Below are 56,854 nucleotides of genomic sequence, written 5' to 3'. Positions count from 1 at the left end.
TATCGTAATTATTTTTTTCTATCCTACAGTCCAAGATTTATTTTGATATTTGCAGTATTAACGAAGTTATGAATAATTTTTCACACTATACTCAATTTGTAAGTCAGATGCATAGAAATGCGTATATGCCATGTAAGGGGTTAAATCCAGTTAAGACCAATTAATATATAAACATAATATGATTGATGTGTTTGTTTTTCTTTTTATTAAAGCTTATATTTCTTACGAAACTTCAGATATAAGATCTTGTCTTAGATGTAAAATAAAACAAAGAAAATGCACTTTTCTTTAAAAGATAAAATAGCCTTTGCATAAACGGGTAAAAAAGTGGTGGGAGGTCAAATTTAACTATGACTTTTGATACACGTGCCTAAATTTAGATGTGATAAGATTTTAAATTCATGTGCTAGAATAGTGCAATGTGCATGTAAAAACGATGTACCTTATCATAATACTCCGCTCAATTCTCATTTGAGTGAAAAAGTTGGGCCAAACTTAAAAAATTCTTTGTTTGCAGTTGCCGCCCTATAAGTTCTCATTTGGAAAAAAAATTGGATTTTTTTTAGATAAAAATAAAAGAGGTTTTCATAGACCTACTACACATGAATAAGCATTTTTTATAAACCACTGATTGAAAAAAACAAAAGTCAAAATTTGAAAAAGATACAGTTTCAATATTCTGAAAAACTCTTACTGAAAAAAAAATAAAATTACAAAATGGCTAAAAAAAGTTTGGGTCGGGTGCATTTTCAGTTGGTCGGTAGGCAACTGCAAACAAACTTATTTTTATTTTAGGCCTTGCTTTTACATTTTTTACACAATAAAAATCATTGAATTACAGAAATATAGTTTATAAGTATTTATTTAATAACGCTTTATTTTTGAAACAGTTTATATGTTATATATAAAAGATTTTACCTAAAATATGTGGATTTGTCATTCCTTGTGTGCCTAGAAATTAATAATCAATTAATCATACTTATAATACTACATGTGTATTAGATAAAAATACCTTCTTTTTTTTAAATTAAAATGTCTATATTTTACTGTAAATTGTAGAGTAAATTAAAGTACAAGAAATACATACAAATATGCTCCATTAAACAAGAATGCTGAAATAAAAAAAACACACACAAATTAATTAAGGGATCCTTTCAATCAAGGTATGTCTACAAAGATTAAATATTATCAAAAATGCACACTTATTTAATTTCAGTAAAAAAAATTTAAAATTTTATTTTAGTAAAAAACATTTTAAAATCATTATTAAAAAAATAATTCTTAATTGAGACAAACTCCTCTTTAGCTGATTTCCCTTTTCTTCAAGCATTCGTTTGTTTGTTTGTTTGTTTGTTTGTTTGTTTTTATAACAGATGTCATTTGTTAATAAAAGAAGGACGATGTTGTTTAATATGTGCATTTGTATAAACTTGACTAATTCAATAAAAATATAATTAAAAATCTCCTACAGTATAAATACAATATAAACAAATAGTATAGTGCAAATAAAGGAATACTTTTTATCTTTTAATGTTTCTTTTCCTGTTAAATAATTTTGATTTAATTTCATAAAATATGTTTAACTTTGTCTCTGATAATCTAACTTACATCTCCTGTAGTACTTATAAGTTAGATTATCAGAATAAAACATATATTATAAAGTTGAATTAAAATTAGTAACAAGAAAAAATATAAATAAACAAAAAGTATCCATTTATTTGATTTTTTATTTTTACTTTTTTCCCTTCATCTAATTCAATCACTCTTTGACGTTTATAATTTGATAGGTTTTCACAAAATTTCTTACCATAAATATAAGAAATAATATCTTCATTTTTAACTTCGGGTTACAGCAAATTAGAGTACTTTAATCTGTGTTTAACGTGACCTTATTCGTATTTTAAGTATTTTCCTCTTATCACGTGACTAAAGGCTGTATTTCACAACTGTATTCCCTAAATGCATTTGACAAAAGGTGTGTTTTCTATTCAAAACCATTTATAAAAAAAATGAGATTATTCAGGGAATATATAGAATATGTATTTTTTTTTCACCTTGAATTATGTTTTAAACAATATTTATATGTAAAGCTATGTATGCAAAAGACAAGAGATTTGAGAGCATTACAGGCCAAGGTCATATTTTAATTCAAAGTAATGAAAAAAAAAACTACGAACTCATAACTACATATTTTATTTTTCAATGAAGATATCAGACTCTATAAAAGAATAAAATGTTTAAAATTGAAGCCCAGTTTAACATCAAATTGCTATACCCGAAGCAAGTAAGATCTTAATACCACGAAAAATAAAAACCCGTGTGATTTTCTTTCTATTATCAAACGATTGACATTTCTAAATTGATAAAATACCCACCTTGATTTGAAAAGTCTTGCAATAAAATCAATCCATAGTAGTTTTCTAGTTTTCATAGTAGTAGTAATCTATGCTTAAATTGAATATGAAATATATGGAAATAATTTGATATTAGTTGTAACACGTCATTTGATTGGGTAAATGATTTAATCCATTTTGTAAAACATAACTTGCCTACGTCACAATGAGTTACATCAAAAACGTATTAAGCCTTTTTCCGCTTGTCTCTTTGTTCATGTTGTCTTGAAATTAAAATATGCTTATTTCATAGTATATCATAACTTGGGGCAGTTTACGCTTTTTTATAAACCGGTTTATAAAGCGTAAACTGCCTCAAGTTATGGTATATCGTATAACAAAAGTTGAAATAATCTTCATTCTTTAAATAATGAACAGAATTAATGGTCAAAAAGAACACAAAACAATACCAAATTGGAGCAGAGGAAAATGGGACGTCCAATACACAGAGGTGGGATCAGGTGCGATGGAGGAGTGAGCATCCCATGCCGACCGCACCATCCCTTCCCCCGCCGTTAGCTCCGTGCCATGGTTGGGAAATAACGGAAAAATCCGTCGACAATTGTGTAAATAATGACCCAACAATTTGAATTAAATACGTCAGTCAGAATTTGACTTAATGATAAATTGTATTTGCTGACAAGGTCATTGTATCGACCATCGAACTTAAGAAATGACTTAAGCACAGACTTAACGAGACTGTTCAATCCTTGCAATTGTTTCTTGTATATACATTGAAATTTTTCTCAGCTGCATCGGTCTTTTAATTTTTCTCTTCTAATCTGGTCTGGTCCATATTGTAAATGTGTATATCAATTTGTAATGCAGGAAAATTCTTACGACTATAACTGAGTACCGCTATAAGTTGGAGTTAACAAACATTCAAAGTAATAATCTAATTACAATATATAAACAACACAAAATTGTCAACACGACATAAAATACATACCACTAGAGAAATTTCCAGATGTAGGATAAGGTACCTTGAAGGTGTACGCATCCCCTTCGACCGGTCACACCCGCCGCGATCTCTTGTTTAGCTAGAAGGGTATTTCCCTGTCATTAAAAACAACAACAACAACAAAAAGACAAAGGCCAAAAATGAAACAACCTAATGGTTAAGGTTATATTTCTAACAAGATAAAAACGACCTCAGTATTTTAAATCTGCTGACTTAAAAGAGGTGGTTGAATTCCATGTGACTCATTCAACAAAACTATTGCCAACGATGGCCACCAGAATCTTTTTAAAATCAAATATATTAATTATATCAATAAAAAATAAATAAATAATCTCCATAAATAATATTTTTCTCAGGTAAACAAATCTTACAAAATAGTTGTCTGCGCAACACTAATGACGTCAAAACGGAACTCGTGGCGTTTGTGACTTTATTATGAAATCGTGCGTCTGATAAAAATCGCTTGAAGCATAAATTTGACACTGTATTTAATTTTTATTTTATTTAATAAGTACTAAGTTAATCCTTCTGAGATATTAATTAGCAGTTCCAAAAGATTGCGAAGTTTTTTCTTTTGATAAAATTTGACAATTTTCCAACCAAGATCATAAATTTGCCTAACTGCTCACTGTTCAAAGTTAATCGTCAATCGCCAGGTATGACGTCCAGCTTCTGATTTTTCAGTTTGTTGGTATACCAAACACCTTCCATCGAATCATAAGGCAAACATGGTCATAAACTAATCTAGTGCACCACGAACCCGTTCGTGAACCCAATAATTAAAAATAAAAATGCCATAATTCCTTCAATAATCAATGAAGCGGAACGAAATGCAAATTTGATATGTAACGTATCAAGGATCACTCACATATCAATAATCAGCTCAATGTCTGCAAACATTTAGAAAAAAATTGCGGAAAACCAAGTGGGACAGACTGACAGAAGGACGGAGAAACGTACGGACGAACAGCTAGACAGACGGACGGACAACCTGATACTAGTATGAAACATATAGTACCGGGTATCTCTGGTCTCACCTGTAGGGGACTAATAATTACGAAAAATATATATTGTTACAAGCCTTTTCTACTTGAACCAAAACACATTGTTCATGTAACCTTTCCAATTAATTTCAGCATCTCTAGTTAATGAAAATGGAAATTCTGGATGGTGAACATATTTCTTTTTTAAATTCTAACACGATAATTAAACATATTACTAAAACACTTGAATAATTAACTTTCTAATACCAGCATTTCATGACAGTTTCTAAACTTTGTGTTAAAACCTGTTTAAATCGGTGTTGTAGTTTTGAAAAGGCTTATTATAGTATACCTGGATGGTTTAATTCTTTGTTAAACATATTACCAGTAGTAAAAATTATTTAATTATAAATTTTTAATTTTCATAATTTTGTTTCAATCAATTACTTAAACATGTTTTTAAAATTTCACTTAATTTAAAAAAAAAAATAAAATACAATATATATTTAATGAGTATTATTATAAAATGTACTGTATATTGTTCTTATTACATAAAATACCCAGATGTACTACACGTGTCCTAGTCAGTGTCAATAACTGATCAAACATCACCCTCGTCAAGATAAAGGTACGAGACACCCGATAAAAGTCTACTTAAGAGGACTTAAGGTCAAATTTAGTAGGTCTTCATCAGTATCTTATTTTGACGCAATAGTACAAGTATACTGTTATCTTCTCATTTCCTCCTGGTATTCGCAAACAAAGCCTTTTCTGATTACTTCAATTCACACATCTGGTTCAAACAATCAGATTTTATATGTGAGAGGAACTATCAAAACTTTTGAAACACTTTAAATAAGGTGTTTGTATCTCAGAACTGATTCGGTAGGCAAGAACATGTCCTGAGTATTTTAGGTTTAAGAATTTGAAAATGTTAACGTTTAACAATGAAATATCAAAAATCCTTCGAACAAATTAAAACAATTCTGAAGAGGACAAAAACCAGGACATCGGTAATGACCTGAAATAGAATTAGGAGCTTAATAGGAATGAGCATCCCATGTCGACTACATGCTTATTTCTAGTTTATGTCATCGGGTGCAATGTATGTGTACCTTTATTCAGGTTTAAAATTTGGCCATATATGTTTGGATAAAAATATACACTTGACGAAACCAACACTTATGAACAAATGGGGGTTCTCCGCTTTGAGGTTGATTTCCAAGGTACTAAAGGTGTTACCTTTCATATTCATTCAAGAACTCCCCGAGAGATACTAGTAATCTGATTATTCATGCAACAATATATGTATTTAAAGCATACATGTATACCCATATGTTACGCTTTCATATGACTAATATGAAAAACAGACCAATTAAAATTTAATATGATAAATAAAACATAAATGATAAGTACACAAAAATCAACAACAGTTAAAAGTATTAGAAACAATAAAGTACGTGAATGCAAAAAATAACAAAATTACAGATTTCTGTTCTTTCTGTACATACATTTATCTTTTCCTCTTTATTATGTCTATCAATATTTTGTCTTTGGTTGTAGGAAAATGAAAAAACGATTAACACGTAGTCCATTAAGTTTTGTTAATAAATAAAACCTGTTTTCTACGAGAACATGGTAAAAAAAAGAAAGTGTAAACATGATGGTGAAAATACTTTCCATTGTTTATTTTGCTCATGATAGGCCTAACTTCACACCTTCACAACTTTTATTCTACCCTCTGCATTTTACTGCTGTGACACTAGGCAACATATGTATACCTTTACTACGGTTTAAAAATTGGCCATACATGTTTTGATGAAAATACATAAGGTAAAACCAAAACTTAAAAACAGAAATTCCCCGCTTCGATACTAATTTCAAAAGGAACTACAGTAAAAAAAAATATGAAATTATAAACTTGATAGTAAAAGAGATCCCATTGTTTATTTTGCTCATGAAAAAAATCATCCTAGAAGATTTTATACTACCCTTTTCATTTTAAGGTTGCGACACTATGTAATTCATGTGTACCTTTATTAAGGTTTAAAATTTTGGCAATAAATGTCTTAATCCTAAAGTTTAGCCAAAATCTTAAACATGTTATTTATGGAAACGTAGTAAGAAAAAGGAAATTATACACAGCATCCTAGAAGATTTTATTCTTCTCTTTACATTTTACTGCTGTGACACTTATTTTACAAGCAGGGGAAATATCGTTCGCATGACAGACTGAGGCAGTGCAATGTAGTTCTAGGGAACCTTCATTTGATGCATACTCAAAATACTGGAAAGAGAAATGCGTCTCATGGGCGCTTTGAGACAGAAGAACAGCATTGGGATCAATTGCACATCTGAAAAGAAAATGAGAAAGAAAAAACAATAAAGGTGACTCAACTTTTACAGCTAAAAGGCCAGGGGCTCATTTTACAAAAGAACTTACGACTAAAACCAGTAACTTCAGTTTGAAATTGCTAGTGTAAAAAGCATCTTTTTAAAATTCTTTTTAAAAGCTTTCTTTAAAAATCAACGTAACATTGAAAATTATGAGCAGAATAAAATGTTGGTCTTATTCGTGAGATCTTTTAATTGATCACTGGTCATTAAAGATATTACAATAAAACCTTGTTATCTCGAACGTATCTGGACTAAAATATTTCAAGATACTAGAATATTAAGATTCCAGTTATCATAGGTAAAACACTGAAAGAATATTGAGCAGCGGGATCTTCGCAATCATTACATTTCCTTACCAGTGTTTGGAAGTTTAACTAAATAAAGAAAAAAAAGTTACCCATCCTTGATGATGAAATAAACCATGGTTGGATTAGTAGAAAACATCGGTGTTGTATAGCAGTCTGACAGCCTCGTTTTGGAATGACTGTCATTGACGTCACTATATGCTCGAACATAAACCTTATCCCCAACTTTTGAACTATTTAGAGATTTTACGTGCAAGTAGGAGGGGTCAGAAAAGAACTGTAGATGTAAGGGCTGATCGAACTTTATGGAAGAGTTTGCATTGTTGTTAAATGGACCGTTTGGAAATAATTTTGTACAGTTGACTTTCAAACGAAATCGGTATTCACGAACGATGAAATGATGAAGTTTATCGTGAACAGCGTAGATCAATATATTCTGATAGTTTATTCCCTCTGATATATTCTGAAAAATAAGATTACTCTACATGAAATTCAAGCAATTATTAAATATTATTTTATTGTTCTCACATTATGCATACCATTTCTTTTGTTCCGCATCCATTCAGCTCTTGTTGAAAAAGAATATAATCTCCATTTACTATTCCGGTACAATTTTTGTTATCTTGTCCAACGTAGATATCCTTGATATCTAAATCAGGATATTCTTTACGTAGAGTTGGAAGATAAAGAGTAATATTCCACGCATCATCAAAACATCCGACTGACACAGCACTTTCTGGTTTAAAGACTGCAAAGATATCTTTTTTTTATTGACTTATTCCCAAATTAAGAATTTAAATTAATCATAGATGAACTAAGCGCGCTAACTCTCGGCTTCCACCTACATTTTCAATCCATTACAGTTTGGCCATTTTTTTTAATTGCAAAGAACCCATTAAAAAAATTACTATAATTTCAATATCGATGTCAAATAATAAACTGTTGTCAGTGCCAATCTCAATTTTAAATATATTTCATTGAAATAAAGTTTTGAAACATCCCCAGATTTTAAAACATTCAAGGATATTAATAATGACTTAATTAATCTTACCGTTTGTTTAACTTATGTAAAATAAAGCATAAAGAATTAATAACTTGCAATTTTGTACTTGTTTAAAGTCTAACTTGAAATAATGATAAAATAAACATATTGGTTATGTTTTTGTCTGTAATCCCCTGAGCATGCAACAACAAAAGCTTAGTAGTGCTTAATAAAATAAGATATAAAGTATTTAATTTGACGACGTTTTATCTGTAAATAAATATAAATTATTATCACTAATATGTTTCTTTCACTTAACATTTTTCAACTCACTTGTGGAATTTTCACAGGACTCCCCAGTAAAACCATCCAAACACGTACAGTGATAGGCCTCATAGGGTGAGTTCTGATGACAGCTTCCTCCATTCTGACAGGGATTGTTACGACACCCAATACTAGCCGTCGTCATTATCGGTCCTTATAAGATTCCATAAAATTCATTTATCTTTTTGTTTTCTTTCAAAATTTTCATTTTCAAAATTTATGTAATGAAACAGGTTGTTTTGATTAAGTTCTACTTGAAAAAGTAAGCCTTGGATATTCTTTGAAAAAAAGTTTATTTGCTGTTTTCTGAAATTTTTGCATTAAAATTAAAAGATTTGAAAAAAATTTTACCAGAAAAAATAAGTTTTACAAATATCATTGTGATAATCTGTTTAACGAGGCCCGATCTAGTTGAAAATTACGAAAACGGAATGATAAAAAATTTTAATTTTTGGAAATATTTTTGTATGTATTATGCAAAGAAAAATTAGAATGAAATTTGGTTACCTTGCCTTTATTGTAGTCAAATGGGGGCACTGTCAAGATATGGACCATTTTTCGTGTTTTTAATTTTTTATACACAATTACATAGTAAAATTCTCCAATAAACAAAGAAATTGAAAATAAAAAAAAAATTACATGATGAAATGTTTTGTTTTTCACATATATCATGCAATTTTCATTCTTCTTATAAAAAATGAAAAGAAAGTTGGAGGTAGCCTTTATTGCAGTGAAAAGGGGGCATATCAAAACACAAAATTAATATTTATTTTATCCAACTAGATATGAAATAAGTCGCCGTGGGTTTAAATAACATCAACAAACGATTGCAATACTGTATTAGTTTCTAAAAAAAGTAAATAACTCTTACATTTTGAAATAATTTTTCTCCCCATGCTTTATTTTTTTCTTAACACGCTACGTTGTTATACATAAAAAAAAAAGGGGGGGGGGCGACAAAAGGGCAACAAATAACGAATTTTACTAATATCATGTATTATATAGAAAAATAAAATATTTCGGGGGTTGCATTTAAATGTTTCATAGACTGATTTTTCTTAACTCAAGCTGATCCATGCATATTTAAGTCCTCAAGAAAAACGGGTGTGTATAAACACTTCAACATGTTCAAGGAGAAAGACTAAAATCGTTTACGTTTGGTTGCAGTGTTTGTTTTTTTAACTCACAAATTGAAATAAAACAAGGTAAAATTAATGAATATGTACCAAGAAATTGATATCTCAAAATAAATCATGTTCCAAAGTTGTTTATTAATTAAATTAAAAAAAAAATGTAAATAATAGAAATACCAGCTTTCAACATGTATAGTCTATAGAGCTACCAGGTATGCAAGATCAGCGAAACATTTTAGCGCAATTTGACGTCATTTTAATTGTGACGTTATTGTGTTCAATTGTGACGGCAGTCAAGGGTACTGTGACGTGCCTGAGTCGACGCTGCGTTAAAACGTATGCGCAGTTCAAGTAGATCGGGCCTCGTTAATTAAAATTGACTCTTAATTTTAAGTAGGACTCACCCTTGCAGTGAATATTGACCACCTCGATACAAATATGCGAGACTGTATAGCATGAAGAAAGCAAGTTTGTCCTACAGTACATACGTTCTGTTTGATATCGATTGTATGCAAAACCCCTGAAAAAGTATTTTAAATAGATGCAATCAGCATTGCCTAAGTAAACACATCACACATGTTCACTGCAATGACATCTGAACACAAAAAATAATTTAGATCATTGCAATTGCACATAATTAAGTTTATTATCTACATATAAAATATTTTAAATTATAAGAAGTATGAAAGTAAAACTGGTTTATTTCCGGTAATTATTATCCTTAATAGTTAAATTGGATTTTACTTGGTAAATGAACTGTAATGCAGGCCTTTTGCTTGACACAATGCTTCTCCTGCTTTTTCTGTAAAGGTGTCATAACAAATCTCGAGGGAATTAATCTTAACCCTTCCACCATACGGAAATGCAAAAAAGATGCCTCTCGCTCCTGAAAAAACTTGTCATTATTTCAAAATCATTCATACAGTAGCTTCTTCTTCGCCGGTTGTTTTTTTTTTAAGCACAAGCCAAACTGAGTAAAAAGCATGATTTTCTTCCTTTGGAAATTGAATAAACATTATATTTTGATGATATGATTTCAACAATTACATCATTTCCAAAAAGTGTCGAATGTATTTTTATGATAAACTCAACTGAAGAAAAAGGGAAGTATGTCATGCAATGAAAGTGAGATATCGCAATTAAACGGTAAAATACAAATCTGCTTTATATAATGCTAGTTTTTATTATGATAAATATCGTACATAAGAAAGAAAAAAAGTTATTTTATCTAATGCTGTTTATTGAAATATATAAGAATAAAAAATATCATTTACTCAAATTGACTTACCGATAGTGACACCATGAACTACAACAAATAAATTTCAAAAAGTTATACAAGTGTACATTTCAAAATTAACATTTTATTCTATATTGTATGTCAAAATATGATTGTGTGCTAGTTTTTGTACATGTTGATACATCTACATACCGGGAAAGCTCGTCGAGGTAAGAACAGTTGATTTTGGTGTAAGTGTTGTGTGAGCTGGAAAGGGAATACATGGAATAATAAAATGAAATACTTTTCAGGGTGAAAAGGCTTTTAAAAATCAATCTTCTTTTCAAGAAAATCCAAATTTTAAAAACATACAAACTGTTCAAAAGACTACTTTGTAAAATATAAGGTTTGCATTCGATTTTTTTTTTATTAATCAACAACTATACAATTTTATGATATACTAGTAATCCATATTCCAAGCATTGTTCATGAACTTATTAATTAAAGCCTAATATTTTTCATTTTGTAAGGGATGACATATGAAGAAAAGTAACAGTTATCTAACTTAAAAGACATTCAAAACGAAATAGGGAGCAGAGCAAACAAGGACCTCTTAAAACTTCCGATGCAGGATCAGTTGCCATGGAGAAGTAAGAATTCCCGGTCGACCGGGTATCCCGCCGTGCGTTTTTTTTCCCACTTGGGAAAACAAATATTCTGTAAAAAATTTAGTGTTGAAATGAATGGTTTAACAATTTTTATTAAAGTCTTCAGTCGCCATTCGACTTGACTTTAGATTGTATTTATTACAGGTCATTGCATAGACTGTGTGAAATAAGAATTTTGAAATCTTTTTTCATCATATTATTCGTCAAAAGCTTGCCTCTTTTGGACGAAATTTGTTCGCAGAAAATATTATGGCATTTTCATAAGAGACAAATTAAACTATATATGCAGGTGATAATAGTACATTCTTATATAAAAGAGGGAAATTGACGAAGTAAAATTTTAATCAAGTGATCAAATTTTTTCCATAGAAAATTTAGTTAATTTTGCAATTATTCTGTTCCTCTAGTAAAATATCCAAAGAATGTAGCAGGTATTACACATCGAGGAATGACTTGTTTAAAGATCCAAACTTCCATATTGATATCTAACGAAAGTGTCAGTCAGAAACTCAAGCGAGTTTTTGTTATTAACTTCAGAGGACCAGTTCAAACGCTTTTAACAGAATAACATTGCAGATGATTGGAATTAAAAAAATATTTGTAAAAAAAATCATATGAAATTATAAAAAGTGTATACATACCAATGTTACTATCACTATAAATGTTTTTATTCAGTATGCAATGTTGTACTAAAGTGAAAGCTCAAAATGCTTTCTAGAGAAGAATCATATCAAAGTAAACTACAGATTTACTTACTAGAACAGTGGATGGAGACAACATTGCGACAATATGTCTTTGGGACCTTTAATGAACAGGATGTCAAATTCGGTGCAGAGCAAAAAATATCTGCATATGGAATCGTGAGATAGACAAGGGCACTAAACAGAGAAATAGATAATAAGCATATATTTATTTGCAACAAAAATAAATAAAATGTGGTAAGGTACGTGCATGTTAACTATTACAGATAAGAAGATAATTATAACTTGTAGTTAGTAGCTGAACAAAACTTTTGGACATTCATTTTTTAATGTGGCTGTCCTTGAATCTGCATCAATGTCATTTGATTACATTTGATTTTTGGTCTGAAATAAGCATGTTACCAAAAGTGACACCATAAAATACAAAAAATATACTGAAAAGGCAATACAATTGTACATATTAAAATTAATATTATTATTTCTATATTGATCAATTGTGTACTCTTGTGTACACTTATCAATGTTTCAAATATGTTCCCAAAGACTTGTAAGAAAGCATAACTTCTTGACAATATCTAAATAACCTCTTTTTTTGCAAGTGTTTTTAAAAAGGTGCATTATTATCTTTGTACACTGAGAAATACAAAGTTTATATGAACCTTTCATGTGAAGAATATATGAACCCCTTAGCTGAACACAGTGCCTTGCCAGCAGTCGAGGTGAATGTGTCGAAACATATCTGTTTACCCCGAACCTCTACTCGCCCGGCTTGTGTAAAGACAAATTTGACGTCATATGACACTGAAAAATAAAACCTATGATGAATATTGCGTAATACTGTGTCGTCTCGTTTTCAAATAGGAAGGATTGTGTAAAACAGGCATCAACATTAACAAGGTATCAAAGGAAATGAAATGTTTCATTCAAACGCTAAAACTTTGGGTGCAAACATTTAGAGTGAAAAATTATAAAAGATTCACCAAAATGTTTCCTACCTAGTTTTCTCGTCGTTCCTGTGAACCAAAAAAATCTATTTCATGAAAAAAAATAATTACACAAATAGAAATGAATATCTAATATTTCTTTGGGAAAGATAAATAAAATTACAATTTAAAACCTGATTATCTTATTTGATTATATGCAAAACACATGCTACCGTCAAAAGAGTCGGAATTGAGCCATTATGACGTCTAAGAAAAAAATGTCTCACTGTTATTGTTAAAATCCCTGTGTTCATAACCTAGACTTTCTACATGAAAAAGTGATATAGGGCAAGTGTTTTATGATTAATGACAAAACTTATGAAATTATGTAACGATATGCTACCACCAACACAGATTGCAGAAAATACCAGTATCTTTAAATGACAGTTTTTTATAACAAAGAAGACAACAAGAAAACGAAAAATACCAAAAATTGGAACGCATAACAATCTTTAGACTTTTGGTAAATAACTAGAACCCCCTATTGTGGAAGGAAATGAAAAATGGTATGCAATTTAACTAGTTTTTCCATTTATGAAAAAGAATCTACAATTCCGAAAGGAAAGTGTCTAGCGAAAAGTATCTTCCCTCAAAGAGATTTTATCCTAAACAAGTTTTAAAGTCGTCTGCTTTTATATCATTTATTCTGTCGGGGAAAAAAACCACTTCTTAAAAATTGAAAGGATTTATTCTGTCAGGAAAAAAAACGATTTATCGGATACAGAAATTTATCCGATGATGTCATCATAAAAAAGAGACATTTCTTTACCAATTTGTATTTGTCAAAAATGTGATAAGCTACGTCTTTGGGAAATTATTTACTTTTATATAAACTGCATGCAATCAGTAAAAAAAGGATTTAAAAAAGCCTCAACATTACCCTGTACCAAAATTTGAAAAATTGAATGTGATCACACTCACCAATAGTAGTCGTTTTCGTCACGTGACTCACAGAACCAGAAGGCGGTACATGGGATGAGTGAACAGCCCCTTTATCTAGGATATTGATAAGTCGTTTTAATTTATTGAACATGGACTGTGTGCAGTCGAAGGAATATATAAAGCAAAGAAATGTAGAAACGCTTTACAAGTTACTGGGATCTACACACTTTCAACTACTAAATATATATATTAAATTTCGAATATATAATTTTATTTTTTGTATTGATTTTAATCTTATTTTGTTGTGAGTTTTTCTGCATCAAAAAAAACTCACAATAAATATTGTAAGTATCATACCGTCACAATAGAGATAAACAACATGAGAACAATGGTCGGCATGTCGAGTAACTCTACAATCAGATATGTTCACCGAGGAACAAGAAATGTCCAATGTGTTGTTATTGTCTTTGTATAATCTATCCCTAGAGATAATTAAAAAAAATTAAATGTTGCTTTAATGCGGAAATAAAGCATGAGAGTTTTTAAATAAAATTTAAATAAACTAAAATAAACTTACAAAATATAATGTATTAAAATTAGGAAATTAATGCAAAGGCATATTACTGTGTGTGTAATAACATTTTTCTTGTTAAAAAATGATAATATATTTAAAACTCATTTGACAATATACTAGAAAAAGAGAAATAATCGACAAATTTCTCTAGCATTAATACATTTATTTTCTCTAGCATTAATAATTTTACTTTACTTACCTTCCAATAACACCTACATTTAAACCCTTTGACCTACAAAGAGTCTCTCCAATAATTCTGTCAACGGACGAAGTATCTGAACAAAGTTCGGTGTTAAAAATCCTGATCCTTCCATAATTACTATAGGGTAGGTATACATCGGAATTCCGAAATGTTTCTGAAGAATATGAATATTATTAGGATAATGATAAAATATTTTTAAAAAGGTAAAAATAACAAAAAATTGATATATCTCATTGATCCTTTAAACAAAACAAATATTAAAAAAACAATTCCATGCCCCCCCCCCCCCCAAAAAAAAAAAAAACAACATGGATAGGATTTGGTGCAGCTTAACATGTCAGTGGCAGAAAGCATCCTCGACCGATCGTGCCTGTAATGACCCATCTGTATTGATCAAGTAAGGAGAGTGATAGATAGTCATAATGGTATTACAATTTAGGTGTCCTTTAAAATGCCAGACGATATTCGATCCAACTTTCGGTTGTTTTAGCAAACAAAATCATTATACCCACCAAAGACTTTCATCAAATTTAAAAGTTTTAAAACAAATTATACCTCTGGCAGAGCCACTGTAAGACTTGAACGTCAATACCAATTTAACAAATTCATTAAATTGATCGATGCAATAGGCAGTTGCACTGGTCAAAAGGATGCCTTCTCTTTCTGTGCACCTAATCCCTTCTCTGGCGTTTCAAAGATCCATGTTTTTGCCCGATGCGTAATTACTGTGACATCACTAATTTTCGTGGGAGTTTAATTTTCGTTGTTTTCAAGGTATGAAGTGACCCACGAATTTATGTCCACCACGATATGCAATTTTTCACATATATTATTACTGGTCAATTCTTCAACCACGAAATCAAATCCCCAAGTATAATATAAATATATATATTTCTCAAACCACGAAAATTTGACCCCTTGAAAATATGTGATTTTACAGTAGTTTTATAAAGATTTGAGAGATTGTTGATGTGCATTTTTTTTCTTTTAAAAACATAATCCTTTAAACATACGTTTGTATATTCCACATTCCCTTTTTAATTTTGCCTTTTTTAATTTCAACCTGCCATCTTAATAACCATCTTAATACAATTCATTAAAGATTCAATAATGAAAGAAAGTCAATCTAAATGCCATATAACTTCTATGTTGTATGTCATGGAGCTAATGACATTATTTATTGAACGGCCCTCGTAGGTATGGACTGTAATGATTTAACAAATGAGATTTGATTTTCAAACCAAAGTATTTGTTAACCGCTAATTGATAAAAGGAAAATATATATTTTCTTAACACAGTGTAAATCTGATAAATGATGTGTAAATTTGTGAATATACTGGGCAAAATAAGCTAAGGATCATATTTTTACATACGAATAATATTTTCATACCCATGAATTTATGTGACAACAAGGCTTAAGTAGTTTTAGAAACATGTCATTAACACGATTCGATACTTAAGTCACACGTGTTTAATGAGTTTTGGGACATACTGGTCAAGAAAGTACGTGGCGTAAAAAAAGTAAGTGGAACAATAGAAGCATAGAAGTATCAAAGAGGATTTTCTTTAGTGAACATAACATAAAATTTCAGTATATCTGGCCAGAACTGGTGATAAGACGCTATGAGGAGGCATATGAGTATGAACGAACACTCCATGGCAGCAGGGATGCTGGAAGCTGGCAAAACGCAACGTCACTTGCAGAAATACTTTATCTTTCCCAAAGCGGAATTAACGGCTATGGAACCGATATTCACAGGCAGAAAATTGTCAAAAAAGGCTAAAATCGGGACGTCCAAGGTGTACGGCAGTCCGTAAGGATCGTTATTTGGCCAAATTTTGCTGAGACGCACCGCTTCCAAAGTGTTCTTAAGCTTAAAAACTGGGCATCAGAGAGCAACGGACAGACGGATTTCTACTCAAACAGTTTGAAACAGACTTCAGGAAGCAAATCTCAAGGCTTGCCGACCAGCCGTACGTCCTGTATTAAAATTAGAGTGTCGCAGAAATCGACTTCAGTGGGCAACAGAACACAAAAAATTGGCAATAACGTCATTGGTGTTCTGTTATCTTCTCAGACGAGTCGCGATTTTGTTTTGACTTCCATGATGACAGAAGTCTTGTTTGGATGGTAAATGGGGAAAGATATGCTGATTGTGTCATTTTTGAGCAATACAGAGTAAATGGAGGTTTGGTGATGATTTGGGCAGGCATAAGTATTGACTGCAAAACTGATCTGCACATCATTGAAGGCAACCTGACAGGTTTAAAATACCGAAAGGATATTCTTCATCCTATTGTTAGACGTATTGCATGTACGCTGGGGGAGGATTTCATCTTAATGGACGATAATGCTCGACCTCTTTGAGTCCTATTCGTAAACGAGTGCAAGGAAAGTGAAACAACTTAGCGTATGGACCCGCCAAATCATTTTCTAGACCTGAAGTTAATTGAACATGCCTGGAACATTCTTTAGCAACGCATTTCAGTTCGTCTTACACTTCCCCAAAATCGACGGGAGCTTCAGACAGTACTGCAGGAGGAATGGCAACAGATCCGACAGGCTAGCCTTGGACGGGTGATGGATAGCATGGGTCTGCGCTACAGGGCCTCACGGGGAGGTCATACAAAATACTGGCAATCATTTTACATTGTAGTGACGTAATTTGACTTTTCTGAAAAAAATCTCAATTTCAGGTCTACCCCCAACATGCCGAATTCTGAAGAGACCGTAATGAACAATTCGTAGCGTGTGTTCCAGCAAATTTATCACATCCAATGTTTAATTTTCACTTTTGTAAAATAAAATATGATACTAAAATTAAAACTGCATTCTGTTCTCTATGATACAGTATTTGTAAAACATATTTAATTTGATGATCCTTAACATTTTGTCCAGTATATTTAATATACATACCGTTAATATAGGTAAGAGTTACTTGGTAATTTTTTGTAGTGGATCCCTGCACAGCTTCAAGAAAATAGAAGACATTAGTTATATTACTGATATCAATAATAGAATATCTATCAAAGTGAAATTGGAAATAATTGCCATGTTATTTTCATATACTGTAAACAGTTGAGGTCGTTCATTTGCTTTTTAATTGTATAATATGAGACATATAGTGACAATGTGTCGTTGATAGTCTGCCAATTAAAACATGTCTTTCATATATACATCATATATAGACTACTATACCAATATATATATTAAATATTTTATGAGAATATTTATATTATGTGAAATATCTGTTTTATATTTGGATATTTTACTAGAAGAAGACGTTAATGGTAATCTAACAACAAAACCTTTATGATAAACGTTTTTTTATCGTCATCTTTCCTTACTACTTGCCCACCTGCATTGGGTTTATGTTTCCAAGTTGATTCAATACACGAGAACATGCTACATGAACAAACAATTTCTAAAAGACGGCTTTCTATTGACAACAGGTTGATGAAACAAGAATTTCAACAATTTTGTTTTAAATTCATAATGTCGCAAGCTTCTTGGTCGATACAATGACCTTGTCAGCAAGTTCAATCTGCCAGGAAGTTGAATACTGACTGATGTTTTTCATAACAATTTATATGCACACTGGATACTGCATGGTCTATGTTTGCCCAGTCATGACAAGCAGCACACGGCGGTTGTGACCGGTCGACATGGGATGCTTACTTCTCCATGGCACCTTATACCATATCGGATGTTTTGTTCTGATACCCCTATGTATTGTTTCAGATGAATGGACCTTTGAGCTTGAATACTGCTCGATATCTCCATATTTTATTTAAAGAGGCTGGGAGGTCGTGGCCATTTTTAGTCTATTTTGTTCTCCTTTAGAAGAAGAGCTCTATATATGAAGATATAATAAAATGATCAAATTTTAAAATATAATTTATGAAATTTTTCTTTGCCAAATGATAGTTGACAGCTCAAGATATCATATCTGAAAAAATAAGTTATATCTGATGGTTCATAAAAAAAATAATCTGTTGACCCCCTAGCCTCCTTAAATGAAGACATATTTCAAAAAAGCTTAATTATTGAGATGTAGATTGATTGTTGTTTTACGTCATATCAGACAATATTTCACTCCTAGGAATTGAAACTTTTCAATGGTATGAGGTTACGTCTCGTCACTATAAACTAGTGAATGACATTCAAATTTAACCTTTGTAGATTCTTAAAGTGTATACAGAGCAGATCTAGGGGTATCTTTGTCATTGCAATGCCTACACTGACACTTGTTTATTTTTAAGGTACAATCAATACGCAACTTTTATTTCTAAGTGACGGGGCTTGGGGAAGGAACAGTTGCTACCAATGTTCTGCCGCGGCCAGGGCTTGATTATACCCACATGCGCTTGACGTTTTTAACCTTTCTTTTCCAAAATAAAAATAACCCTTATAGCCTATATACTATTTTTATTTATGAAAAGAAAGATTAAAAACCTAAAGCGCCTGTGGTTAAAAGAAATCAAACCCTTCATCACGGAGCAGGCAGCAGTGATTCCGTGATGGTCTTTGATAGTTTTAGTGAAAGTTATGATTTGGCAGGGTCTGAACCTTGCAGTCCTTATGGTAAAGACAAAGTCTCTTTGGCAAGCAACAAGACACATGGCTATAATGAACCAGAATTACCTAGCTAGGGTACAGTTAGTTTAGTTTATAAACGTTACCATTTATTTCTCAGGTTCAGATAAATACATAAATATCACAAATACAGTATAGATCTATTGTTTTCTACATGTATACAAGCTTACCTGTAAAAGCCACTTTGCAGCAAAACTGAAATAAAAAGAAATATAAAAGTTTTAACGTCTACAGTATTATTTTTTTTTTAAGAATTGACAATTATCTTTATCAAATTTATATACAACTATTCACCACGATAAATTAAAGTCCACAAAAGGACTTACGACTTAAGACCAAATTTAATTCTTCATATAAAATTTTAAGTTACATTATATCGAAAATTATTTTAAACTTTTTAAAAAGAATGTGGTTTTTTTTTTCAAAGAGGATTAAAAAATTTTTATTATCATCTGAAGTTTTTGGTCTTAGTAAGTTCTTTTGTAAAACTTTTCACCTTGTTTTTTTTTAAATAAAAAATGGTCATTTGCAAAATTACTTTTTAAAAAAATAAAATCTGATTGAACACGCACGTACTCCGAAGGTGGTATTAAAAAGATGCTTGAGTTTTTGATTGACAATATCTATTTGGTTTTTCGAAACCTGGTCTTCCAAAAATCTTTTATAATTCCAATGGATACCAGTTACGTCTTGTTTTAGAAGACCTATTTTTGTATTCAAATGAAGCAGAATTTGTGCAAAATCTTTAATTAAGGCCAAGATCTAGTAAATGAAGGGTGCCTACAGATTTATCAAATTCAAGAAATGAATTCCTTTAATGATGCTTTATAACATTTGCTTGGTCAAAAAAGGTGTTTCGGGGCATAATTTGTATGAAAATAAGATGAAAAACCATATTTTAAACTCTCATTTTCAATGAAAAATTAAGAAAATTAGTCACGAATATGAGAGTTTTTTTCATATCACACAAATAAAATGTATCCAGATTGCCTACAGTCTTTCAGAAAACGGTAATTTGTATGTTCTTGGTCTCTTCTTTTAAATAATGTTAAATTTAATATAGGTATCCGGACTACTTTTCAGATGATTTCAAATTGAATTCCATGAAAATACTTTATTTTCAACATAATTCTATTAGAGCCGTAAAGTACGGGAAAAAGAAAGTTGAAAGTGATTATGACGTCATAATGGATCTAGCACCAAAATGTTAGTCTAAGGACATTTACTAGATCTTGACCTTAAGGTGACAAAAGGTCATGACCTTCAACCTGACATTTAAATACCAGTATATCGACGATGTATTGTCAATTACATGTAATCATATTAGTTATTTTCATGCTTACGTCGACTCGATATACCCCGGTTAGTTTGAAACAAAAGATGATACAGAATCTGACAGTCTGTTTCATATTTGTATCTTTAACAAGAAAAAAGACTTTTAAAAATTGTTATAATATAACAACCAAGCTTTTAATATGATAAACGTGATGACTAACATTTCAGTCGTCAACTTCCCATACTTATGCAGCAATCTACCTACATCACCTGCATACGGGGTTTACGTATATCTCAGTTGATTCAATACGGAAGAGATGCTCTGTGTATGACCAATTTCTAAAACAATTTAAGTTATTGAAAAACAAGTTGATGAAGCAAGAATATCAACAGTTTCGTTTAAAGTAATAATTTCGTGAGTTCTATGGTCGATACAATGATCTTGTCAGCAAATACAAATTTTATCATTAAATCAAATGCTGACTGGCATTTTTATACTAATTTTTCATCCATTATATACACATTGAATCGACGACGGATTTTTTTCGTTATTTCCCGATCATGACGGGGAGCACACGGCGGGTGTGACAGGTCGGCAGGGGATGCTCACTCCCCTATGGCACGAAATACATTCTAATGTAAGAAAAAAATATTTACTAGGATCAAATTTAAGTTTGATAAAAAAAAAATTTGTATTGTCAAGTATAACAATAAAGTTTTCAGCTAGAGAATCGTGACACTACATTTGATTTTCAGTAATTAAATTAAACACGCCATATCCTTTTCATCGAATAAACACCTATAATGCGGTTGTTAATTTAGATCCGATTAAAATTTTAATAAAGAACTTACATTTAACTGATAACTATTTATTACTTATCATTGCTGATATATTACCCAATACTAATACATTTTTCTTTGTAAGATAGGTTGGATTTGAAAGTCGCAATAAAGTGAAATTAGATTGTGTACTGAAATTTAACAACAACGCTTTATGATAAACGTGATGACTTTTCAATCGTCAACTTCCCTTAATTCTGCAGCAATATGCCCTTATGTTTATTACGCAAGATCATGTTCGATCAACGTACGAACAATTTCGTACGGCGCCGCCGGAGGGCCAGGATATTTTTTTTTCATTTGTTCGGACGAATTAGAACTTCGTTCGGACGAATTATAAATTCGTTCGAACGAATTAGAAATTCGTTCGGACAAATAAGTTATTTGTTCGGACGAATTAGATATTTGTTCGGACGAATTAGAAATTCGTTCGGACAAATAAGTTATTTGTTCGGACGAATTAGATATTTGTGCCGACGAATTAGAAATTCTTTCGGACAAATAAGTTATTTGTTCGGACGAATTAGATATTTGTTCGGACGAATTGGTTATTTGTATGGACGAATAAGTGAAAATGTGAATAACTGTCATGACGCCGCGATTAATGTGCGATTTGTACCAAGACGTTTCATTATATTTTGATTCTTTGCAAAATAACTTTCATGAACAACACCATCAATAGATATATTGAAGATACGTTGTTTTCATATTGATCTCTTTATTATCATTTCTATGTACAAATTCACTACCCTGCATTTATTAATTATGACATGTGATTGATTTTTGAAATACATTTCTGGTACATATGTCGCTGATATGTGGCTGAAATATTGCCAATTCGGCGTAAAGCATTAATCAATCAATCTGCGATGTATAGGATGAAAAAAAACGTCCTCAATGATTTTTAAATATTCCATTTTGTGAATTAAGAAAACTCCATAAAAATGGACCTGATCGTATTGATCCCAGGTTGTTCCTATGACTCGGGATCCATTCTGGTATATTCCGTAGTCCATAGCTTTACAGAGCATAATTATAGGCCCCCCCCCCCTTATTGGAGAGTAGTCGAACAAAATATTGAATTTCCCTTGCAGCATTTCTTAGTTTTGTTTATACGATTTTACAGTACCAGTTCGAAGGTTTGATAGGCCAATGACTCACTAGAAAAGAGGAATTATGAAACCAACTCGTTTTATGAGGAAAATAAATCATGAATGAATAATGACAGAATATTTTCAAGTAACAACCCCCTCTATTTAAAAACAATCAGTTGTCTTAATCATTGGGAAGCTTAATTTGCATTAAATTATAGTATGTTTGTGCTTTTAAATTTTACTGCACTTTCTAGAAACGTATTCATCTATTTTTACCCTTTTTTCCCCGGGAAGGGTGTGTGTTTAATTTGGTCTATATTACCTGTATGTTACATAAATTCATGATATTTAAATATATTCATGATATTTAAATATATAAAAAAAATTAATATAGATGCTAGATAATAGTTTTTAACGATCTAGGAAAACTGCCATTGGAGAAATAGATCTATGAAACTCCCTCCTTTTGTTCCTTTATCACAAAATACTTAAATGTGGGAAAGGCGGTATAGAAACAAAACTATAAATGTCCTAGCTAGTAAGCCTCCCCCTTTTAAAAAATTAAGACTTTCGGATAATAAAGAGATATTTCGAGTCCGATGTTTATTTAATATAATACAGTAGGAATAAAAACTTGAGGAGTGGATCTCATCTTTTTCACAGAAATGGTAATTGACCACTGGCACCCCGGCGTTAACATTTTAATATCACCAGCAAAAGTTGATCTGGTTGAAAAAGATGATGTTTATTTATGAAAAATCTTATGAGTGTGTCAGGGATGGGAGTGACAAGATGTTTAATAAGAAGTAACGGACCCTTTCAACTAGTGGGCTCTCAGATAATATACTTCCAGAATGGCAGACTTTAGGCCTATAATAGATATTTTATAAGTACCATCATTTCCGAACATTTACAATCGACATACCCAACTTTAATAGCACATGTCTTGTAACAACGTGTGTTTGTTATGGTCCAAAGAGCTATTTATGTATTAAAAGGGGTGAATCCTCCTCAATAAACAAACTGTATATCTCTCCAGACAAGATAATTTGTGCAAATATCTAATTTGTCCAAACAAATATCTAATTTGTCCAAACAAATATCTAATCCGTCCAAACACATAACTAATTTGTCGAGAAATTAATTTCTAATTCGTCTGAACAAATATAATAATTTGTCCATACGAATTTCTGAATGCATATCGTCCGTAAGCGAATATCTAATTCGTCTGAAAAAATATCTAATTTGTCCGAACGAATATCTAATTCGTCCGAACAAATATCTATATTCTGTTTTGAACAAATAACTAATTTGTCCGAATTGGAATTTTTAATTAACGTCCGAATGAATATTTAATTCGTCCGAACAAATATCTAATTCGTCCGAACGAATTTCTAATTCGTCCGAACAAATAAAAATAGTTCTTTTCCTGGCCCTCCGGCGGCGCCGTAATTTCTAAAATGAGATGAATTATTAAAAAAAAAAACAAGTTGATGAAACGAGAATATTAACAGTCTCACTTAAAGTCATCATGTCACATGTTAGGAGTATGGCTGATACAATGACCTTGTCAGCAAATACAATCGATCGTTAGCATGCAGAGTAAGTCAAATACTGACTCACATTTTGATACTTATTGTTAGGCCAACATACACTAAATCGTATACGGATTTTCCCCTTATTTCCTGATCGAGACAAAGAAAACAAAGCAATTGTGACCGGCATGTAAGGTATGTTCACTCATCAATGGCAACTGATCCCACCTCTGCTGGTGGTACGTGTTTGCTCTGCTCCTGATTTGTATTGCTTGAATCACAGGACTCTGAAGTTTTTATCGTCCAAAAAAAAATAATGATAATAAAAAAATAAATAAAAAATAAAATCCGGAAAAAAATTTCCCACACTCAACTATAAAAAAACAGTTGAGTTGGGAATTTTTTTTCCCCGTTTCTTTCTTTTTTTTTTTCTTTTCTTTTTTTTTTTTAACGATAAAAACTTCAGACTCTTGCGCTTGAATAGAGCTTGTATACTGTTCATTATCTTCATTTATTACATTGAATATATCACTGCAGGGTAACTTTTTAAAAAGAAAATCATCCGTGTTTTGCGATCAGTGTAAACTATACATTCTGCTTCATTTGATTCAGATAACATAAATATCATAGGTAACAATTCAAACTTCTTACCATAAATAGCAGTATAGCTTTCATTCCGTTTCTTTTCTCATCTATGACCCAATTCTAAATATAGTAGGCTGAAGCTAAAAGTTCAACATTCAGGGGTAAAATTTAGTACTTGATTAAAGGATCATCTGCTCGATCTAAAAAGTAGAGAATTGAGGAAGGCGGAGGAGGGGGTGGTTATGTGATAGTGTCCAGAATTTAGCTGATGGACATTCAAACAAGAGGTTTTGTTTCAATTATTGAGAAAGCGTCATGCAGTTTATGAACGCATCTGTATCATTATATTTTCTAAAAAAAAAAAAAAAAAAAATTCCACGCAGGCGACTTAAAGATTCTCTCTTTTTTTTAATATTATAAATATAAATACCCCCCCCCCCCTTTATATTCCATATTAATTTTTTTTCATATAGTGAAACTGTTTACACTCCACTAAAAGCTTTTCTCTCCATTGTATATTTATAACATAAACCATGAGCTAAAACTTGATGGTTACGATCTTCAAAAATGTGTGAAAATCACCATGGCCCCCTTTTCAGGGGTGGGGGGGTGTTCCAATCATTGTTAGGGCGGTGCCCTGTTGATTACTTTGTAAAAATGCAGCATTGTTTTTAAAATAGTCTTCTCTGCTCTTTGGTTCTTAAATACTTCCTAAAAATAATATTTAATTCAACAAGAATATCCAGATCACTTTTACATAAGGATTTCAAATGCTACGAAAATGCCTTTAGATGATATTTTTCATTTTCTACACGTATAATATGTTGAAAACAATTTACAGTGATCATTCATGTATTTGAAAGCCAAGTTCCAGGTAGCAACCCTCAGTATTATATTACGATACAACTCCATATCTGCATAATAATATTCGTAGGGAAAAATAGTCCCGGGAAATTTACATCTTTTAAGAAGTACAGGAAAAGGTATTGTTTCAATTATGACGTCATAATGGATCTGATCTTGAGATACTAATGACGTCATAATTAACTTGACGTCGTCTTGGTTATAGCGTAACAACATGGATGGCTGACTAGACGGCTAAACGCGTTAGGTTTTCATATGTAATTTTTTTATCAAAAATAAATTATCATTTCGCGTGATGACAGCTTCTCCTGCTGAAATTATTAACACTGGAAAGAAAAGGTAAGTCAAATATGTTTGTTTACTTATAAAAGAGAAGTCTGTGCATGTGGTATTTACATGTAAATGTTTGGGGGAAAGGGGGACTGATGTCGATCTGACTAGTATAATAAAGCAGTCTTCTTCTTCCTCCATTAATGTGCCTGGCACCAACAACTAGTGTTCTGTTTAGTTCTGAAAAATATATTTCAAGAAAATTCATGAAATTGTGGATATTTAAGTTAATGATTGAAAACCCGTTTCATTTGTAAGTTAATGTTTAGAGTTATAACAGTTTTTGGGTTTTTTAAATTATTTGTCAAAAATAAATGTATGCTCTTGCATTTTTGAAAACCACCTTCAATCCACCCCTTATTAATGCATAAGACCCCCCCCCCCCCCCCCCCCCCCCACCCCCAAACAAGGATATTAGCTTAATTATGAAATATTATTTACATTGAAATATTATAAACAAACAGACAATTTTACTTAGAAGTGTTTTGTTTATAAATTATTTACGACTACCCCAGCAATGTGAAGACCGGAGCCTCCCAGTATGACCCCACCAACAGACTGGCGAGGAGGTTACGTCTACTGAGTAAGACGGAGGGAATGTCCGAGTACCAAGCGGTAAGTATCCAATTATCAATCGACATTTATTAAATGTCATTTAATTATATTATACTTTCATGTAAATATTACTTGAATCTGATTCGTAGAGACACTATTAACATAAACGTAAAAACGTATTAACGTAAAAAACAGTATTACCCGCTGAATAATGAAGCCACGCCCTCCTGCGTAGCAACAGTCAACATTGCTTGACGACGGGTGATATTCCAAAAGAAATAGCGACTGCGCAGAATTTATGCGCGCACGGTTCACTGTTATATTTATTTGTATAAAACATTCAGTATAACATAATAAATACTGCATGTAGTTGAGTGTAACATTGAAAATTTTCACCCCAAGAAAACCATTGCCAACCTCGGCTGCGCCTCAGTTGACAATGGTTTTCTTGGGGTGAAAATTTTCAATGTTACACTCAACTACATGCAATATTTATATAATATACAGGTGTAACACTACACAGGTAAATCGCGGGAGATGGAGACGTAGGTATGACAGATACTAGGGGTGTGTTTGGGGGGGGGGGGGTATTTCTCGATACGTGTTAGGAATTAGCCGATGCACTGATTTAAAAATCTAACTAAAATATTCCTTAATTTTTTTTTATTTGGAAAAACAAAAATCGGAAATGAAATGGGTTTTTTTATATTTGAGTCTTTTTTCCCATAATAGTCATAGACTGAAATATAAAACCATAACGCTCTCTTCTCTACAAGATATTAGTATTTTATCATATAAGGGAAACGATCGACAACTCTTATTCCCATTATGTGAATAGCAATTTAATCGAGTGTTTCTTTTTATTTATTTGTAGGCATACAGAAAGTACCCATTCCAGCGACCCCGGAACTCCGTCAGGCCGGTATCTAACAAAATGGATAACGGAAAATTGTCATTGATGATGACCACCTACCAGAAGGATTACGTATTCCATGAGGTCCGTAATCAGTTTTAAAATGTTATCACCTCGTTTTTGAGACAGGAAAAAATATACTAGTAGATAATTATATTATAAATTATTAGAGAAAAATTGAAAATTAATTAAAATTATAAAATCCAAACCCAATCACCTTGCCAAAAGAATATACCCCAGTATGCAGATACCCCAGTATGCAGTTTATTGTATACTAGTAAGTCTCGAAATCTATTTATTATCCATTTTGTATTTTTTTTTTGACAGGTTTTGAAACTTTTAAAAAGACGTTCATATGTTTTTTTTTTTCATATTCTGACATATATTTGTTCAAAATAGAAGTGCCATACTTTTTTTATGTGTGAAAATGTTGGGTTGGAATGACACGGGACATAAAGATTCTGTACCCCCCTCCCATACATAATAAAAAAACAAACAAACAAACAAACAAATCTGGAACCCTGAGTCACACCCATCCCCTTTTGAAAAATTATTTAACGCCAAATAAAAATTCAAGAAAATGTCGAGCTTTTTTCGAGTGCGTCGCCCTTTTCAAAATAACATTTTCCAAAGACAGGTTTCATACATTGCTGCATTAATTCTGTAGGACAAAAATACCTTCAAAATGGAAAGCTTCAAGCCTTTGCAATCTTACCGCCCTTCAAGCGCCAAGTTTTCTGACCAGACAATTTACAGTTTGTCCTATCAGCGCTTTGATAAGGATGTGGTCAAAAGTTGTCGCCCAGCCAGCGCCAAACCAAGCGAACCCCAGCGAACAAAGTATGAGGTCACCATTCCAGTGAGTATAGACAGCTAAGATTTTAAGAGCGTTTTTATGAAGAAGTCAAGGAATTCATATTCATCACGAATATTCAAACTAATAGGAGGGAAGTAAATACAAGTCAATGGTAAAAATACTAAAATACCATGTTTGACTTACAGGTACCTGACAAGTGGATATTATTATTATAACACCCCCCCCCCCTCCCCACTCATCCCCCAAACACACGCACACATTATTAAGATTTGATGGCATGAAAAAACACATAAAATTCCCAGTTTTTTTTTTTTTTTTTGAAACCTAAAACGAAATAGTATAATCCCTATCGTTTCCTTCAAATGAAATCCCTTACTTTTATGGCGAAAGAAAATATCTAAGTGCATTTACTTTTCTTATTTTTTTTTTTTTATTTCTATTGAATGATGTAGGACAAACCTTCAGCTGAAGGGGATGCAAAGAAGGCCGAGGAAGTTCCGAAAGAGAAGGAGATTGTGTCTACAGATGTAACCAACACAAAGCCTGAACCACAAGTCCCGGAACCAGTTGTAGGTTGGTAATACAGTTGAACTTCGGTATCTCGAACACGAATAGTTTGAATACCATGAATATGTTAAAGGATTTAGAAGATCGAACCACTTATTATTTACATCTTTGCTATCAAAAGGTTTTCTGATTGGCTAATCTCCTCATAAGCCCTGTTTATGATGGGAATAGCGTATTAGAAACCCTTGAATATCGAAAATGATTCTTTAAATATTTACCTCTGCTATCTCGAATTCTTCGATGTCTCGATGTTTAACCTTTGTCCCATCGAGTTAGAGAGGTTTGACTTTTGTTCATGACAAGGAGTACACGGTGGTGTGACAAGTCGACAGGAGATGCTACCTCCTCTAAGGCACCTGATCCCACCTCTGTTTTTAGAGGTCCATGTTGGCTCTTCTCATATATAGTTGGTGTTGTTTAAGGTAGAACCTATGTCGGAGAAGTCTTTGTCACACGATTTTCAAACTTTTCATAATGATAAATTAGAACTTGCTTATCAATCAGTTAAAAGCACATGACATGTTTCCTTGTTATTAAATGTAGAGCAGCCAGTTAAACATGGAATGATAAATACATTTGCGACTTCACAATTTCAGTCATTTTAGGGGTACTTGTCATGCAAAGGAGACAACAAAATCCCAGAATTGCTTCTTTAAACATCGTTGTTTTTATTGTTTATTAATTGAACAGTATTAAACAATATTTCCCGAGAATGAATTCTTTTTTATTCAATTGTCATAAAAGATAAGTCCACATTTTCAAAACTATAGGCAAATGAACTCTATTTATTTTCAGTCAATTTTCCACCCTACATTTGTAATATATATCAGAAGTCTTTGTCACAATGTTTTCAATCTTTAATATGATAAAGAACATACCCAAATGATTACAAAAAGTGATTAAAATATATACCTTTCCCCTCTAACTAATGAGAGATAGGTTATTTACCGATACTAATATTCTTGACCTTTTTGCACTTACACGGATTTTATTATTAAATGACTGTTCGGGGCTACTTTCAGCTTAAAAATGTTTATAAAAAATTGTACTTTTAATTTAAAAGATCATATTTAATAGAGAAATTGTAATAAAACTCCAAGAATATGAATAAGTAACAAATAATTATGAAAAGGAATGCACATCATTTCATGATAGATATCACAAAATGTATACACAATCTACAACATGTTCATCTTTGACTTAGACACATTTCATCAAGATATTACACTATTTAGTTAGCAATTGACGAGTTTTTTTTTTTTTTTTAGGATTTTTGCATTCCTTTAAAATAGTTACATACCATTTACATTATTACAGTTTGTTGTATACATGGCAATTTCATCAGATAATATAGTATTGGATTTGTCAACTTAATTAAGGTCAAGATCTATTAAATGAAAGGTGCCTACAGGTTTCTCTAATTCAGGAAATATATTGTCATTAAGCATTATATCAAAAAAATACATAAATCGAATATTATGAAGATTATTTCGGCATGATTTTAAATTGAATTCTGTGAATTTCAAAATGCAGTATTTTCTACCATTTCTATACTGAAGCTGTAAAGTACGGGAAATGACATTGAATTAATTATGACGTCATAATGGATCTAGCACTGGCTAAACACATTCACTAGTTATGATGTCATACGACGTAGGTTCTACGTTAAATGAAATTTTTGAGTAAAATCACTATAAATAATCTTCTAATTTCATTTTTAGGTCACCTGAGTAACTCAGGTGACCTATTGCACACGTTTTACGTCCGTCGTGCGTCGTTTTGTTTATAAATTATTTACGACTAGCCGTCGTGTGTTAACATTTGAACATTTTCAGCTTCTTCTCTGAAACCACTGAACCAATTTCAACAAAATTTTGTATACAGCATCTATGGGTGAAGGGGAACAAAATTGTGAATTTTATGGTCCTCGCCCACCTGGGGCCTGAGGCGTGGGGCCAAAACCACTAAAATTATTGCAATCTTTAAAAATCTTCTTCTTTACTCCTGGACATCAAGCAGGCAAACTGTTGGCATGAATGTAATGAGCATTGAGTCCTCTACCAAAATTGTGAAATTCATGGCCCCAGGGTCAGGGGTTCTTGTGCTAGGGCGGGGCTCTATTGATCATATAGTAAAAATGCATTAATTCTCTGAAAATCTTCTTCTCTGCTTCTAGGTATTAAATAAACTAATTAAGTACATATTTATGTTGAGAAAGAGTGCCTCTTCCAAAATTGTGAATTTTATGGCCCCAGGGTCAGGGGTTCTGGTGTTAGGGCGGGGCTCTATTGATCATATAGTGAAAATGCGTTAATTCTTTGAAAATCTTCTTCTCTGTTCCTGGGTATTAGATAGACTAACTAAGTACATAGTTATGGTGAGCAAGAGTGCTTCTTCCAAAATTATGAATTTTATGGCCCCAGGGTCAGGGGTTCTGGTGTTAGGGCGGGGATCTATTGATCATATAGTGAAAATGCATTAATTCTTTGACTTTAACTTTTCTATCGTCAACTTCCCTTACTTATGCTGCAATATACCTTCATCACCTGCATACGGAGTATATGGGTCATTTTCAAAAAATGTCCACTTTTTACGGAAGGCCCATACTTTTACGGATCCGGTTCTAATTTTACACATCAATATAAAATTCTGATTTTTACTTTTCTATTGATATAAATCTTTTTGGGTGATTGAAAATGATTTAGCAAGTATATATTTGTTTATTATAGTGTTATTGTGCATATGAAGCATTTAATATACATTATTTATGGAAATTAACACTTTGCACTCTGTCCATAAGATCTATATGCCATTTAGTACATACACAGACACAAAATTCTTAATTGCTTTTATGAACCTAAATCTTTTTAATTTTCTTTTAAGCAAACTAACCTGAGATCTATTTTTATTGATTTAGAGCCTAGATCATCCATTTAATTTTTACTTTTTAAAAATTTTGCATTGAATAATTGAAAAAATGATATTCCAAAAATGGGGGTATACATCTTCAAAAGACTGTTTTGTTAAAATTCTCTGGTCAACCATAATAAAGTAGCTGTTTTTGTTAACATTAGATATAATTTTTAATAGTTTTAAAGATAAAATGACATCTAAACATTTTTGATTTTGAGAATTATGAAAAATAAAGATATTTTGAGATTTTTTTCTAAAAGACATGGACAGATTCAACACAAATTTGTTAATGTTTTGCAGTAAAAATTTCAAATATTCTCTTGGCAAATGAATATTTTTGATCTTCATAAGTTTTAACATAAATTTGATGTGATTTGGTGCATAACTAAGAGAAATATGATATCACACTTTTTATGTTCAATTTTGGCTGTTGAGTTTTTAGAGGTATGTGCGTTGAGACATGTTGTATGAAAATTAACCTGCAAAGATATGTCTTTTATGGGTGTTTTAGTAAGTTTAAGACTTGTTTAAGGTATTCAAATTGAAAAATTATCGTTTTGACAGAAAATTCTGAAAGTAAGGACCTACCTTAAATGACATATTTTTGAAAAATGAAAGTGGTTTTACTATGACTTTTTCAACTTTATTTGAATAATATACTAGTAGTAATAAACTCCTAAAATCCACTGCATTGCATAAAAGAAAAATATTTCTTTTAAAAAATATTGACATTTTATCTTAGTCATTTAAATTTTAATGTCCTTCCTGTTACTTTCATAAAAAGAGCTGTAAAAGTCCATTTAAAAATTTTTATCTAATAATCTTTTGTATATCGTCAAAAAATGAAAAAAATATCATTGAATGCCAAGATGTTTGACATTCATCTAATATATGAGCGTTTAAAAGCATGCCAAACTACCATATACCAAACAGAAGCAAAATCTATGGTTTTTTCTTCATGAAAAGCCTTATTGCTGAATATTTATATGCTATAGTTGAAAAAAAACATTCTTGTACATTATTTTTGTGATTAGAATAAACAGTTGCAGAAAGTTATTTAAACAGGTGCTCTTCCAAAGCAATTTAAACTAGGAAAATATACTGGTAACAGTAAGGACTCAGGTAACAGGAAGGACAAAACAGAAACAGGATGGACAAAACAGTGTAAAGGATGGACAATGAAATCTACATTTGAAATAAAAATTGACTTTTTTTTAACTTTATTGGTTAGGAAAAGAGAAATAAATGTAGAATAAAAACATGATTTTGTCAAATCTGGCAAATTCAAGACAATATAAGACATTTATGTCCATCCTGTTACGAAATTTAATTGTAAAGTGCTATTAAAATATTTATCACTTTAATTTTTGTTTATTAAAGGTACTCTATGCTGTTGCAAAACTAAGAATTTTTCATAATTTTAAGAAAAAGAAATGATAAAACTTAAATCGGTATATAAATACCAGGATAATTAGTCCCTCCTGTTACAAATTCTGTCCATTCTGTTACAAGAGTGCATGTTTAAGTAGTAATGGCACTATTTGATCCACTAACATATTTCAATATGATTTACGAAGTTTTTTAACATGTGTTATTAAACTTATATTACTTAGAAAAATAAAAGTAATTGTTTTTATTGTTAAAACTCAAGATATGAAGTCCAGTTTTCCTTACTGTTACCATATTAATGGTAACAGAAATGACAGTAACAGGATGGACGTTATTCATATAAATCACCCGTTATTTAGTATAACGTACGCTTTTTGCATCATCGAGACATTGAAACAATTTCTTTGTAGCTTAGTTAATCTAATTGTTTTAGCAGAATAAACAATTTAAAGAGTACTTGCATATTAAGAAGGTAACAGATAGGACGTATTTTAATTATACTCTACCAATAAGACAAACGTATCGACCTTTGAACCCTTTCTTTACTCACTTTCAAATCATGGCGCGCATAAACTTGAGACAACAGAAAATGATGATATATTGTGGATCATGAAAACAGTTCCTAGGAAAGTGAGATACTTTTTATTTTAACATTTTCTTTTTGGTTACAGGAATGACATAAACTGGAGGGACATGTCACTTCATGAATGTTAAATGCACAATACTAGTATTTAGTTGGCGGCATAAGTAAAACAATCATATTAAATTAATCTGTAAATAAATTCAATTAATATGAGGTGCAAAATTTGTACATATCTTCACATGGTAATATTTTCCCTATCATTTAAATAAGCACTTTATAAAATTTTTGTTAATGTGACATGGTTTTACTGTTAAATTTTACTCGGAATGCATAGAATATCTTTTATAAAACACCTGGGAGATGATCATAAAATAACTTTTAAGCTGTATGACCATGTATATTAACCAACGGGAAAAAAACTTTCACTCTAAAATTTTTTTTCCCTATTTTTCTGATCAAAAGACAAAAAAGTGGACTTTTTTTGAAAATGGCCCGTATATACCTCAGTTGATTCGATACGCAAGAGCATGCTCTACGTATGAACAATTTCTTAAACGAGGTAAATTATTGACAAGCAAGTTGATGAAACAAGAATATCAGCAGTCTCGTTTAAAGTCATCATTTCGTAAGTTCTATGGTCGATACAATGACCTTGTCAGCAAATACAATTTATCATTGAGTCAAATGCTGACTGACGTTTTTCATACCAATTGTTAGTCCATTATTTATTCACTGAATTGACGACGGGTTTTTTTCCGTTATTTCCTGATCATGACAACGAGCACACGGCGGGTGTGACCGGTCGGCAGGGGATGCTCACTCCTCCATGGCACCTGATCCCACCTCTGATGTTTCGGAGGTCCGTATTTGCTCTGCTCTTATTTTGTATATTGTTTAATGGACTTTGAGATTGAATACTGTTCGTTATCTCCATATCCTTCTTGAAAATCTTCTTCTCTGCTTCTGGGGATTAAATAAACTAACTAAGCACATAGTTATGATGAGCAAGAATGCCTCTTCCAAAATTGTTAATTTTATGGCCCCCGGGTCAGGGGTTCTGGTGTTAGGGCGGGGCTCTATTGATTATATAGTGAAAATGCATTATTCTTTGAAAATCTTCTTCTCTGCTTCTGGGTATTAAATAAACTAACTAAGTACATAGTTATGATGAGCAAGAGTGCCACTTCCAAAATTGTGAATTTTATGGCCCCAGGGTCAGGGGTTCTGGTACTAGGGCGGGGCTCTATATTGATTATATAGTGAAAATGCATTAATTCTTTGAAAATCTTTTCCTTTGCTCCTGGGTTTTATGCCAGTGATCCAAGTATATATATTTATGATGAAGAAAGGTGCATCTAGCAAAATGGTTATTTTTTATTCCCCCTGGGTCTAAGAGGGGGTGGGGTTTACATAGTCTGAAAATAAATTAATGCTTTGAAATCTGCTCTTTAGTATTAATCAACCATTTTATGATAAAATTTGCAAAATTTTGAAATATGTGGCCCCAGGGTCAGTGGTTCCTTTGGGGTGAGGTGCACAACTGGTTATAAAGTGGAAGTGCATTTCCTCTTTGTTACTCTGATCTACCTCTGGGTATTAAGTAAACAGAGTAAGCATGCTAAGTTTATAATTATGATAAGCAATGGTGCCTCTTTCAAAATTGTAAATTTCATGGCCTCTGGTTTAAAGCACGAACCAATTTTAATTGTTTGAAAGTTGTTACACGATACTCAGGTGACCAATAAGGCCCCTGGGCCTCTTGTTAAGAATTAATTTTTTTTCAGAACCGCCAAAACTTGAAGCATTTACAACAAAAATCGCCGTACCCGGAAGGAAGATGCAGTACGCCCCCTTCAATGGAATGACTACGTATACCGCGGATTACGTCACACACTCTTGCGTTCCTCGTCAGCCCATCTGTAAACCCCCTACCTCAAATAATCACTACGATTTAGGCCCCTTCGATGGCAGAACTACCCAGAATACAACTTACAAGGCGTGGCCGGTCATCCCCATAGAGAAACCTACCTGGGCCATCAAACCAGAATATCAAAGACCTCTAGGGGGAATGCCTTTTTCTAGCACTTACATGGTACGGACTTGTCAAAGGCACTTATTTTTTCTTTCAATAAAAAATTTACCCCCCTCCCAAATAATACACATTATTAGGTAGGGGTATATTTTTTAGTAATAGAAAAATAAGGAACGTTAGGTGTCTGTGGTATTTGTATAATTCAATATCATGGGCATTCGAGTAAATCTATTTCGATTACTTTACAATAAGATAATTTTGTATGTGAATGATACGTGTTTCTTTTCCCTGAACGTTGCCTATAATTTTTTTTTATCAGGCTGATTTTGAAAATCCTAAGAGTCTTGTGGAAAGGATAATGCCAATAAAACCCAAAACGGGGAAAGACATTATAAAACATGAAGGAGGAAATGGCGACCAGACGCCGTGCACCACCTACCAGGGGCATTACGTGGCGTGGAAAGGCGCGCTTCCGGCCAAAACCTATCAAATCAAACAGCTCTATGTACCCACCGCCGGCGAAATGGACTGTCAGTCAATCCAGAGGCTACATTTCAGAGGTATGTGGAATAAAACTTCAAGGCCTTCAACAGGTTTCTGAAAAAGGGGTTTGGGTAGGGTTGGTCTGAGAGTAATGTCGCTCCTCACAGTTTTGGGGGTATTTTTATGTGTGATTTTTGGTGAATTCTTGAATTAATTTTTCTTCATATCAAATTAACAATAATTAGCATATCTTCCACAGGCACTTGTTTTGTATAAAGAACATTCCCTACTTATTGCTAAAATAAGTAGATGTCTAGTATCCTGTACGCAAAACAAGTGCCCATGGCATCTCCCGGCCGCCCTTTCCGATGCTGACGGCATTGAGTGTTAGGCCTTTAGAGACCCGTCGCAACGTTGAAATTCGTAACGGGTTCACAAAGAAAGTATGCATCCATAACTTAATCTGATAATAAGATAATTAAAGGTTTAATGACTTTAATCTATTAATTTTATTTTTAGGTGTCCAGACCGAACGTCCGAATTTGTGCCACAAATCTTCTGAACACCGGAACTTGAATGATGATAAAAGAATGTATTTCAACACCACTTATCGAGATACCTTCTTCAACCGAGCAAGGCCGAAAAGCTGTCCCGTCGGCATTTAGATTCATCATCCAGGATATAATTCTAAGCCGTCTTTGATTAAATTTTTTGGGACATTTTTATTTTATTGAATTTTATAGGAAATATTTTTTTAATTTATTCATTTTTTCTACATCTTTACCTTTGACTGTTTTGGAAGTGTTTAAATTTTGAAAAATATTTGTTTTATCATATTTTTAAAAATATACGACTCAAGAATTATATACATGTCCGTCCATTGTATTTTCTGAATTAAACTTTTGATAATTATATCTGCATTTTTTAGCTCTACTGGTCAGAGACCAGAAGAGCTTATGCGATAGTAAGGTGTCCGTCGTCCGTCCGTCTGTCTGTCTGTCCGTCTGTAAACAATTTTTCAAAACGCTACTCCTCCTACAGTTTTGGTCTGATTTCAATATAACTTGGCACACAAGTAGACTACACTAAGATACATAAAATAGTGCATCCGATTTTGATTTCGATGAACGGTGTTGCCATGGTTACTAAAAATAGAATTTTCTGTGAAATTCCTTTAAAACGCTACTCCTCCTACAGTTTTGGTCTGATTTCAATATAACTTGGCACACAAGTAAACTACACAAAGATGCATAAAATAGTGCATCGGTTTTTGATTTCAATTAACGGTGTTGCCATGGTTACTATAAATAGAATTTTCTGTGAAATTCCTTTAAAACGCTACTCCTCCTATAGTTTTGATCTGATTTCAGTATAACTTGGCACACAAGTAGACTACACAAAGATACATGAAATAGTGCATCGGTTTTTGAATTTGATGAACGGTGTTGCCATGGTTACTATAAATAGAATTTTCTGTGAAATTTCTTTAAAACGCTACTCCTCCTACAGTTTTGATCTGATTTCAATATAACTTGGCACACAAGTAGACTACACAAAGATACATGAAATAGTGCATTGGTTTTTGATTTCGGTGAACAGTGTTGCCATGGTTACTAAAAATAGAATTTTCTGTGAAATTCCTTTAAAATGCTCCTCCTACAATTTTGATCCGATTTCAATATAACTTGGCACACAAGTAGACTACATGAAGATACATAAAACAGAGCATCTGTTTTTTATTTCGATGAACGGTGTTGCCGTGGTTACTAAAAATAGAATTTTCTGTGAATTTCATTTTAAACGCTACTCCTCCTACAATTTTGATCTGATTTCAATATAACTTGGCAAACAAGTAGACTACACAAAGATACATGAAATAGTGCATCGATTTTTGATTTCGATGAACGGTGTTGCCATGGTTACTAAAAATAGAATTTTCTGTGAAATTCCTTTAAAATGCTACTCCTCCTACAGTTTTGATCTGATTTCAGTATAACTTGGCCCACAAGTAGACTACACTAAGATACATAGAATAGTGCAGCTGATTTTGATGAACGGTGTTGCCATGGTTACTAAAATTAGAAATGTCTATGAAATTCCTTTAAAACGCTACTCCTTCTACAGTTGTAGTCTGATGGCAATGTCTTCTTTCTCATCCTTTGTTATAAGTACAATCCAGTAGAGCTACAGTCTCGACAGAGGCTTCTGGTTTAATATACGCAACGTACACTTCACAACGTACATACGATGTACACCTCACAATATACCTATAGATAAGTTTTCGAAATATTCTTAATTTAAAATCAGCGTACCATTAGGCATGCTTTGAAAAAGAAATAGCATTATTTACCGGAGTGGGGAGGGGGGTTGAAGAAAAATCCTCAAGTGTGTTTTCTGAGAAAAATTCTTAAATATAGTTTTTTGGGGTTTTTTTTCGTATACAAATCAAAGGCAATTTAAATAAAAAATACATTATTAGGAATAATAAAAGACGCACTAATGTCTATCAATCGCTGATTTAAAAAAAATTTCTACAAGGAATAATTAAATAAAACTTAAAACTGTCTTGCCAATCTTTTGTTTAACGATTTCGTATTATCTAATAATTGAATTGTATATTTTTTGGATTAGGTTTCGGCCATCGTCGCAAGCCACGGGTTTTGTGTCCATTAAATTGCGACGATGGGTTTCGGCTTACCTCGAAGAAATTTTCCGAATACAAAGGCTAATTTTCTCACATACCTAGCTCTTCAAACGATGATCGGGGGATCCGTGTTTCGGTTGGGTTGGGGTGGGGGTCATTTTTTAGTTATTTTACAGAGATATAACAATTGGAATAACTTTTAATTAAATCATTCCTAATCAAAACTCCATATCCAACTGCGAAGCATTGAAAATCCTCTTTACATGTACAAACTGTAGCATTTATATAAGAATTGGGGAAGAAAAGGGGACTGCATATACTAGAGAAGAATTTGACTACGGAATGTGACCGGGCAACAGGGGACGTTTTCTCCTTTTTGGCACCTAATCCCACCTCAGAAATTTCCGGGGGTTGTATTGTTCACAGATTTTTGTATGGCTCTTATTTTATTTCGAGATCGATCTTCACCTGTTTCATTATCACAGTCATAATTCAAGGAGTAATCCAAGATAATAAAGTGAATAAACACAGCGCCTATCCCAATATATATGTAATGCAGGTCCGCCATGTCGTGCCTTTCGGAACCATCACCTGTTCATCAGCTGTTTTTCAGGCGTTGATTGGATTGTCTTCGATATTTCTGATTTAATATGTCAAATTATTGGTTTTTGTGGAAGCAATGATAATGTAGAATCTAAGCATTCTATTACTTTATCAAAAATGTATTTCAAATCAAATTAATATGATTTTTTTTTAATTTTAAATCTTTATTAAAACTATCCTTTTTACTTTTCAATATACTGTACCTGCTGCGTCTGACAACTCTGTCTCATAATTATTTCAAAATAGAATTTCAGAATGAACAAATCTCTAATTTAAATTCTTTAAAACTTATCTTAAAATAAAAATCAGTAAGTGTTCTAGAATTCAAAGTGATCACATATAAACATCAAATTATTGTTCTTCAAGATGACTATGTAAAAATAATTATTTTCTCCATACGGTACCCCCCCTTTGTGAGTAAAAAGATTAGTCATACTCATATCATGTCAAATTATAATTGACATTGGAGTTTGACACACCTTTACACAAAAAGTCCAAACCTTTACTTTGGCCACAACTTTTGAACAATAAAAACTGGGACTTTCATACTTCACATGTATATTATTTGTGACAAGACCTTTCATTGGATATCAACAATTTTGAGCTTGACATTGGATATTTACTTACTTTTAAAAGTATTTGTACTTAAAAAAAAAATTAAACCTCAGCCATAACTTTTGAACTGTAAGCGCTAGGGCTTTCATACCTCAAATATTAAATGCTTGCGTGAAAACCCTTTATTGGATACCAAGTACTTAAACCCTTTGACCTTAAAGTTTGACCTACTTTTTAAAAACAACCTTGACCATTACTTTTGAAGGGTTAAAGCTTTGACTTCAACTTTGATCATTTGAACTTGACCTTGGTGTTTGACCTACTTTTTAAAAACTTTAACCTAGGTCATAACTTTTGAACGGTTAGGGTTTAAAGTGATTTCATAGTTTACATATATATAACCCTTGTTACATTATCTTTCTTTAGAAAGCAACAATTTTTGACTCTTTGACCTTGACTCTGGAGTTTGACCTATCTTTCAAAAACTTATCCTAGGCCATATCTTTTGAACATACGAGTTTTCATATTTCCCAACTGTACTTCTTGTTAGACCTTACTTTTGGTACCAACATATTAAATTTGCATTTATAAGAAAAGTTTCATCTTCAATATGTTATCATACGGGGGCATCAGTGTTTCACAAACACATCTTGTTATGTACTGAAATTATTGATATAAATTCCTTGTACACCTACTCCCGTGTTACCCTCTTCTATTTGGACAGGAAGTCGGGGTAAACAGTTTTCTACTTTAGCGATCCATTGGGTAAAGTAATTTCCTCTTGACGCATTTCCATTAAGTGTTTTTATTTTACTATTTCCGAGAAGTCAAATCAAGGGTTCTACATGTGTAAATAGTAGCTACTGGTTTAGACCAGTGATTTGTCCCTGATGATATTTCTACCACTACCCCCCCCCCCCCCCAAGCGGGGGAAATTTGACAGCATATATCATTATATGTATTTGAAAAAAAAAATCATGTGTCTATTTCTGTGGTTTGATTAAAGTCGACTGAATATTGGGGGGGGGGGGGGGGGGGGGGGAGGGGAGGTAGGGTTGAAGATTCACACAATTTTTAACACATTTAAACTAAATACATGTATACAAACATGTATATTTCGCAAAACCCCACAAATTTACCTTAACACAATTTAACACATTTAATCTAAATCTATTTATACATATATGTATATTTCGCATGCCCTAATCAATGGAACACATTTAGCTTCTTTATTATTAATGTCTTTGATAATTCTCAATCTAAAGATGAAAATGACTACATGTCAAATTAATCAATTTATTGTCGTGTTGACATTTTCAACTTTAGATTAAAATTAATAAAAGAACCCATTACTACTTTCATGTATACTATAAATTGCATGATATTTTTGATGCAAATAAGACATAATTTTATCACATATCCAAGAATAGACAGATCTAAGTGGGCGCATCATGTATTGTGAAAGATTCAATTATTGTCTTTTTTTTTTTTTTTTTACATGTGATATAAAGAAACTGTCATTAACTCTGTGAAAAGCAGATGTATATAGAATTGTTACTTAATATTCGGAAAACACTGTCAGACAACGACCACCCAGACAAGCTTTTCTCACATTTGTGTTAGTACTGCGAAAAAAAAATCTACCTAGGCCAATCCCGTTGTTATTATAGAAATGTCACAATTCTAAAATTAATTCTGAGGGTTTTTTTCCCTATACCTTCATCTCCTGGAAATTTTGGACGACCCCTTTTTTGACACTTATGCCTGTGTTGAAAATTGACACAGATGATACAATTTTTATTTCGTAGATAAACAAATCAGAATAAAAGAACTAGACTACGTCTGAAGAAATCCCACCTTAATCGAATGCTAAATTATCTATAAATAGGTAATAAAAAAATTCCATGTTTTTTGAAAATGTAATGTGATCGACACAGGCACACCGATGTATAAATTTAAACATTTGTAACCATAACACATTGTGCCCACGTATATATGTATGTTCCTTTTAAATGTCATGGTGTATCGTAGCGTGTCAAAATAGGGGTCAAAGGGCATTAAAATTGGTTTACTCCATATATAGACATGTTTAGATTGCTAACGTCATAGGATATAAACTGTACCAAAATTACTCTACCAGTTCTAGTCAGTCTATATGCATTTATATATATTTATGTGTCAACTTGTTCACCTGTTCAAACAGATTAAGAAATTAATCTATCAACGAAACATATTCATCACAAGTGTTCAGACCCCCCCCCCCCCAAAAAAAAAGAAAGAAAGAAAAGAAAAAAAACAAATAAACAAAAACTCTTCCGTGCTATAAATACCAAATACCGATTCAAGTAGTCTGAAATATCTGACATTTATCAAGTGTTTTCGTAATTTTGATAATATACTTGCCAGGAAAATAAACCAGCACGTAAAATTTCAAGATCGTGAAAAGGCCTGAAACATGAGATATTTCGGACTACGGTTCAAGCAGTCAATACTCTATTTGATACTCTAATATTGTCCTGTGTATAATTGAAATTTTCCATATCCACTTCCATAAAAATGCAATTCTGCATTTAATTATCATTTATTTATCTTCGAGGTCGAACGACAAAATTTTACATGTCATTATTATTTTTTATTTTATTTTTATTCAATCCCCTCCAAAATTTACCTTTTTCAGATATCATTCTTAAATTAAAACGTAACTTTGAAGATTGTCTTAATTTATTTCATTGTAAACTTGATCTATATCATATGTTTTTTCACTGCAATTTTGTAAGTTTGATCTAGAATTATATTTAAAAAACCCTCTAGATCTATAATTTGTTCCTTACTCCTTTCCCTACCCCCTGCTGGAAATACGTAAGCTGTACGTCTAGGTGATATTTATTTATTTTCATTGTTAATTTAAGAAGTATACCAATAAATTATTTTTAGAAAATCTAAATTTAAACGTTTTGAAATTCCCCTGTTAAACTGGGCCGGGCGGGGGATGGGTTCTCACAAAGAAGGCCAGAAATACAAGGAAAGTATGGGATACCCCTTACAATGCAAATGCTAAATCGGTGCACATGTACACACCACGGTGTCATGTACAAAATAACAATTTTAATATTTTTATATAAACAGTATAATGGATGCAGAAATAATAATTGGTTTAACCCAGATACATGTATATTCTGGTGAATTTTTGTTGAATTCAAAGGAAAAAAAATACCCCCCCCCAAAAAAAAAATCCTCCGAAAAAAAATGTACTGACTCCTTGAGCAACTTGTATGGACTGGAAATATAAAGTTTATGAGAAAAAATGTCACAAAATGGGCCGAAAAAAGATGTTCGGGATATATTTTTGGGATTCTATTAATTATTTAAAGGACAACTGAATACCACGTATAATACTGCAAGCTTGAATAATATTTATGCTGATTACATGTTATTTACACCACGAAAATAAAAAAACCCCCACATGTCTCTGTTTACAAATGTAACTCAGTAGTGTTTTGTAATCTTGCTTTCGTCATACTTACTATACATGTACATAGTCATTACTAATACGGATGCATAGTAATAATAAACCGTGTGAGAATAAAGGCGTGGTTTGTTAATCACGTGGTCTTATTGAATGAATTGTTAACGAGTTTACGCACTACAACGTGACGTCAGATGTATATTGGCGGAGGAATATTAATGTAAAAAGCTATTTAACAAGCAACATGATAAAATCTTTTAAAGTTCTAACGTGGATATGTTATTATACGAAACAAATATTAAACAGTAGTCTTGGAGAACAATAGGACAGAAGTTTCCGATTGAATGTCAATTATCTCACGAACTATACTCTCTTGCGCCCTCACTTGGACTTCTCACAACCCTTATCAATGGAAAGGTCATTTACCAACTAAAACGACATTTCATTCATGAGTATACGGTTTAGCTCGACGTTTGCATAATAGAGAATACTATTCTTGGCAAGTGTGAGATCGTATTCTAACTCCCATAAGCATGGACACGTTAACAGTAAAGGGGATCACGGTGGACATGCTTGTAAAATGGCAAGAGGGTGCCGAGGAAGAAATATTGATCTTGGATAGCAGACCCTTTATTTCCTACAACGAAGGCCATATTGTCACCGCAACGAACGTTCATTGCCCCCCAATCCTGAAACGACGGTCGGGGGGATTCGTGGCCCTCGAGAACATCGTCCCATGTCGCACGAAGAGAGAGAAGCTGGAAAATGGCGAGTTCAAGCGGATCATTGTCTACGACGAGGACACGGTCGATTTAGAATTGTCAGCCAGAGATTCTAACCTCTATTCTGTGTTAAAAAGTCTTCGACAGCAAATTGAAGTGGGCGAACTCTATTATATTAAAGGTCTGTATTTAATATCTAAACTAAACAAACTTTTTTACAGTATTTGTAACACTGTCCCCTGCTGAGTTGGTTTTGATCAAAAGGACATGCAGGGTTTTAATTATCAAAGGGACTTGTAACAAACTTTTCTTTATAGACATATCCAAAAAGAGAAAACAAACTGTCACGATTCCTTTTGGTCCTAGATCATGTTTGACAGACCCCCCTTACCCCCACGGGCACCTGACCCTTCAATTTTACTTTCTTATCAGGTTAATTGAATCTTCCTTCAATCTGTTCAAAAATGAAAGTTATCCTGGGATGAAGACATTCTTTCTTTTCAAGGTTGGAACATTTCTGTGATGGTCCATGGTTCATTTATTTCATTCCTGGAATTTTTATGAAAGTTTGTTGGTAGGTCAACTTTTGGACTTTGGGGACCAGCAGCATTTATCATTTCCTGGTTCAAATCGAAACTTTTGCAATAGATCTAATGAAAGATCAATGTAAAGATCATAAAAATGTATGTCTGCACATTCTCCTGGATTTACCAAAATGTCGTCAGTTTGACTCTGTCCCAAAGGTCTATCGAGATTTGGCTAGTCGCTTAGCAGGATTGTAAAATGGTCCAATTTTTAGTGAAGGCATAAATCTTTATTTATATCTAGCAAAATTTTAGATGTGACCTCTCAGAACTCTGTCCCAAGAAAATCTTAATCTCACTCTTTATTTGTATATATACAGCTTAACGAAAACCTTGGAAAAAAGACTTTTCCCTAATACCCATTCAAACTTTTATGGCAACTATTTTTAAAGATTATGCAATCTGAAAAAAAAAATGTTTTATAGTTTTACTCATTTTACCTTCACAAACTTTGCCCTAATTAATCATCTGTCTGGTATGTATATTAATAAATATTCAAATGTGTCAGCAAGTCTAATTCTTTCAACACTATACATGTAAATTTAATTTGTGTATTGGGCAATATACCTATTTAGATTCACCACATACACTTGCATTTCTCGAGGTTTACTTACTTAAGTACCTTTTAATCTGATTGGAAATTTTTAAAATGAGATTAAGAACTGATTGTTGTAATTTCAATGGTTAACACTTTTGGTGTTAATTGAATTAGCTAAACTATCATTGTGTAATATGCACTGGCCACATTTTCTTTTCTCAATTTTTTTCTTAACACTGTATTATAAAGAGTACACTTATTAAGACAGTAGGAAAAATGTAAATTAATTTATATTTGAGGCGAAAGTTATCTCTGATACAATAGGAAACATAAATGACTTGTGACATGACCTTTCTAATGACCTCACCAATTTACATTCATATTTGGGTACATATCTCTCAACCAATCGGATGATTTTAGCAGAAAATTGATTTAGTATCCCATTTTAAGCATTCGCAAGTGAAATGCCCAGAGAGGTGGACATGCAGGTATTTATCATTTTAAAATAATTATTTAGGGGATGCATTATATAATTTGTTTTCCAAAAAAATAAATTTAAATTTGATTGCGTAGGTTTTTTTTTTCTCTATTCAGCTGTTGCCGACTTTGTTTTTTAAATTTAAGCTACGATTTAATCCAAAACATTTAAATATATAAGAATCATGTGGGAATGTTTTTGAAACAAAAATACTTCTGCGAAACTGTATTCTGAGAAAAAAGTCCGACAATGTCCTACACCTGTCGTATTATTAAAAAAATGAAATAAACAGATGAAATGAAAGCGAGGGGGGGGGGGGGGGGGGTATTTTACCTTCATGTTTTTAATAAAATGTAGAGTAACCAAAGGGGATCCCAACTCACTGGTACACCCACTCAACCTTCCTGTGAGTTTTTGTTTTCTTTTTCGCTTTCGTATATGATTTTTGCTAAACTTGTATACATACGCTTATTAATTTATCAACAAGAAACGATAACACTACATAGTGTCTTGGTTGGCTATAAATCTACACCCCCCCCCTCACCGTGTATAATATACGAGTTTCCATTTATTTTTTTTCGGGGGGGGGGGGGGGGGGCGTAGTTATCATTTGTGAACTGTCCCACTCCCTCCTTTCTAAAATTTTTGAATTCGACACTAATAACTACGTTGTAAAATTTTATTCTTAATTCACCTCAAATTTTGAGTAAATACTACCAGTGCTTTCATGGAAATTGAACGATTCTTGTGTCTGAATATGGATACAGCTTTCCGTCATGGCTAAAAATAAACCGTACTGTATCGTTGATATTTTGCAGATACAGTACAATTTGCATAAGAAACGCCCACAAAAAGTGTTCTGTATCGCAGTTACAGTACGCTTGACTTCAAAGGAAAACTCGCCGGGTCATGTCACAATTTATATTAAAGTTATGCATGTTATTAGCAGAGGAAACACAATGAACAGTGTGACTCAAAAGTACAAATAGTTATATACAGCAAAACTTGGTTATAACGAAGTCACTGGGACCTATGCTAGATCCGTAATTCGTTATAACCGTTTGAGAAATTCATTAAATTTATAGAGCTGGGGATCCAAGATGATATATCGACTTCGCTATATCCATAAATTCGCAATTTCCATTTTCGTACTAAACGAGTTTTGCTGTACCGTAAAATGCACTTTTTAAAGTTTTTTTTTAAAATTATGATTCATGCTTACTGGTAATACTTAATTAATTAATGGCATTTTATCCATGGTATATTTTCACCCTATCACACTTACAAACAATTTTGTCACATTTAATTTGTCACTATGTAGGTACAAAATATATAAATTAATATATTGCTCATAGTGTTAAATTCTCCCTAAAAAGGGCATGGTAATCAAGGAATCAAAAGGGCACTTTGCGTCGCGAAAGGATCTCATGGGGGCACTTTTAAAACAAATGTTAATGTGTTTAAAATTATATTAAACGTTTATTAATTTTTACATACTTTTACGTGTTTATTATGATAACTTTTAATATCCTTTCATATAATCTTTATTTAATAAAGTAATTTAAAGATATCCATATATCTGTTTTCATTTATTTTTTTTAAATACCAACACATGAAGCACACCTGGGTTGACATGACAATTATTGAAACAAAAAGAATATAAAAAGGCATTTACATCCAATTTCTTTGATTAAAAAAGAAGGAAGCTTACACTTGAGAAAGGAATGGTATTAATCTATCTGAAATATGTGCAAAAATTATTAAAGTTTGGAGGTAGGATTTTTTTTTTACCTGCTTGGACTGTGTTATTTGTGTACTAGCACAGTCAAGTTTATACAAAAATACTTTTTTCAGGTATATGAAGAGACCATTCTCTTTACTATGAAATAATTCTACCAACATGATCCAGTGAAAATTATAATCTTACTCTGAAAAAAATGAATGCGAAGTATAATTTCCTTTTAAAAAAATCAGGCTTTAATTAAAAACATTGACCCTCAGATTGTCAAATCTATCAGGGCATTGAATCAAAGAAACTATCTTAGTTTTTTGTTTTTTAGCCTTTTTATCACATTACATTAATTTTTTTGTACACTGTAAGTATTTTATTCAGGTAAAATATCCGAGTTCAACTATGTGTTTTATTCTACTTTCGGTTTAAAAAAAAACGATCCTCATTTTAATTAGTTAATAAATTACAAGTTAATTTTACTTTGGTCTTTGGCTAATCAATGCAATCAAATGAATTTCTGAAGTTAAATCCTCTACCCTGACAGCCTGAGGCATGTTAATTAGCCAGGTGGCTGTGAACGTTCGTTCAGGCGTGAAGTGATTTCCTGTCGTTGTATACACAAAGGGATTATCAGCATGCACTGAAGGTGAACCGCACTGAATAAACAGAACAGCAAAGGAATATTGCCAAAAAATGGCCATATTTATTAATTTTGGGTTTGGAAATAAGGGCATGGCGCTGGAAAAAAAATGGCGCCGTGGCGCCGCGCCATGCTAGTTTGCTTCAGATTTAACACTAGCTCAACAAATTCTCCCAGTCACAATTTAGTCAAATAAATTGAATTCACCTCGTTTTAAATTCTTTTGCCAATGAGTTGGGTGAAAGGGGCAAGAATGAAAAGGTGCAAAAATTTTCCCAGGTATATGCTTTACAGCAAAACTTATTTAGTACGAACACAAATATTGCGAATTTACAGATATAGCAAAGTCATCTTAGATCCCCAGCTCCATAAATTTAATGAATTTCTTATACGGTTTTAACTAATTATGTGTATAAGAAAGTAATTTCATAGGTCCCATTGACTTCCTTTTAACCGAGTTTGACTGTATTCATTTCTACTGTAACAAAAAGATGACAAAAGTAAGGATAATTCCGAGATTTTTAAGAATTAATTTTTTTGTTCTTTTACACAGACACCAATTTTTTTTTTACCTAAAGAATGCAAAGATATGCATGTAGAGAAATATATGAATATCTCACCCAAATTATCATATTAAAAAAAATTCGTTTTCACAAATTATAGTTGAAAGCATGGAGAAAGGGGAAGTATTTTTTTTCTTGTATGGGAAAAAAAATATGTTTGTATTGACATGCCCATTTAATTAGTGTACTTTTTTAGCATGTTTAGTGATAAAGTTCAAATTACTTCAAAAAGGTTTTAAATAAGATTATTTTATCTAAATTTAAAACTGTTGGGAAAATTATTAGACACTGCTAGATATAGATTTATTTTTCCTTAAGTTCACTTACTAGTATATTTATAAAAAAATATATATGGGTCATGCACTAGTATGTACATTGGAATTTTGATTTTATTTTAAATATTAACTCAAAATTATTCTGAATAAATGTAAAAAAAACAGTTTTATAACACTTTATTACATGTATTTATTTTGGTTGGATTCTTATTTAGTGGTACATATTTAGAGGACCCCTGTCCTTATTTTTAAAACTTAGATCTATATATATCTTGCACAAAATAAACAAGCAGGAAAGCAAACCATCACTTCTATAATTTGTATCAAAAAAGGAAAATAAAACTGAAAATAATATTATTTTTAGTTTCCTTTTATTTTTGGAAGAAGGAATTTTTACAGTATATGATTTTCAAACATATTACTGAGTAAAATATAACAATATTTTATACACTAAATAGCATTGGAAATTTTTCAAGTGTGCTGGGGAACCAAGAAGAAATTTTTTAATCTAATCTCTATTTGAAAAAAAAATTAAAACTGTAAAGCTTTTATGTAAAGTAAATAAAAATGCTCTCAAATTAGAAAAGTTATGAATAAAATCCTCTGTGCAACTTCTTACACATGTTTATAAGATGAAATCAGAATATTAGCAACGCACCATCAACAATATTTGACAAGTTCACATGCACCAAAACAAACAAATCAGGTCCTGTTTACAAACTTTCCCTGTTTCTATCAGATAAGGCAGACCGGGAGATGGTTTTCTTGGAGTTATAAATATTGACTCCAATGTCCCTGTGCAGTTCGTGTGTTCGGTAGATTACGGATGTAGAATTCATTGAGAGATAAACGATTTTTTTCCTCCTCTATATTGATCGATGCGTGGGAGTGCCACACTGGTTTTATAGACCTATTTTATCTCCAGCGATGATGCTTGTTGATGTGTTTTCTTCTGGCATCTCTCTCTCCTCTCTCTCTCTCTCTTTCTCTGTGTGTACATTTACAATGTACCATAAGTCCATAACTCAAGTAAGCTTGCAGGGCACTAAAAGCTAATATCATGCATTTTGTATCGAAATATTTTGATCATTTTTTGTTTGAACCAATAAATGCATACATCAATTATTTATATATTATGAAAAACATGTACATTTCACACTTAAAATTAATACAGAAAGCGATCATGGCGAATATTAAACTTTCTTTGACTCTTTCTCTTTCTCTCTCTGCACACATTCTTTCTATATCTTTGCATTTTCTTTGTCATGTTTACTGGTACTTATATCTGAATGAAAGCTATGGGTTTAGAACTCCCGTGAATCAATTAACTCTTGCCAACTTGGGGACAGTATTTCGGAATATCACCGTAAACAACTTCAATGTGTGACCTCAGTTGACCGAGATTTCAGAGTTTGTTTACGAAGAGAAATTCCATTCAGAGAACAGTGATATATACGTAAATATAGTATTTCAAAACAGTAGTTCAACAAGTACATACGCCGAAACTGTAGGGGAAATAAGTAGGGATGTCAAAATATTAATTTTTCATAGTCGAACATTCGGTTGCATTATTCGAACGATAGTCGACTATTCGAAGCATTTATTTTTTTTTATATAGCACAGTATTTTTGAAAGCTTATTAATTAAAATAAATTGGAAAATTTATAGAAATTGGAAATTGGGAATTGTAAACACACACTGTCCACACCTCCGATGTTAAATACTGTTTGTTCAATTACAATGATTGCCCAAGCTATATATCAAAATGTCTTTTATGTAAGGTCATTGTTTTAATAATTTGAACTTTAAAACTTCACGGCTATGTTATTATTGTGTGTTGCTAAGAAATTGAAAATCATAGAGTATAAACATATATTTGTACAAGTCAATTAAATAATTTTAATGGTCCAGTATAGCGTTGCATAATTTACTACGTACAACCGCAAATAAGTGATTAAGAAATAATTATCGCGGTGTGTACAATGTGGAAAATTATTCATATACTGTGACTGTGTTTGAGCTCTTAATCGTTCCTTGACGTATACTTTACAGCCGTATAGTTTGAGGAAGGACCCTTTTTCAATTTTGAGATGAGAATTTCATTATCACTCCGTTTTCTTGCATTTATCTAATATTCGAATGTTGTTTCAAATTTACGACAGTCGAATAGTCGACTATTCGTTGACATCCCTAGAAATAAGTAAAGAAAAATTTTACTACTGTGTAAATGTAATTATTTTAGTTAACAACACTTTAGTACCCGTTTAATTTGAAAAAAAAAATGAAAAAAATATACATTGAAATAGAACCTGTGTGTAAAATGTATACAGAAGATATGATTCACAGTTTAAAAAAAAAACAACTTTTTAATAGAGGATTTTTTTTCCTCATTATCTTCAGTTGTGTAAAATATATTACCATACGTATGATATTTTCTGCCTGAGGGCTAAAAATAAGGCTTGTTTTTCATCACTCATCCCTATTATTCACGTGTTGATGATGCCGCTGACCACAATAATTTATCCTCTCTCGCCAATGAGGAGTGACCGAGTGCAAACACGTGAACGGGCACTGTCCATACAAGTTTCCGGATATATGGAAAATTTCAGATGACTGTTATTTCACCGATTGCTGAATTGATTTAATAATTAAGGAATGTGTTATTTGAAGGACTTTGTCGTATTTATTTTAATATTTTTAGTGTAAGAGTACAGTACTGAAATCATTCAAGTTTTAATAAGAAATAAGTACGGAAGTTGCCTTTGTCAACAGAAAAAAAAACCCCTCTCATCTCGCCGAACAGAGAGAAGAGAAAATAGGGAAGGGTTTTATCCTGTGTGCTTCAAATAGAATTCGTAGCTCATGTTTAGCTAGGACCGTATAAATTTGTCGAGATCTAAGGTCTTATTAAAGTCTGTACAAGACTTTGGTGTAGAAATCTGTAATGAAAAATATAAACGTATATATAAATCGTTAATTGTTAGTACTGATTTTAAAATCGGGGTATTTTGAAATATTTGGATTAGATTAAATTGTCAATTGTTACAGTATGCACATTAAACTTAATAATTTTTCTTGGCAAAGTTTCCCCAAGTGTCATTAATATTACATGGGAAGAAATGTCCAACAATCCACGATTGAAAATCAACGGAGTTTGCAATGCAAACAAATCAGTGACAACCCCCCCCCCCCCCAAGTTTGTGAATAAAATCAACCTTTTTATCCAAAGTTTCTCCAAAACACCTGAAAGAAAACTTTTGCAACTTCCATGAATTATAATAATTTTTGTTGGATTTATACTCTGAGAAATATTGTAGGCTAAGCGAAAGTCATCGTGCATAAATAAGCGTCGGTTTCTTGAACAAAGAGATGCCGAGGTTAGATATAGACGTGTTTTTGTTTTGATAAACTGTATTTTTCTTGAAATATAAACTTGATATCCATGACTAAAACTATTGATTTTGTAATAGTTTCCAATATCGTTTAGAAGTCATATAATTTAATGATCGAAAACTATCTCACTATAAATGAATAAAACAACGTCTGAATAATTTAATATTGATAATAAAACCCATGTGATTTTACAGTTGTCGTTTTAAATCTTTCATATTGTATATTTTATGTGTTTGAAATAGTTTCACATGTATTCTTTCACCCCCATTTCTTTTCTGCTGCTTATGAAACAGTTTCACAATTCATTTCCCTTTCACAAAACACGTTCCCATTTCCCGGAAGCTAATTAGAACTTTAGTGTGTAATTTTAGAAGCTATAAATAACTTTTATAGATGATCTGTTTAATGTAACTAAATTTAGAAGATGATGAAATTGATATATACACTCTTACTTTAAATAAACACATTGAGTGCATTTGCGGATTGCCAAATGAAATTTATTGTAAAATAACATGCATAGCGCCATATGCTTGGGTAATTGAATTTATGAAGAGGATAGGGTGTGTTTGTTGTTTGCATATTCACAGTATATATTGATACGGGAAACGATCCTTTTTGTTTACATCAATAAATTAATGTTAGATAGGGTTGTTCAGGAAGTTTCCTCTCCTTTATTTACATTTTCGAAAAAAGGAAAATTTTATACGTACGTCAATAAAGGATACATTTACCAAAAGTAAACCGGTGACCTGTATGCCGTATATATATATGTTATCTGACGCTCAGCACTCAAGAATAAGGAAATGTCCTTTCATGAAGAGCGATTAAATTGTACAATCCACTTCAAATGTTCTTGAGTCTTGACTTATTATGACCCTACAGTGAAATATATACTGCTTATTATGTACTTTTACTTGGTGTGTATGTACTAAGTAAGTGCATGAAAATTTCAAAGAATGTTCATCCCCTTTTCAAATATTACAGTTTCTCTCCCTCCCAATTTTCAATGTTTAGACTGTAGACAATACACAAAAAGGCATTTTTCATTCTGAATCATTGTCACAAAGCCTTTGATTGTGGAAGAATACAGTGTGAATACACACATTGTTTCAGTACTAAAGGACTTTGATTATACAACAGTATGCAGTATTATAGTCTCAAGTGTTTGTTATGTAATTTTTGAAAGTTTCATCAATGGTGTATTATTTTTTTTTGGCAGGAGGATACAAAGACTTCTCTTCCACATATCCAGAACTGTGTGACTGTCAGTCCAAGCTGACCAATACTCTTAATGTGGAACCTGACAATGTACACAGACAGGTAAGGAACAACCCCCCCCCCCCCCCGGAAAAAGAATTCTGAAAGTAAAACAAAACATGTGGCAGTCCAATTTAACCACATTTAGCACTGTACCCTCAATGTCAAACCCACATTGTTCAAAAACAGGAAAGGAACTCCCCTCCATTGACTGTCAGGTCAAAGTTCACCATGTAATATGAACTGTACCTCCAGTGTGGAACTGGTCACTGGAACCCACATTATCATCAGATATAAGACCCCCCCCCCACCTTTTGCAGGCTGCGTGACAGTCAGTCCTAGGTAACCATGTACATAGTACCCTGATTGTGGAACCATATAAAGTATACAGATACCCCTCCCACACAACCTGTGTCAGCTGACCGGAGTGTCGGTCAGTTCTAAAGATAGCCAAGTATAGTGCCCTTAATTAGCCCCATCTGATCTTCAAAAGGGATGGGTGGCAAAACGTGTTTTTTATATATCAAACTGTAATGTAGAACTACAGTAGAACACACTTATAACAAACATGAATAGAAAGAATTGACACGAATAGTGAAGTGTGGCTCATTCCCAAGGCTTTAAAATATATTTGGAACTTAACAGAAATAGTGAACTTCGTTTATACGAGCAAAATAGTCCATCCCTGGCACTTCATTATAAGAGTGTTTAAATTGTCAAAATTGGAAACTCTTGAACAGTTCTGCATGGGATTGATTATATTACAAGTTGGAAAACGAACATTACATGTACCGGTATATCTACGTAAGATGTATGTATTAATTGATTGATTTAAACATTGTAGGAGGCCCCAGTGGAAATCCTCCCCTTTCTTTACCTGGGGAACTTTCAGGATGCATCCAATTTGGAACTTCTACATCGCCTGGGAATTACCTCTTTAATGAACGTATCCACTAAGTGCAAGAATCTCTTTGAGCAGGACTTCAATTACATGAACATTCCTGTGGATGATAACCCCAACGCAGATCTGGCAGCCTGGTTCCCACAGAGTAATGCTTTTATAGGTAGGAGAACCAGTTGATTTACAATGCGACAAAAGATCCAGAAATTTTTTGGAATCTTATGGGAAATATGCATGAAATTTAAAGATTGAAAAAAATTGCTATACTTTAATATGTTTAAAAGATGCAATGTCAAAATTAAAAAAAAAGTCTTTATCCAGATTCATTTTACTAATTAAGATTAATTAATTAATAATTCGTTTGATTAATGAAGATTTAATAATTAATCTTCAAACATTGTAACATTTCAAATGTGTTGAATTACATGTATTTTCTTTTGTTTTACAGACACAGTTCGAGAAAGTCATGGCAAAGTATTAGTGCACTGTCAAGCCGGTGTGAGCCGCAGCGCCACCATATGTCTAGCCTATCTCATGTACACGGCCAAAGTGGGGCTGGAAACCGCCTTCGAACACATCAAATCTCGTCGAAGTGTCATATCTCCAAATTTAAACTTCATGCGACAGCTAGAAAACTACGAGAAAGAAATCAAATCTCACGATGGGACTTTAAATAGCTCAGTGTCTGATTCTTCTATGGACAGTTCAATGGACACTTCCTCCAATGAAACGGCTAGCAGCTCCAGTTCCGGCCTGCAATCCACAGGTTCCAGCCTTTCCCAGGGGCAGGTGTTTGGGAGTGGGGCTTTTGACTTTACCTTCAGTCCAACGTTCTCCTCCCCCAATACCCCACTCCTGTCTCCAAGTTAGCCCCCCTCCTCTCCCCCTACATCATCTACCCCCCTTTGTTCAATGTTATATCATGTAGCCAAAGTTTCCTGATTTTCGTTGTAGTTTTTTTTTGTCATACTTTAAATTACACTGTGCCAAAGGCCTCTGCATTATATGATTAGAGGCAATTCTTATGTTTATTCAAATGAATGTAACAAGTGGATTTTTTTTTTCTTGGATGGCCAAAAATTCCACCACGGGATGGTGCTACTTAATAAAATAAGGCTTCAAAGAAGTCTACCGTCCAGCTTATGTAACCAAAAAATTATTCCACCAAAAAATGTCAACTCTCCAGTGTATCACTAATTCAATTTAATTAATTTCTGTATGATACTTCTTTTACAATCACAAAAGTTTATGGATTTTTGTTCATGTACAGAGCCCAGTCCAAAGATCTGATCATTTTCTTTTGACAAATTTGAGATTTTGTGATTTTATTTGGTTTTTTTTTTTTATCTAAGTGAATGTTATAGCCTAAGATTTCTACACTATATATTCAGGACAAATATTTTACAATCATGGGACCAGTAATTTTCTCAGGCAATTTAATTAACAATTCCAATTAAGGCACTCTCTGCAATATTTGTTTTGATCCCTTTGGGGAATTCTATTTGTAATTTGAATTCATATTCATCCGACGAAAGAGTACATCTTCAGTCAAAAACATTTTAACGATTTTCAGGTCATATCAACATTTCAGTTTTACGCCATTTATTAAACATGTGTACAAAGAATACACATATAGATCACATTCAACTTTCGTGGAAACTAGTGTATGTTTACGTGACTTTGATCATGACGGAGCTCTTTCAGTTTTTTTTTGTGATATTATTTTTTTCCTCCCTCTATGTTGTGATTATAGATCTGAGAAAAAGATGTTTGAACACAATGACTAAGAGATCTGTGAAGATGTATGAACAGGATGTACGTTTGACACAATCGTAGTTAGTTTTTCCACCTAATCTTTTTTTTTCCTTCTACATCCTGTCATTGCTGTTGGGAATGTAGATTTATTCTGATAAAGACCCCTAATTTAATAACTAGCTACACCTTAAGACAAGTACAATATTTTGAAATTTTACTTAGATGTATTGAGGTGTTATTGGTTATTCAAATGTTAACACATGACTTGTCTATTATCTGTATACAAATACATCAACTTCACTTCTTGTTTTCAGAAGTTCTCATGTACTTGTAAAAAGATTCGAACATTTTAAATTGTAAATTTGATGTATTTTCATTCACAAGAATATTATGTACTTTCATTTTCAACTCCCCTTCTTCAAACTGTTGATACTGGTTAATTTTGAATTAGAATTGTGTTAAAAAGTACAATAACAAATTAAGTTGTATAACAAAAAAATTCCTATTAAGTCCCTAACCCAAATTCTCTAAGTTTATCAGTTTATACACTTCTGAACATGTAGTACATGTACTTACCATTTTTATCTCAAAGTTAAAAATTTAATTTAAAAATTCATTAAAATCAAAATACATGTTCAGGGTTCTCCATCATTTCAAATTTAATTGTGGCAC

General features: G+C 32.3%; 4 protein-coding genes across 4 annotated transcripts; 2 read left to right on the top strand and 2 right to left on the bottom strand.

The window, feature by feature from the left end:
- Positions 1-5,845: 5,845 nt before the first annotated feature.
- Positions 5,846-12,860, bottom strand: LOC134268261 (oncoprotein-induced transcript 3 protein-like). The gene is made up of 10 exons (XM_062750493.1): positions 12,723-12,860; positions 12,119-12,240; positions 10,908-10,961; positions 10,767-10,784; positions 10,223-10,364; positions 9,883-9,998; positions 8,355-8,498; positions 7,579-7,787; positions 7,132-7,502; positions 5,846-6,691 (listed from the first exon to the last, which is right to left on the bottom strand). The coding sequence occupies exons 6-10, from the start codon at positions 9,962-9,964 to the stop codon at positions 6,487-6,489; spliced, it is 1,011 nt and encodes a 336-aa protein (XP_062606477.1). The 5' UTR covers positions 9,965-9,998; positions 10,223-10,364; positions 10,767-10,784; positions 10,908-10,961; positions 12,119-12,240; positions 12,723-12,860; the 3' UTR covers positions 5,846-6,486.
- A 198-nt stretch (positions 12,861-13,058) lies between these two features.
- On the bottom strand, positions 13,059-24,737 carry LOC134268161 (uncharacterized). Its single transcript, XM_062750386.1, has 7 exons — positions 24,697-24,737; positions 19,472-19,496; positions 17,622-17,675; positions 14,702-14,858; positions 14,286-14,410; positions 13,968-14,042; positions 13,059-13,093 (listed from the first exon to the last, which is right to left on the bottom strand). Exons 1-7 carry the CDS (start codon positions 24,718-24,720, stop codon positions 13,059-13,061), a joined length of 495 nt encoding a protein of 164 aa, XP_062606370.1. The 5' UTR covers positions 24,721-24,737.
- A 931-nt stretch (positions 24,738-25,668) lies between these two features.
- On the top strand, positions 25,669-36,965 carry LOC134268610 (stabilizer of axonemal microtubules 1-like). The gene is made up of 8 exons (XM_062750901.1): positions 25,669-25,833; positions 26,340-26,439; positions 27,254-27,376; positions 27,960-28,151; positions 28,562-28,682; positions 35,346-35,653; positions 35,913-36,153; positions 36,596-36,965. Exons 1-8 carry the CDS (start codon positions 25,790-25,792, stop codon positions 36,739-36,741), a joined length of 1,275 nt encoding a protein of 424 aa, XP_062606885.1. The 5' UTR covers positions 25,669-25,789; the 3' UTR covers positions 36,742-36,965.
- Positions 36,966-43,722: 6,757 nt separating this feature from the next.
- LOC134268507 (dual specificity protein phosphatase 4-like) lies at positions 43,723-55,953 on the top strand. The gene is made up of 4 exons (XM_062750807.1): positions 43,723-44,247; positions 53,489-53,589; positions 54,371-54,590; positions 54,876-55,953. Exons 1-4 carry the CDS (start codon positions 43,878-43,880, stop codon positions 55,295-55,297), a joined length of 1,113 nt encoding a protein of 370 aa, XP_062606791.1. The 5' UTR covers positions 43,723-43,877; the 3' UTR covers positions 55,298-55,953.
- The last annotated feature ends 901 nt before the right edge of the window (positions 55,954-56,854 follow it).

The sequence above is a fragment of the Saccostrea cucullata genome, unplaced genomic scaffold, assembly GCF_032062105.1.
Source record: "Saccostrea cucullata isolate Sc308-1 unplaced genomic scaffold, CSIRO_AGI_Scuc_v1 ctg762, whole genome shotgun sequence".
Lineage (NCBI taxonomy): Eukaryota > Metazoa > Mollusca > Bivalvia > Ostreida > Ostreidae > Saccostrea > Saccostrea cuccullata.
This window is presented reverse-complemented; position numbering and strand designations above follow the sequence as displayed.

Bases quoted from the DNA above. Each gene is read 5' to 3' on its own strand.
- LOC134268261 (XM_062750493.1), bottom strand. From the start codon at position 9,964: ATGTACTGTAGGACAAACTTGCTTTCTTCATGCTATACAGTCTCGCAT. The intron at 7,503-7,578 runs GTATGCATAATG...CTTATTTTTCAG, and splicing joins GATGCGGAACAAAAGAAATG to AATATATCAGAGGGAATAAA. The intron at 6,692-7,131 runs GTAACTTTTTTT...TTTTCTTTTCAG, and splicing joins TATTTCATCATCAAGGATGG to ATGTGCAATTGATCCCAATG.
- LOC134268161 (XM_062750386.1), bottom strand. From the start codon at position 24,720: ATGAAAGCTATACTGCTATTTATG. The intron at 19,497-24,696 runs GTAAGAAGTTTG...TTTTTATTTCAG, and splicing joins AAGCTATACTGCTATTTATG to TTTTGCTGCAAAGTGGCTTT. The intron at 14,859-17,621 runs GTATGTATATTA...CATATTCTTCAG, and splicing joins AACTCTTACCTATATTAACG to AAACATTTCGGAATTCCGAT.
- LOC134268610 (XM_062750901.1), top strand. From the start codon at position 25,790: ATGACAGCTTCTCCTGCTGAAATTATTAACACTGGAAAGAAAAG. The intron at 28,683-35,345 runs GTTGGTAATACA...ATTTTTTTTCAG, and splicing joins AGTCCCGGAACCAGTTGTAG to AACCGCCAAAACTTGAAGCA. The intron at 35,654-35,912 runs GTACGGACTTGT...TTTTTTTATCAG, and splicing joins CTTTTTCTAGCACTTACATG to GCTGATTTTGAAAATCCTAA.
- LOC134268507 (XM_062750807.1), top strand. From the start codon at position 43,878: ATGGACACGTTAACAGTAAAGGGGATCACGGTGGACATGCTTGTAAAA. The intron at 44,248-53,488 runs GTCTGTATTTAA...TTTTTTTGGCAG, and splicing joins CGAACTCTATTATATTAAAG to GAGGATACAAAGACTTCTCT. The intron at 54,591-54,875 runs GTAGGAGAACCA...TTTGTTTTACAG, and splicing joins ACAGAGTAATGCTTTTATAG to ACACAGTTCGAGAAAGTCAT.